The 72,089-nt window shown below is 39.5% G+C and overlaps 1 protein-coding gene and 1 pseudogene across 2 annotated transcripts; one reads left to right on the forward strand and one right to left on the reverse strand.

Annotated features, from left to right (window-relative positions):
- Positions 1-32,796: 32,796 nt before the first annotated feature.
- On the reverse strand, positions 32,797-33,303 carry LOC311175055 (phosphatidylinositol N-acetylglucosaminyltransferase subunit P-like; annotated as a pseudogene). Its single transcript has one exon. The product of its transcript is annotated as a phosphatidylinositol N-acetylglucosaminyltransferase subunit P-like (transcript).
- Positions 33,304-41,289: 7,986 nt separating this feature from the next.
- Positions 41,290-51,762, forward strand: PPM1A (protein phosphatase, Mg2+/Mn2+ dependent 1A; the record flags this gene model as incomplete). The annotated part of the gene is made up of 5 exons (XM_084240656.1): positions 41,290-42,255; positions 45,225-45,342; positions 49,238-49,346; positions 50,726-50,783; positions 51,733-51,762. Exons 1-5 carry the CDS (start codon positions 41,422-41,424, stop codon positions 51,760-51,762), a joined length of 1,149 nt encoding a protein of 382 aa, XP_084096782.1. The 5' UTR covers positions 41,290-41,421.
- Between the last annotated feature and the right edge of the window lie 20,327 nt (positions 51,763-72,089).

Genomic DNA, 72,089 nt, shown 5'->3' on the forward strand with positions numbered 1-72,089 from the left:
TTAAACTTTATTAAGAAATTAATTTATTAATTATTAATTAAATCCTAGACAAAATTGACAAGGTCTCCATCCTTATGCATTACATTCTTGTACGTCTACATCTATAATTTTGAATACTGATAAGTGACATTAAGAAATAAAGTTAAGGGGGCCTCCCTGGTGGTACAAGGGATTAAGTCTCAGTGCTATGAAGCTATCCAAAGCCACTACAGCATGAGTTCGGTCCCCCACCGGGGAACTGACCCACATGATGCAGCAGACCTCTCCTGACTTCTCAGTGCTCCCCTCAGCAGTGTATTTCAGTCAATCCACCTGTTCTGCTCCCCCCTCTGTTGCTGGTGAATACTCTCACTCCCCTGTCCCCTGCCCATTGGCTACACCCCAGCTCTTGTATGCATAAACAAACAAATCTTAAAAAAAAAAAGAAAGAACTCTAAGGAGAGAGTGTGTGATGGGAGAGGAAGATGGCTGGGGAAGTACTCCTTCAAATACGGCCCCCGGTGACATTAGCAAGCCAGCAAGAGGTCATCCGGAGAAGCCCTTTCCAGGCTGTGTGAGGAGTATGAGTAGAGGCGACAGGTTAGGAACAGTGGGAAAATTAGGGACCCTCAAGATTAGTGAGTAAATTGAAGCTCAGGCCTGGAAACTGGGGTGTCCCCTGTCTGAGTTGCTCTTGGGAAATCTCTCCAATTGCTGCAGCTGTTTGCCAGGTCAACCTCACTCTCCATCCTGTTGTCTCTTTGTCTATCACATCAGGGTTCCCCCAAAGAGTACAGGGTTCCTGTACTCCCTCACCCCTCACCCTCAGAATTGTCTTCTTCTTTAGCTATTCACTCATATAGGTATTTCCCTTTGCATGAGGAAGGGGACTTTGCTGGTTTCCTAGAACCACCAAATCAAAGCACAATGGGCTGCAGCACCCCACCCTACTGTGCCCACACATGTCCTTCCTGTGGGAAGCCCTGATGGCTATGTGTTTAAATTTGCTCTTTTTAGTAGGATGCCAGTCCAATTGGATCAGGGCTCATGCTAACAAACTCATTTTAACCTATCACTACCACATATGTCTCCAAACATAGTCACATTCTAAGGTCCTGGGGTTAGGGCTTTCACATGAATTTTGAAGGCATTCAATTAAGTTCACACAGGGACTTAATGGTCCATGACCCCAACTATCTGGAGGAAGGAACGGGTGCTCCTTTGCAGTGACTACACACACCTCCATTATGTGCAGGATAACCAGGGCACACACCAGGCACAGAATGCCCATTTTCAGTGTAGGCACCAGAGAACCCCTTCCAAGGTGAATCAACCAAACTACTCTTTTCCCAAGGAAAGAACTTTGCTGGACAGAGATGTCTAGTTGACTCTTGGCCAGGAGGGCATGTGTTCTAAACACTGTACCAAATGTACACCTGGCTTCTAGCAGGACCCTTGGGGAATCTGTGTCAAATAAATGAAAGCTCCCAGCTTTGGGCAAAGAGGAAACTGCAAAGCCACTGCTCAAAATTTCTGTTCAGCAACCCAGGAGGACACATCCAAATGTCCACACAGTGAAATCTTAAAAGTTTTCAGAAAACCTTCAACCAACTCCATTGTGATGAGAGAACTGCCAAATAACCTGACTTTCATAGTTTACGGTATTGTCAGTATGCCAAGTTGCCAGTGTGCTAGCTGCTGAATTCACACCATGAGGGCTTCACGACCTGCAAGTCACCTTGTCATGGTTTTGAAATTAAACTATTGACCAAAGTATAAAAATCTGCAGCCGTGGGCAAAGGTCGACTCACACAACCAGTTGACCTCCAGTGCTACCAGGCAAACCATTTATGTTCTGAGACTCACTTGTCTCACTTACCTTCTTTTTAGAAGGTGATACTGATTTTAGAGACTAAAGGGAGAAGCTGGGAAGATTGCATCTTGGAGTTTAATCCTTCTGAGGGCCAGCTGAGACCGATGACTTGAACATGAAAATACAGTGTCATTACAAAAGTAAAATGCAAACCCAAGTTGGCATTCTGCATTCATTCCTGTTCCTCATGAGGAAAGCCAAATTACCGGAGCAGAAAGTAACACATTAACACAAAGGGGAAAAATTAATATTTTAGAGAGAAATTTTTCATGATGGCATCCATTTTACACAATTTATTTCAAATGACAGTCAAGGTAGCTTCTAAATGAAACATCAGGTCTGTTCACAGCTGCTTCATCAGTATGTCTCTATTATGTCTCGTCCTCAAGTTGCTTCCAGCCCATCAGAAATAATTTAGGGCCTCCCCCGTGACGCTGCGGTTGAGCGCTGGGTTGAGAAGCTGCCTGCAGCCTCTGCAGCACCAGTTCCATAACCAGCTGCTCCCCGGACACCAGAGGAGGGTCCCACATGGCATGCAGACCTCTCCTGCCGCCCTGCTCCCCTCAGCAGTGTACTTCGGTCCTTCTGCCTGCTCTGCTCCCCGCTCTGGCTCTGGTGAATTCTCTCACCCTCCCGTGCTTCTAACTGTACCCCCAGTGCTTGTATAAATAAATAAATAAACAAGTCTTAAAAAAAAAAAGAAAGAATTTACCCCGAGTCAGGTTTTAAGTCAAGGATATCCACCAGTGCACACTGCTTTGCAGTGATGATATTGTTTTAAATGCAGGGGACCAAAAAGAAATGCATGGAGATGTTAAATGCAATTCAGGTTCTTGTCCTGCATTTTTAACTTTCTGCCAGGAGGAAGACTTATTTCAAACCCGATTCATTTAGGAAGTGAGACTTTCTCAAACGCCCTCCTGTCGACTGCAGCTGGACGCGTCAGGACACTCCTCGTGAGCTCCTGCAGTGGCCCGGGTTCTCCAGCACATTCCCCAGTGCACTCAAGAGGGAAGACAAGGTCCCAAATCTGCTGCTCCTCAGACTCTCCCCGAGGACCGCTGTTTGCAGGAAGGCTCCAGAGGGCCGGCGGGGCCAGTGTCAGTCGGGCCCCTGGCTGGACTCTCTGGCCATCCTTCCTCGTCGCATGGACGGAGGCCACTTGTGCTGGTGGCCTGAGTTGCCCTGGCTGGAATTCTCTTTCCTCCAGTTTCCCTTTTGTCCAGATGGCACGTCTCCCTGTGGTGCTTGACAATGAGTGATGCTCTCAAGCCCTGCTCTTTCACACCCTGTGGGTGACCTATCACTTTTCATGGGTCACCTTTGACCTGGGAGCTGACAGTTTGATTGTGATTTATGAGTATCTTCTCTGAATAATTAACACAACAGGTGGCAGCATGATAATTTTGATTACCCAGCGGTTCATGAAACCACAACAAAGCTGACTTCATTTTCTGAATAAGAGAAGGACAACAATTAGAAATTCAACAAAGAAATGCTTTTATGCCAACGTTCTTGCATTTTGTCCTTCACACAGAAGACTTAATTAATAGGCCTGCGTTCTCCTTAGATACCAGGAAAATGTAAGGAACTTCTACTCTGTGAGTATAAGAAGACACTTTTCAGCACCACATGACTAGAATTATTTTTCTTTCTTTACTGAAGTCTTGATTAATTGAGTTATGTCAGATCTGTCCACCAGATCATCTTTTAGCATCCCCTTTGACAATGGCTGTTTCCCGGGGAAGAATTGATGATCAAAGGAGGTTTGGGACTGCATTTCACTGTTTGTAAAGCATGGTGAAGTGATCCATTCGACCAGTCATATTTGTAAATATTCCCTCTAAAGGATACAAGCCCAGCTTGAAAATCCTCCCCTGCGAAAAGCTTATTTTTTTTTTTATTTTTGAAAAGCTTATTTTTATTTTCAAGCCTTCTCGTAGGAATCTGTCTTTTTGAAAGTGCTATTTTTACATGACCCACAGCATTTTTAACTTTCTTCTCCAACTTCAGTTTTGTGGGAGATTTTTCTCCAAAAGTCACCACGTGGCCTTTATTCAAGACAATGGTGACCTGCACTCTAGAGGTTATAGTCCAAACACCCCACTCTCCTGGGGATTGACATTTATCTCCAATGATTCCGTGGTGCGTTTGAGGAAAGTGCCTACCTTGAAGAACACCTGATGCTGGATTTTTGAGAGACTAAATAAAAATCAAGTCTGGTAAGCTTTATCCCCCACTGCTCTCCATTTAATCTCTGCCCAAAATGGACCTATGTGTTACTAATGAAATGGAAGCACACAGGCCTCTGAATATGTGACAGGCCTGCCTACCATCCAGTGCCGGGGGGGGGGGCGTGGGGGCACTCCCTTGCATATGAAATGAAGTTTTGTAGGGCTCCACAATGGTAATATTACAGGCTTATCATTTTAATTGACTTTTTGGCATATAAAAATATTTCTACAATCCTGCTTTACATTATAGTTTAATAACAGCTTAACACACATCTACGAAATATTCATTTCTGTTACATTCATATTTTAAAATATCTGATGGAGAGCCTGGTTAATAGATAAAGGAGAGTCCCTAGAATATTAAGGACCCTTCCTTAGAAGAAGACTTTCCTCGCTGGAAAGTCAAGGACAATTACCATGGGGATCACAGATTTCAATTCTGATTTTTTAAATTCATAAAGGCTCCCTGGAACCCAAACATGGAGACCATGGTGGGTATTTTTTCTTCCCCCACAGCCATTGTCAGCTCCCTGTTTCTGCCCCAAGAGCCTCACCAAACACAGACCTATTCCGAGGAAAGTAACAGACATACCAGAGCCACTGATGTCTGTGTAAAGGGTGATGGTGATGAGCTCTGGGAACACCCCGCCCCAGAAGCCACCACATCCCCCTTTGGGTGTACATGCCATTCAGCTCTCCACCCACCCTCAGCTTTGCAGGGGAAGTTGGGAAGTTTACTTTGAAAACACATCAATTTTTAAATTAATTATCTGGAATCAAGCAGCCATTAATTTTGGCCATAGACTTTTTGATTAGCAGTTCTGACCCCTTTTGCCTTTTGGCATCTCCTATACAATCCGATGACAAGCCGGGTAACCCTTGACACCTGATCTGACACAGAGTCACACTCTGGCTGGTGATCTGCCATCTTCAGCAATCCTTGGTTACCACGGGACATTCACCCCCTTCCGCCCGCCTCTGAGAAATGCCGTTGCCTTCTGCCAACTGGCCTCTGCAGAAAACTTACTTCCCAGGGAAGGGAAAAATCCCCCCCGCTAATGCCCCACTTTATGCTGTTACTTCTGTTTTACAAACTTTACGCTACAGCATCACCCATATTTTGTGCAGTGCACACAAAGGTTTCTTTAGAAAGTGCTGATGCTAATTATACATTTAATTTGCATTTTAATTAGAATGGTAACAAATTAAAAGCATGGCAGCTGGAGAATTTTGAACACTTAGCAGAGATTTGGCGTTAGTTGCTTCATTTTGTCTTTATCTTTTTTAAATTATGTATACATGCAAAACAAACAAAAACAAGAAAATAAAGCAAATGAGCCACATCTTACATTGCACTTCTACAGAATGTGTTGTTCCCCTCCACTCTGTTTCCTCTTCTTGCGTAGAAATAGATCCATGTGCGTGATTTTCAATGGCTTATCAGCATTTCTCATATCAAAGTCACTAAATCGAACGTCTTATTATATATTCAGCTTATTCTATTATTTCACTGTTATAACTAATGATATGATGATAATCTGTGTAAATATACCTTTAGACATATCTGATTATTTTTTTAAGATAGTAAAATTGCTAAGTGAAAGGGCATGCACAACTTTTTGGATTTTGCTGCATATTTTCAAATTGCCCTCAAGAAAGATTTTTCCAATTTGCCCTATCTTTGAGTACGAGTTGGCTCCCCCACACCCTTGTCAACACCAGGCATTTGCATTACTTTCAGCCTTAATAAGATGTTTTCATTATTATTATATATTTTTCAGTTTCCCACATATCATTCTCTCTCTTTTTTTTTTTTTTTTTTCTATTTTTGTCCTTTCTCACCTACTTGGTGAGAAAATGCAGGTTGTGAAACTAGAAACTGTCACTCTCTGAACTAGAATTCCTTTCTCTAGAGGCTCAAAAAGCTATTTCATAAATAAATGTTTTTCAAGCTCTCTGATTTTAAGCATCCCAATCACCACCAGTCTGTCGTAGGCCTCAGGCCTACAAGGAGCTTCTCTCAGCCAAAGGAGAACCTGAATATATGCGGCTTTTCTTTGTATTCCCTTTGGTGGCCTGTGCCTTCGGGATGTCTTTGAGATGTTTTATGCTTTTTGTAGCTGGAGTATTGATCAGGGGAGCAAAAGGGAGTGATAGCGTAGCAAGAGGAAGCCTGCTTCTGGGGTCTAAATGGTCTGCCCACACTTAAATCTCAGGAGTGTTGACACTTGTCTCAAACCTGATGCCAAAGAAAACCTTTGTCTCAGATGGAAAAGAACCACCATAATTTGAGTTCATAGAGAGCATAAACTATATTTTGAGATATCTGTAACTCTAAAGTCATAAAAAAAATCTATTACTTCTAATAGTGACAAAATTCAACTAGTCTAATACTATTGTGGCTTATCATGACTGCCATTCATTAATTGAAAGGCACGCTGAGTGACTGTCTACACTGACAGACAGACCTCAGGCTACGGGTCCCAGTAAGGACAAGGGCATGTGCCAAGCTCTGTGCTGGGGATTTACAGCCCCCATAAGTGTCTCTGTGACTCTCTGAGAACTCTTTGTAAACTGTCAACTCAGCATCAAGTGGCTGTTATGACCTCTTAGTGCTTACCACAGAACACTTGTACAATATCCACATGTATTTTCCATGTGCCTTTCCAAAAGTCAGAGTGCTGGTGAGCTTTTGAACCTACATAAATACCATATTTTTCAGATCATGTCTGTGCATGTCCAAGTCATGATGCCCATTATTACCTGTTCTCTAAAACCCACTTTCACCTAAACCAAAACTAAGAATTAGTTTTTAGAATTTATTTGGATGAATGTTTTCGAAATATTATGAACAGTAATTTTTAAAAGGATTTCTGCTAAGACTTCTCATTTACAGAGAGAAGTGAAACAGGACCTTCTAGTACCTCCTTCAAGGGACAGGCAGAGGCTCAGGAATTCATGTGTTCCCAAAACCAAGCCTTGAGACTCAAGGCCAACCAACCTCTGCTCTTTATTGCATACTTTTCCTAATTAAAAACATATGTAACAAAATAGCTAAGATAGATAAAAATGTGTAAGAAAAAAATACAGTTCAGGAAACAAATATGAAATAGAAACTATAGGAGATATTATAGGTAAGCTTCCAGGTCAACGTGATAAAGTTAATGGTTATTATAGAAGTAGCCTCCAGTTCACAGAAGTTTTTCCTAAAAGGAAATTTAAAAGTCTTTTTCCCTAGAACCTTATACAGGAGTACAGAATGATGAGACATCAATTTCAGGCTCATCTCCACAGGAGAAAATGGAAGTCCCTGAACCCCAACCTGACCACATGTGTGGCCACCCCACGGTCCCCTCCACTGCTGATACTTCCTCCTGAGCACACCAAGATCAACCCAAGCTTCTTCCATGTCCTGTAGCTATAATTTTAGAGAAGGGGGGGTTCCAATATTTGTAGACACCATTTTAAAATTATTTTATTCAGAAAGCTGAGCATGTTTTGGGCTGAGCACAGGGGCCCCACATCTGGACAACGGAGACAGTGTCTTGGTCTGGTTGGAGAGTTAACTAGGACCCAGGGAGTGAGGACGTTGGGTGCCCCTTCTGAGTTCATATGGGTGAAAAACCATCCCTCTGACCTCACCCGCTGGATAGCAGGAGGGGCTGTTAGGGTGAGCTCAGAAGTAGGGGAGGAAGCTGAGGCCTCTGGCAGGGGACAAAGTTAGGGTGTCCCATGGGGTGCCTATTTGTCATTTCCAGTTGAGGGCCTGGTGGTAAGGGGAAAGGGAAAAGTACTGGTGCCAGGCACTATTCACCCCTTTACGATGGCCAGAGGAGGATCTTTGAGGTGGGGTGGCAATTCCTGGACTCAGGAGCAGTGCTGGAGGTGAAATTATGTCTCTCCTCACCACCGGAGCCAATGGGTTCTGCAGCGAAAAACTCAGATGGCTTCCTCCCCTGTGAGTCTTTGGGCTCCTTCCTTGACTTGGCATCCAATATCCTCTGTGAAGAAAAGAAAAGGGACGATCAGAGTAGGAAGGTACAGAGACATCCAGGTGGAGGGAAGGAAAGACCAAGCAAAGGCAGAACAGAACTTTTTCCACAGGAAGATGCTCTCAACACCACATTCCGGGAAAGGGGTGCCCGCCAAGACCCTCCCAGTCACCCTGGGGGCAGCATGCACCACTATGGTGGCCAACCTGTGTCCCACACTGATTAGGAAGCTGTGGGACACGGTTTTTATGGACAGTGACCAGGGACTACGAGAGGCATTCAGGGGTGGGAGACTACCTAGGACAAGGAGGACCAGGTAGAGCCTCTCAAGGTGGATGCTGCAGAGAGGAGAAGGCCCCAGAGGTGAGAAGCTGATGGTGCCTTGTGGGCTCAGCCGAAGGGTCTCCCCAGACTCACATTTCCTACAGGGAACAAACAAGGCATCTGGGGAAAAAGCAAGATCAAGTGAGGTGGCAGGAGCAGCTTCTGGCAAGAAGGGACACGGACTCCTAAGTGCCTCAGGGAACCCACTCAGGACCTCCTAACAAGTGTCCTCAACCCCTAGACACACCCACCACCCACGCCCCCAACCCAGACAGCAGCCAGATGCAGGCAATGGAAAATGGGAAAGGAGACTTGAGGACTGCTTCTGGGGCTTCCTCTGCAGGCCCACCTACCTTCTTTCCTTCCCAGGAAAGGCAGGACCCAGAGGGCCTCCAGAGCGACCCTGGGAGGCCCCCAGCTTCAGGGACATGCCATGGCTTCTGGGAACTGTTGCTGGGTGGTTTTGGGGGGATAAAACAGGGGCATCAAGACATCTCAGTATCAGGAGCCCACCTGGGACCAGCCCTGGGGCCCAGCCTCAGGTACCTGCACAGCCTCAGGCTGCCCCTGCTGGCAGCAGCTCTCCCCCAGCTGGGGGACACACCTTGGCCAGGATCCCTCCAGGCACATTAGGGAAACATGGGCTGTTTTCAGATGCTTTCTCCCGCCCTCCCAGCACACTCAGGGACATTGGGAAGATTCCTTTGCACCATCCACCCTCCTTTCCAGCTGGACCCCACATTGACGGACACACACTCAAGGATAACTCACAGTAACAGACAAAAGAAAACTGGCATCCTGCAGCATGTCTTTCCCACAAGGAATCGGCAACTTAAGAGGAACCAGTCCTCTGTCCAGGAACGGGAACTTTAATGGGGGCACCCCGGGCATCTGGGACCAGGCAGCATCTGGAAGGAAGGGAAAGTATCTCAGCCTGGCAGGAACTTAGCCAGGCCCCTGAGACCCCAGACAAGCAGCTCCTCATGCCCTGCCTTCCCGCTCGCCCAGGCAGCCAGGGGAGCCAGCATCCCAGGAAGGCACAAAAGTAGTACTCTGGCTGCTGGGGAGTTCTGCACCCAGGAACTACATGGGAGAAGTGGGTGTTCTACAGCCCAACAGACAAAGCGCATTCGCAGCCCTGCCAGGCTGCCCGGGACACCCCAACGGCAGTAATGGCCATGGGGGCGGGGCTCGCATCGGCCACTCGCGGACGAGCTCCTGGGGGACGCAGTGGCTCTGGGACCAGCGAGGGGCGCCTTGGGGTTCCCGTCTCCCCCAGAGGGGGCCTGACGAGCATCCTCCTCAATCCACAGGTCCATAATGAGGAAAAGGATTGTGCTCAAATATGTGCCGTTCCTGAAAAACGATGTATAAGGGGCTGGGGTGAGCAGCACAGGTTTGCTAGCAAAAAGCTGGCCACGGTAGTGGCTGCGCAGCGGGGACACCCCGTCCGCTGACCGCCCCCGAGCCAGGAGCCGAGCTCGGGCCCCGGCAGCCTAGAAGCAGCCAGAAACATGACCGAGGGGGCCAGGCCGGCAGGTCTGTGTCCGCCCAGTGCCCCCACCGGGCCTGACCCCTCTGAGCCCCGGTTCTGGTGAAAGGAAGGGCGGGCGGGCGGGCGCCTGGGAGCAGGGCGCTCGGGAGGAGGGGGATCCAAAGGGAAGGCGACCAGGGGGAATTCCGTGGGATGGGAAAGTCAGAAAGTAGAAGGATCACTGGGCAGCAGGACAGTGACGCTAAAGGGGGAAATGAGACCAAAAGACACAGGAGAAATAGTAGGGGCAGGTGAGGAAGAAAAGCAGAGAGAACAGAACTTGGGGGCCTGAAGGGGGGGCAGTGGGTGCAGCAGAAGCCGATGGACTGACCAGCCTCTCCAAAGGGGGTCAGGTTGGGAGGACAGAGGGGCGGGGGGGGGGGACAGGCCCAGGAGCGCCCCCCTCTCCCTTACTTCCTTGTCCCCACTTTCCCCGCCTCCTGGAAGTGCAGCTCTGGACAAGACACGGGGGAGGGGCAGGCTAAGGAGGCGGGGTGGGCGTCCAGCACATGGGCGTCCTGTCCAGGAAGAAAGCGCTCCGCAGTCATCAGGGACCAGGCCAACCCGCCACTGGCGGAGAGTTAAGCACCCAGTGCGGAGCCCTGAGGGAGGGGCCTGCTCAGGTGGGCGGGGTTGGCAGAGCTGCAGGCTGGAAGCCCTCAAACCCCAGCCTGGAGGGGTTGGGAGGGGGAATCCTCTAGGCAGGCAGCCTCCCCCATCCCCCCAGGGTTGCAGTTACAGACAGGACAGGGAGGAGCCAGGTGAGGGGCCATAGGCCTCCTCCCAAGGTCTTGGAGCCCCTGCCAGACTTGCCTGGAAGCCCCTGCGGGAGCAACCGCCACTTTTCCCTCCTCCGCCAGGGAGGTCAGGTCGAACTTCAGGGCTCAGAATTGCTGCCTCAAGGGCCATGGCAAATAGGAACAGGAACTGGAATCAGAGGCCTGGGGAAGGGGGTTATTGAAAGACAGTCCATGGGTCTCCGCGTTGTCAGGGCCCATGGAGCTGGATTTGGATTTCTCTCCAGGCAGGGCCTCGGCACCTCTCACTCTTGCTGCGGTGGGAGCAAGCCCAGCGGCGTGGGGGGCCAGCAGAGCTGGGAGGAAGCCTGGGGGCACAGCCCCCGACAGAAGACAGAAGATGGTCCAGCTCCCAGGGGCCCAGCTGCCAGGCCCTGCGGGTGGGGGGGGCCCGGAGACTCTCCTTCCCTGCTGACTTCCTGCTGCAGCTCTCCTCTGGAGTTTCTTCAGGGGTTCACCCACCCCTAAGCCCACTGCTTTATCAATATTTGTGGATCTTTGCTTGGCACTGGGGGGACAAAGATGAACGAGGCACAGTTCCTGCATTCAAGTGCCTTCCTCCCCAGTGAGGACGGGCAGATGGGCGTGCTGAGGCGAAGACAGAAATAAGGGTCTGGGGCTCGTGCTGGCGGGACACAGCCTCTGCCGGCCCCCACCCCCACCCCACCACGCAGAGACCGGTAAACCCACTCAGGGGAAGTTGAACATTCAAAATATATTCCAGGGCCTCCTCAGGTGGCTCAGCGGTTGAGCGCTGGGCTGAGAAGCTGCCCGCAGCCTCTGCAGCACTGGTTCGATCCCTGGCCGCGCGAGGGTCCCACATGGTGCTCCGACCTCTCCTGCCGCCCGCTGCTCCCCTCAGCAGTGTACTTCATCAGTCTGCATGTTCTGCTCCCTGCTCTGGTTCTGGTGAATTCTCTCACCCTCCCGCGTTTCTGACTGTACCCAGTGCTTGTATAAATAAATAAATAAATCTTTAAAAAAATATCCCAGGGGAATAGTGCCAATTAGGAAATAGTGCATGCTCGTGTGGGGAACTAATATGTTCTTCACCACTTAGGATTCCAGTCTAAAATTACAGTCCATATTATCCGGGTCCTGATCTTGAGCAGCAGTGATGTTGGGGTAAGGGATAGGTGGGGCCTTTGGGGTCCAGGGGGCAGCACCTCTAGGCTGCTGGGAGAATCACAAAGTTAATAAAGGGTTTCTAGGGGTCAGAGACTTCCTGAGAGCAGCACAGGGCTAAGGAAGAGGGTCCAGGGAAGCCCGAAAGATCCAGGCTCTGGGGGTGGGGAGGTGCTTCCAGGGGGCTGGAATTGTGTCTGAAGCTGCCTCCTTGGTGTCCCCAGTCATAGGGCAGGGGCCAGGGGCTGGTCCCAAGAAGGTGACAGCCCAGAAGACAGATGATGGGGAGTTGGGGGAGGCCTCTGGAGAGGCCAGGAGGAAGTGAAGTGATATTTGTGCTCAACCCAGGTGGTGCTTTCTGGAAATTAGAAATGAAGCCTGGTGAGGAAGGAAGGGGCCTCCCGGAACCCCTCAGCTGGCTTCTGATGCTTCTCACTCCTAGGGGAGAATCCAAGTGTTGTAGAGCAACCCCGATACAAAACGGGGTGCCTGACTGTGGGTCCTCACCCGCGCGCTTAAAAGGACTTATCAATGCTCTACTGCAGGCACACGTGAAAGGTTAATAAAAGGTTTATTTACAAGGGAAGGGGAAATGAGGAAATATACAGCTCTGGGAGAAAAGCGGGAGACAAAGTTTTAAATGAGTCCTACCCGATCCGCCGATCTGGAACCCCAAAATGGCGCTCTGAGAGCTGGCCGCCAGCCAGGAGCGGTGAAGCCGGGAGGCGAGTGATCGCGAGCCAGAGAGAGCCCTAGGCCCACGTGTTTGGTTTTTTATATCCAACCTGGCTGCCCAACTCCACCCTCCGGTCCCAGCCACCCTCCCCTTGGTGGTGATGGGATTTGTCTTCCCCAATGTCCTGATGGTTTTAGTCTGGAGTGGGGGTGGAGTCCACAAAGCCTGTATGGGATTAACTCAGGACATCACTTCCCCCTAACAATTCTCCCCTTTCACTTTTTGCCACCATTTCCATGGTGATGAAGATCAAACATATGGATGCTGGGATACAGTCTCAGATGAAAGTTTTCCAGGGTTCCAGTCTGAAAGAAAACGAATCCCTCCAGGTATTGTCCATTGTGGAAAGCAAAAGTCCTCCATTCCTGGAAAAACAGTTCATCAGTCCCAGCCGAAAGAAAACATCTGGAGGCATTAGCCAGAACAAGACAGCAGATATGTCAAGATCACAGGAAAAAAAATGTTAAAATGGTTCAACTTATGCAAAAATGAATTCTCTCAACCTTGATCCCAAACTTTAACAGCATAGCAAAAGTTTGCAATTAAGTCTACTTTTAAACCATTTTGCCTATTTTTGCATAAAATCACAGGGCAGAATAACTAAGCAGCAATTTTAGCTGGCTTTGTTGAAATACTCCATATAGGATCAGAGCGAACCATTGGCATCCGGTCGATGTAGGCTTCAGGTACAAAGTTAGTCTCATCAGACTCCACCTGGGCTTTCCTCTTCTCGAGGGTACCAGGGCATTTTCGTTGGCCGGGTTGTCCAGTCCTGCCAATGGAGGCAAGCTTCCTCACCTTCTTTGGAGGTCTCTGGAACCCTACAAACAAGGCAAACAGGTTCTCCTCTTCTTGGTTCAGCTCTGTTTCAACTTTCTGGAAGAACTCCACACAAAGCCACACAATGAAACTTATGTCCAATTTTTTTCAGTTTAAACAAAATCCCTATGGAAGTTATACAAAAACAGACTCTGAGATAAGTAGTAAAAGATTACTACCACTATTTTTATGCTGTGTTTGTATCAAGGGGAGAGAAAATGCAAATACAAGTTAGCTTTGTTGGAAAAAAAAAATTACAACCTTGCTGCAGATCCTGGTCACCAAAACAAGAAAACTTTGTGGATTTAGAGCAAAATGCAAAAAAAATCATCAGTATTATTATGTCAAGGAAAACTTAGTAAATATGAGGCGTATGTCCAAGTCTATTCAGTCCTTAGTAGAAAAGTTTTACTCTCAACAGTTCCATCAATAGGAATCTGTTGAGACCTTTTCTCCCTATATTTTCAGAAACAATTTCTGTAGATGTGAAACAATTGAATTATATAATATTACAAGGTGACAATCACCATTGACAATTTACATACATACCAGATACTGCTGTTAACATTTTGTACATACCAAAGTTTTACCATTTTCCCAAGTGACAATGCTTCCCTTCCAGTTTTACTTCATTAGGTAAAATCCAAATAGAAAAAAATTCATCTAATGCCTTTCCCAGGAGGAAAGGGAGAAACTTTGTGGAGTGTCTCAGGAGCTCTACTGAGGTTCCACAAAATTTCCTTGCATCAGCCAAATGACAGGCTACCAAATTTGTACTTGAATTTAGATTTCTGGGAAGCTTTGCCATAAATATCAGAAAAATAACAGAAACAACAATGTTCAATCTCTATGAAGGCACCGGCTTAGTTCAGTAGCACAATGTTGACAATCAAACCATAACCTTTAGTTTTTTTCTCATAACTGGAGACTCTCTTTTTTTTTTTTTTTTTTTTTTTTTTTCAACGTCTATGGGCACCATGTATACCAATTAGTCAATCACTTGAGGTCAAGACAAGGACACAAGGAAAGGACATACAGACATACAACATATAGACACAAAGAGCTCATTAGTTACCATTTATCACGCGTGGGATATCTCATGCAACTGCAGTTTCACTCATTGGCCAAAGTAACAAAAAGAAAACAGAGAAAAAAATCTCAAAGGTAAAAAAAAAGCAGAAAGTTAAAAAAAATAACAAAATCAAAATCAAGATTGAAAACCTTTCTGTGTAAAAAAAAAATAGTGGCACCATATGCATGATCCTAGATGTTATTTCACGTCTCCTAAACTTTGAAAAGAAGAAGATTGGTTAGAGCATGTTAGTTTTCTCAGGGTTTCTTCAGGAAAAAAAAATGAGTCCTTGGGTATCCTGTAACAATAACTGGAAAAGAAGTCAGTAACATTCAAGTTTTTGTCTGTTTCTTAAACAAATACCTCAAGTCCTCAATGGGTTCACAAGACCAGTGGGACTTCGTCTCTGGGTCAGTTCCTCCTGGGGCTTTCTTAACTCTGGAATGATGTACCCAGGGTTTTATGCCTGCAAGTTTCAGAGAAGTATGTGTGCTCAACAAGACATCATAGGGACCAGTCCATTTTTCTGACAGCTGGTTTTGAGCATCCCCGCTCTGCCAAGTCTTCAGTAAGACCTGATCTCCAGGTTTGAAGGGATGCAATGGTTGATCAGGAGGCATAGAGATCCTTGAGGTTGCAAAGTTATGAATCACTGCCAGAACCTCCTGGATGTGTTTCACATATTGCGTGATCCGGCAATCTTGTGTTATTTCCGGACTGGCTTTCAGAACTGAGGCCTGAAAAGGTCTTCCAAACACAATCTCAAAGGGGCTTAATTGTAGCCCACTTCTAGGTGCCACTCTTATGCGGAGGAGGGCAAGGGATAGTACCTGGTCCCAACGAAGTTGTGTTTCTTGGCACAGTTTTGCCAAGGTTTTCTTCAAGGTGTGGTTCATCTTTTCTGTTTGCCCGGAAGACTGCGGTCTCCAAGCAGCATGCAATTTCCAGTTTATCTGTAACGCACTGCTTACTGCATGGGTGACGTCAGAGACAAATGCCGGCCCATTATCACTCTGGATAGAGTCCGGCAACCCAAAGCGAGGAATTATCTCTTTCAGTAGCTGTTTGGCAACCTCGGAAGCTTTTTCCGTCTTTGTGGGAAATGCTTCCACCCATCCCGAGAACGTGTCGACAAAAACCAAGAGATATTTGAAATTGCCTGTTGTTCTAGGCATTTGTGTGAAGTCCACCTGCCAGTCCTCAAAAGGACACTTGCCCCGATATTGAACCCCAATGGCTTTAGGGTGGGAGTTAGTCTTGGGGTTATTCCTGGCACATAATTCACAACCTCTGCTGATCCGTTGTGCTATTTTGTGTAAATATGGGCCCTTCAAATATGGGCGCACTGTTTCTAATAAGGCATCTCTCCCATAGTGAGATCCCTCGTGAAGATGTTTTAGCACCGGATATACCAGGGCCTCCGGGAGGAGTATCATCCCATGAGAGTTTACTCTCCAAGTAGAGCTGGGATCAAACTCAGTAAATCCCCATGCACGAGCTCTCTCCTCATCCCGCTCGGTGTATTCAGGAGCATACCGAGTCAGGTCCACAAGAGGGATGAGTGCACCCTGGAGGGCAGAATGGGCAGAACGGGCAGCGGCCTTAGCCACCCGATCGGCTGCCCTGTTGCCCTTTGCCATGTCAGACCCACCCTTTTGGTGGCCAGGACAATGCATCACGGCAACAGCTGATGGTAAAGCTACTGCCTTTAACAGGGCCAGGATTTCTAATGGATGTTTGACATCCTTGTTACTGGCAGTAAGAAGTCCCCGCTCCTTCCAAATGGCCCCATGCATGTGGAGAATCATAAAAGAGTACTTGGAGTCGGTAAATATATTGACTCTTTTACCTTTCGAGAGTTCCAATGCACGGGTCAGGGCTATTAATTCAGCTTTTTGCGCTGATGTACCTGCCGGAAGAGCCTTGGCCTCCACGGTGTTCTGGAGCGTCACCACTGCATATCCAGCACATCGACGGCCTTGGTCCATGAAGCTGCTGCCATCTGTAAATAGCTCCCACTCTGGGTCTGGCAGAGGCTGGTCAGTTAGATCTGGTCGGCTGGCATACACTGTGTCTATGGTTTCTAAACAATTGTGGATTAAAGTGTCATCCTCAGGTCCATCTGCATTGCTTGGAAGCAGTGTGGCGGGATTCAGGGAGTTAGAAACCTGCAGCTTCACATTAGGATTGTCTAACAGAGCTGCTTGATATTTTCCCATTCGCCCGGCAGTCAACCAAAGTCCACCCTTCTGCTCCAGCAATGTCAAGACCTGATGTGGCACACACACAGTGATGGGCTGACCCAATGTAAACTTCTCTGCCTCATGTAGGAGGTCACAAGTGGCAGCCACAGCACGCAAACATGGAGGCCATCCCTTAGTGGTGTGGTCCAATTGTTTGGACAGATATGCAACGGGCTGCATTTCTGGTCCCAACAATTGGATTAGTACTCCAAGGCCAACACCCTGTCTCTCATGTACATAAAGTTTGAATGGCTTCCTAAGATCTGGAAGCCCTAATGCTGGTGCTGAAATCAACTTTACTTTTATTTCTTCAAAGGCCTTTTGACATTCTGAGGTCCAAGACAAAGGTTCAGAGTCCAGGCCTTTGAGAGCATCGTACAAGGGTTTTGCTATTAATCCAAAGTTAGGAATCCAAATCCTGCAAAACCCAGCCATACCCAAAAATCCACGCAACTGTCGCCGGTTGCTGGGGACTTTAAGGGCTGAAATTACTTGTTTCCTTTCTGTCATCAAGCTCCGTCTGCCTTTCCTAATTTCAAACCCCAAATACGTCACCGTTTGTTTACAGATCTGTGCCTTTTGGGGTGACACCTTATAGCCACATTCTGCCAGGTGGTTCAGTACCACTATGGTATTTTCCAGACAAGATTTGTAGTCTGGACTTGCAATCAATAAATCATCTACGTATTGCAACAAGACGCCCTGGTTTAATTGAACCTTCCTGAGATCCCTGGCCAGTATTTCCCCAAAAATAGTTGGGGAGTTCTTAAACCCCTGTGGAAGCACAGTCCAGCAATACTGGAGAGTGCTCTTGGACTTAGGGTCTTGCCACTCGAAGGCAAAAAGCGGTTGATCCTGGACATCTATTGGGATACAGAAAAAGGCATCCTTCAGGTCTAATACCGAAAACCACCCAAAATCACCAGGTATGGCAGTTAATAAGGTGTAGGGATTAGGCACAGTGGGATGTAAATCCCGAACAATGTCATTAATGGCCCTTAAGTCTTGGACAAAACGGTACTCGCCTGTATGGGGTTTCTTCACTGGCAGAATCGGAGTGTTATACGGTGAGCGACAGGGCCGAATGAGTCCAGATTGAAGGAACCTTTTCAATACTGGCTCAATTCCCCTCAAGGCTTCCTCCTTTAAGGGGTATTGCTTCCTCCTCGGGGTTCTACTCCCCTCTATCACTTCTATCTTTACAGGCTCAGCATTTTTCGCACGTCCTGGGGTTCCATCAGCCCATACCCATTTACTTACTCTTTCAACAATTTCTGGAGGTAAAATTTCACCTTTCGGTGGAACATCTTGAGTAAGCAACATCTGGAACCGCAGAGCATGCTCTGGAGGCACCTGTAGGTGAAGCCTCTGATGTTTTGGTGAGAATATAATTCGTGCGTTGAGCTTACTTAAAAGGTCACGACCAAGGAGAGGGATTGGACACTCTTCCATGTATAGGAAGCTGTGCTGGAGCTGTGTGGTGCCTAGCCGGCACTCCAAAGGTTGCAGGAAGGGTGTCTGTTGTGACTTCCCTGTAACCCCAATGACTGCTGCAGTCTTTTTGCTCATTTTAGTTAATTTCGAATTCAAAACTGAGTATGTTGCTCCAGTGTCCACCAAGAAATCAATCAGACGATCCCCCACAGCGAGGGTTACCCGGGGCTCTGAGGGGGTTATTCTAATGGGCTTCTCTAGATCTAGTGGAGCCCCCGGGCACCCCTATTCTGCATCTGAACTTTCTCCATGAACTATCATTTGTCTCCTTTCCTCTGCACTCGACTCTAGATTCCTTCTACTCTGTCTGTATTCCCTCCTATCTTCACCTGAGGCTCTACCCTGTGCTGTCATTTGTCTCCTGTCCTCTGTACTGGGCTCTCGATTCCTTCTCTGTCTGTATTCCCTGTCATCATCTGAGCCTCCACTCTGTGCTAACATTTGTCTTCTTTCCTCTCTCCTTGGTTCCTGGTTCTGTGTGCTCCTTCTATATTCCCTCCTGTAACCCCTACGTGAATCATCATGTCTTGGGGTTCTCTGTCTTCTATCCTGCCTTCTATAATTATTGCGTCTGCCGCTTCCCTGTAACCTGGGACAACTGTACTTCCAATGTCCCTCTTCCCTACAGAAAGCACACTGATTTCTTCCTAGGGGTTCACGTCTCTGTCCATTATTGTTTCCCTGAAACCCTGTTCTGTGTTCTCTTTGTAAAAAAACAGTCGCAGGTTTCGGTCTCCTGTGCTCTCTATTATTATAAACCCTGAATGCCAGGTCCACTACCTGGGACGGACTCATCTCAGTGACGCCGTCCACCTTAGCTAACTTTTTCTTTATGTCTGGGGCACTATGGGTAATGAAAGCCGTAGTGATCAGACGAGCATTTTCTGGGGCATCTGGGTTTATGTCCGTGTGGTTAGTGTAAGTTTGAATAATCCTCTCAAGGAACTCTGACGGATCCTCATTAGCTCCTTGCTCGAGTTCCAATATTTTGTTAAAGTTTTTTTGTTTGGGGATCCCCTGCTGCAGTCCTACCAATAAGCATTTTTTATAGAGATCCAACATCGCCGTTCCTCCATTGTTAGGGTCCCATCCAGGATCTCTCTCTGGGACAACAACCTCCGGCTCTGGGGACTGCCTATCCTGTTGGTGGAGACGGTCAGCCTCCTCCCTGGCTTTCCTGAATACCATCCTCTGCTCATCCAGCGTTAATAAAGTATGCAGCATGGACTGTATATCTGCCCAGTTAGGGCGGTGGGAGACAAAGATAGAGGCAAACAAGTTCGCCATCCTCTGAGGAGCCTGCCGGTACGAGGGAACAGAGCTCCTCCAATTTAGGAGGTCCGCAGTACTGAACGGATGGTGCGACCAAAAGTACCCAGCAGGTCTCCCATGTTCATTTAAGCCACCCATTGGCATCTGGCGAAGGGGAAACTGCCCTGCCTCAGGTTGATCCTTCCTGCCAAAATGGGTGCCGAGTCTAGTGTGGGGAGGGGACGCCATTTTAGTGTCCTCCCCAGAGGGCAGTGGAGGCTGTGCAGCCTCAGGGGTCTGTACGGGAGGGGCTTTGTCACGTGGAAGAGGATTTTGTCCTCGTGTATTTAAAGTATTTAAAATATGATGCTCCTCCTCTTCTAACTCTGCTCGCTGGCTGTCCTCATGGAAAGGGGAAGGTCTATCCTTTCTCTGCACCATTAGCCTAGCCTTCGCCTCCGCCATATCTAATTTATGGAGGGCGGCCTGCATCTGGTCCTGCATACCTTTAAAAGCTGACTCAAAAGTCCGATTTTGTTGTTGCACTTGAGACAGCATGCTTTGATAAGCTGACTCAAAAACGTTACGATTTTCATCCCTTATACTCTTAATAGTTAAATCAAAAACCTGATTTAGTTGTTGTATGGCCACGTTAAAAGCCTGAATTTGTTGTTGCACATTCTCAGTATGTGAAGTAGAACTTCTACCTCTCACAGAAACAAGAATGTAGCAAACTGCGCTTACACATATTACCAAAAAACCACCCAGAAGCACAGTCTGTAAAGGGATGGCTTGTAAACCACCCATGTATGTATACAATAGTAAAATCACGTGCCATACACCAGGCTTCATCAAATTATTTATATTAATGAAACTGGTGGTGATATTTAATGGAAGAAGGCTGCTCAAATTCAAGGCCGGAAGGAAACTGAAAGAACTCAGGCTAGGGATGAAACTGTATAGGCTCATGGTTGAGGCCATATTTGAGTCAAAACACACCCACAAGGGCTGTACGCACAGGGAAAAAAAAAAAAACAGACTTTTCAGGACTAGAGACAAATATTATACTGCTAGTCCTGCAGAACTAGTGCGCTTATGGTGACCAACGCAAGGAATGTTACTTTGGGCTGGTCAACCGCGGGTGTAACTTGGAAACCACGCTGGGCGCCAAACTGTTGTAGAGCAACCCCGATACAAAACGGGGTGCCTGACTGTGGGTCCTCACCCGCGCGCTTAAAAGGACTTATCAATGCTCTACTGCAGGCACACGTGAAAGGTTAATAAAAGGTTTATTTACAAGGGAAGGGGAAATGAGGAAATATACAGCTCTGGGAGAAAAGCGGGAGACAAAGTTTTAAATGAGTCCTACCCGATCCGCCGATCTGGAACCCCAAAATGGCGCTCTGAGAGCTGGCCGCCAGCCAGGAGCGGTGAAGCCGGGAGGCGAGTGATCGCGAGCCAGAGAGAGCCCTAGGCCCACGTGTTTGGTTTTTTATATCCAACCTGGCTGCCCAACTCCACCCTCCGGTCCCAGCCACCCTCCCCTTGGTGGTGATGGGATTTGTCTTCCCCAATGTCCTGATGGTTTTAGTCTGGAGTGGGGGTGGAGTCCACAAAGCCTGTATGGGATTAACTCAGGACATCACTTCCCCCTAACATTTTCACTGGTATTGTAACAAAAAATGTGTACCATTAGCCCTCACCTCCAGAAGCACCTAACACAGTAGCTTAACCACTCCCTCTGTCCCCAGGCTTTCCCTAAAATATTGCTGTAACAGCCATTTTTCTTAATTTCTCTTCTATCTCTCAAACTCAGACTTGCTTACATTCACTGAAATGTTTGCCTTTGCAGTTAGTTGACTTGCCTAAACTCTACCTTCTTACTTCCCTAAACCCAAGAATGAGGAAGAATTAAAAGCAAGAAAGGGGAAATAGAAGAAGAGATTGCTCAGGCCAGGGAGGGGACAAGGTGTGTAAGTACAGGAATGGAAATGTTAAGGAGACTGAATACTAAATTTGTGGGTAGAATAATAAAACTTGGAGGCTGCTTAGGAGAATAAGACCTAGGGCAAAGAAACAGAAGATAAAGTGGTTATAATGTAGTAGAAGATAAAATAGTTGATTCTTGTTTTAAGTTCCAGTTCTGAATTTCACATTTTAATCATATCAGTGAAGCACAAATGATAATTCCATTTTCTGATGAGGTTTAATATGCTTGACATATTTCCTTTTCAGAATGTTGTGTAGGAATTTTGACACTGAGTCATGGTGTCATGTCATGTGTTGTCTTCTGGGTTGTTCAAAGATCTTCATGTTTGAACTCATACAGAATAGGAAACCCATGTCACCTTGATTATTCAGAGATATCCTACAGAAGATTAAGTGTCATTGTCCTCCTGTAGTTTCCAAATTGGACAGACAGAATCCTATTCTGGATGCCACCACCATACTAAGTGAGCTACTTCAGAGTTAAAGTATTAGCCAGAGAATAGTGCTGAGAACGTGCCTCTGCCAAAAATATAAATCTTGTGAGATTTTTAAATTGTAGTGAGTCAGTAAAAATGCCCCAGAAGACCCAGAATCCCACATGCAGCTTTTAAGTCAGTAAAGTCCTGTAATAAACTAGAAATTTGAGAGGAGAGTGCAAACTAATGGGAATTGTTAGTTATCTATATTTTCCACTTAGATGATACATCTGAAAACCTATATTCACTTCCCTATCAGAAATACCGCTCAGAATATTTTGTCTAATTTTTTTAAGGAACAGGTGCTGAAGATATATTTTCTTTAGCCCAACTGAGTTAGTTAGTTAACAGATAAAAAATACATGATTTAAGTGAGTGTTTTTAGTATTGGAAACCAAGTTTACAAAATGTGTATAACTTTTTTTTAATAACAAGTATTTCTCCCTTTAAACTATATAAATCTTCATAATTGTTTTATAGATTATATTGTAGAAGGAGAAACTTAAGAATGTTTAACTGACTATAGGATTAAGCTTTATTAAAATAATATTTAACCAGAGAAATCTGAATATACATGTTTAGTACTGATGGAGATGAAAGCAGTGTTTTAGAGACCTTGGCCCTGTGAACTGCAAACTAATGGGCCTTATACGAAACTTCTACTTCTAAAGTAAAATGTGAGATTTAAAGGTTGCTGTGATCTAAATGTATTTAGAAGTGTCAACGGAGCATTTGTTAAATGCTATATATGTTGTTAAATTGTTATACATATTGTTAAATGATATTGTTAAATGTTATAGGGAAAGGTATCATTTATTATTTTTATATATGTACTCACTAATTCATTAGTTCTAGTATCCAAAGTCTTTTTTTTTTCCTTTTAGGTTTATTAGGGGAGGGATAAAACAGTTAAAGACACTTGCATAGACACAAGTAGGCGGAGGAGCTGCCCCAAAAGGGACGGGTTTGCTAAGTGAGGCCTGCATAGTTGCAGGCAGGCGGGCCTTGACAGGTCACGGGCATGCAGGAAGCTACTGCCCTGCAGATGGAGAGAGAGTTGGTATAAAGGGACACCTGCATAGTCACAGGTGGGCAGTAGGATTGCTGCCTGAAGTCTTAATGTTATTGTATTTATCATATTAATTCCTGTTATAACAGCTTATTTCATAGTGTATTTGATTTTTAATGAACTCATGTTAGATTAAACACTAAACATTCTTCTGTATAACTGCCTACAGCTTTGCCTTTTTATAGCATTAGTTTTTATTTTTATTTTTTTAAATTAATACCTAATTTAATCAACTAATACATTTTTACCTGCTCCTATAATTACTGTCCTTGTATCATATTCCTGGGCTCACCTTTCTTGCTAAAATGCATTTTTTTTTTAAAGATTTATTTATTTACACCTACAAGAGCTGGCGTACAGTCCAGAGATGTGGGGGGGTGATAGGATTCACCAGAGACAGAATAGGGAACAGAACAGGCAGATTGACTGAAGTACACTGCTGAGGGGAGCAGCAGGCGAGTCAGGAGAGGTCTGCTGTGCCATGTGGGTTGCTCCATGGCCAGCCAGGGATCGAACTCATGTTGCAGAGGTTGCGGATTGCTTCATAGCACAGTTCTTAACCCCTTGCGCCCCACCAGGGAGGCCTTAAAATGTATTCTTTAGTAATCTTTTCAGTAGGAGAGTATGGCTTGTAAATGTTCAAAAGTATATTTTACATTCTTTTTTTAGGAAACAAATATTCTTGGCTATTAGGATTTTCCCCTCTATCAACGTGTTCAAGATATTATATTAGGAAACTTGGGAAATTTGGATCTCTGAGTAGCCTGGTTTTTACCTGTTTTTTTATACCTTTGTATTTTGTAATTTTTCTTTCTGGTGGTTTTTAAAAAGATTCTTTTTCATATCCTATTGCTACTATTTACTGTGTGTCCTTAGGCACATTCTAGACAGAAATAATGAAATAGTTTCTGTATCATAGGGTTGTAGTGATGATTATGTTAATATATGTAAAGCACGTAGAGCCCTAAATGTTTTAAGTGTGATAAATGTTAGTATTGTTTATTTTACCATATTGGTTTTCTGAACATATTCCTGTGATGTCCCTGGGTGTGTATGTGTGTGTGTTGTCTGTAGGTACTCTTTGAAATACATCGTTTATCTGAAGAGTCATCTTCAGTTCTAGGAAATTCCTTAGCTTATACCTTTGAATATTGCTTTTCTAGTATTCCTTCTTAAGTTCTGTGATGCTCTCTGCAGTTCTTTGAGCATCATTTTCAAGTTTACTAATTCACACTTTGATTTTGTTAAGTTAGAATTTTTGTGGTTTCAGCTTTTATTTCTCAATGATTATTTTCTTGCTTCATTCTGTCTTCTCCCACTGTCTCTCCTCTTTCCCCTCTCTCGTCACTTCTCATATCTCTGTCTCTACTGTCTCCCTGCTCTCTGTTCTTTCTTTCTTTCTTTTTTTTTTAAAGATTTATTTATTTATGCATACAAGAGCTGGGTACAGGCCAGAGGTGTGGGGAGGGGAGGTGGGGGTGAGAGGATTCACCAGACAAGAGTGGGGAACAGAACAGGCAGATTGACCGAAGTACACTGCTGAGGGGAGCAGTGGGTGAATCAGGAGAGGTCTACTGCGCCATGTGGGTTGCTTCCTGGCCGGCCGGGGAATCGAACTCGTGCTGCAGAGGCTGTGGTCACTAATGCTGCAGAGGCTGTGGACAGCTTCATAGGTTGCGTTTTAACCCCTTGCACCACCAGGGAGGCCCTGCTCTTTCCTTTCTAATAGCCCCCTATACTGGTTTGATTTTTGGCTGTTTTTTATTGCTTTCCTTCATGTCTGTTCTTTTTAACTTGAGAGCACCCTAAATGTGCACATTAAATTATTTTTAGATTGTTTCTTTTAAAAAGAAATACTACAATTGTTGATATTATCTGTCCATTTAGGTTCTCTTCATGTGTCTTCGAATTTGCTTTTGTAGTCTCATTAAATGGAAGTTTATTGTTTTTTTTCTCTTTTCACCCTTCTTACACAGTGTTTTGGCATGTGCCTTTATCTTGGTCCTGGGGTACCAACTCTGAAACTATGTCTTGTATTGGAAGTTTGTTTCCCCTTATTCTTGATAACATCAGGATCAGGCTTTTATCTCACTAAGAATAAGACACAGACTAAGGTCTATACTTCAGCTCACTATTCATTTAAAGTCTATTCCCAAGCAATAGTTAGTGAGTAGCTTTTCCCAGCTCCTTTTACAGGCATTAATTTCAGCGGGCCTGGTTTCTTTCCCTGCCTGGCATGGGGACATTTTCAGTCCCTGTTAATATCCCTACAGGATGTGGGCTTCTATCTCTGTTACTTGAGCCCAGAGGCTCACAATTTCAGCTTCACAAACTGCTTTGTATTTCAAGAGTTTATCTTTGGCAGGTGGTTTGGTCTTGCTTCTCTGTTTTATAGCTATCTATTTTTAAAATACATTTGGAACAGATAGGCACTTTAAAGTGTGAATGTATAAAATCATTTAAATGGAAGTCAAGTCAGCATTTAAAATTCATTATATTTTAAATATCCTTCAGACACCAGTTTACTCCCCTACCAATGGGAAGTGTATTTTTTCACTCCTTTGCCAATAGTGAGATTATAAATTTCTAATCTTTGATAAAGTAATGTGTAAAAAATAAATTTGTGTCTAGTGAGATTGGCCATTGCTTCATATATTCATTGGCCATTTGTATTTTTTTTTTTTTGAGGATAAGTTTTTAAGATTTATTTATTTTTGCACACAAGAACTGGGGTATAAGCCAGAGGTGGGGGTGGGGTGAGAGGAGTGGGTGAGGCAGGAGAGGTCTGCTGCGCCATGTGGGGTTGCTCCCGAACCAGCCAGGGATTGAACTTGTGCTGCAGTTGTGGCCGGAGATAGCTTGATAGCACCATGTTTAACCCCTGCGCCACCAAGGAAGCCCAAGGCCATTTGTATTCTTTCATGAATTGAATGTTCATGTTCTTTGTCAATTTCTTTTCCTTTTAAGTGTTTTTGTTGTTTTATGAGAGCCCTTTGTCTATTTTAGGAATATTTATCATTTATATTGCACAAATATTTTAAAGGCACTTGGATTTCAAGCTTATGAGTTTTGTTTTATATTATAGACATTTTATTCCTCTGGAGTCTTACTAAATTTTTGTTGCCACAGCTCTTTGTAGAATCTCACTTCTGGTCCACTGATCAGTTTATTCCTTCAATAGTGTTCCCTCTTAAATTCTGTGATTTAACATTGTTTTAATATTAGTTATGGCACATGCTTGTGTTTTTTTAAGAATGCTTTGGCTAGTATTAAACGTTTAATCTTACAAATTGTGGAATCACTTCAACACTGTTAGGAACAAAAGACAGACCCAGTTGTGATTATTTTGAATTTATTGATTAATAAGTGGCCTATAATACTGAACCTTCCTAAGAAAAAAGGAATATCTTTTATTTTGAGGTGCTCTTAAAGATCCTGAATATTTCTTGTAATTTATTTAGATATTGTCATTTTTTTCTTTATTTACTGAGTGATTATTAATAGTTTTCTTATAATTTTATATACCTATTGAGCTTTTCCTAATAATGTTTTAGGTTTTGTGTTTGCTTTCATTATCTGCAAATAATAATTTGATTTCTTCATATATTGTTTGCCTCTTTTTTAATCTTGGTTTACTGCATTGATTACTATTTCTATATATATTTCTATATATTGATAAATAATAGGGATAAGAATAGGTAATGGGGGCCTCCCTGGTGGTGCAAGGGATTAAGTGTCAGCACTATGACGCTGTCACATCCACATGGCTCAGCAGCCTCTCCTGTAGCCCACTGCTCCCCTCAGCAGTGTATTTCAGCACATCCACCTGTTCTGCTCCCTACTCTGTCTCTGGTGAATCCTCACACCTCTGGCCTGCACCCCAGCTCTTGTATGCATAAATAAATCTTAAAAATATATATAATAAATTTTTAAAAAATAAATCTTAAAAAAAAAAAAAGAACAGGTAATGTTCTTGTTTGTTTTCTAAGAATCGTCCTATTTACTATTTTTCCTGTTTGACTTGAGCTATGTGTTATAATTTTGGAATGAATTTATCAAAACTTTTAGCATGTGAAGAGATCTCGTATAGTTTTTCTTCCTTGAACTTTTGAAAAGAACTTTATTAACTGGTTGCTGGATGTTGCCTCATAATTCAGTTCCTCAAATGAACCCTACTTAATGATTTGTAATATATGATTATATTAAGAGTTGTTAGGTTTATTATTTTAGTGCTTTGTATTACGGTTATGATAGTTATGTAAAAAGAAGTGGGAACTTTTTTCCCTCTGTTTAGGTAATTTGGAGTAATAATCCTTTTAAGGCTTGAAAGATCTTGGTTGTAAAATTTGTCTTGCCTGATGTACTTTTATACTTTTAAATAACTTTTCAAAACAAACAGTCCTGAAAAAAAAAAAGACTACCATGAACTTCCCTCTTATTTACATAAATGACCAGTTGTTAGCATTTTACCACATTTATTGTATAAAACTTCCTTTTTTCAAACTCCTGTGCACATGTGTATTACTCTTTGGTATTCTTTAACCTGGAATGGTTCATTAACCTTTTTGGTTTTGGTTTTGCATGTGTTTTGCAGCTTTAGTACTTTAGAATTGGTTCTTTTTACAGCTTTATCTTTTTGTTCCAGTTACTACTCTTTAGTCTCACTTTTGGGAAAAAAAATATTATAATTTGTTTTTTAGGTACATTGCTGTTTTTCTCCATATTTTCACATTTATTAGCAAAGAATTATACAGTGTGCTTTAAAAACAATAGCAACAAAAAATCATCTGTGAGGTGAATAGCTATTTAGTTTCTGATTTATTCACTTTTCTCTCATGTAATTTATATTTTACTTAATCTTTCATAATATATTCCTTCAGCTCTCCTTAGGTTTTCTATGTCTGTGTAGCTGTTCTTTTTTTATTTCTTGAGTTGAATATTTATAATACACTGAATTTTACTTTTTTCTAAGAAAGTGGCCCAATCTTACAAAATTAGATGAGGTTTTTCAAATTATTGTTGCTTCTAATCATTTTGTAATTGTAAAACTAACAAACTCAATGCAAAGTTGGTTAGAAGCATTCCTTTATAGCAATTTCCAAATGTTTGAAGTTCTTTTTGTTGTTACCAGTATTTAGCATTATAGTGTTAAAGTTAAGTAATATGGTCTGTATCATTTGTTTTCTTTCTCTCTTTTTTTTAAACCCCTGAGGTGGGTGGGTGGGGAGTGTGTAAAGTAGAGGTTTTGTTTTCTAATAAACCAGTAAGTGCTTGATTTTTAATGTTTTATTTGTGTTTGAACAGAATATGTACTCTTGGTTTCAGCATATGGTATTTTTAATAGGTTTGCTACAGATTATCTGACAATATTTGGCACATGGAAATTCATAATTAAATTGTAATTTTAAACTATATTATTCATCATATAAGACACTTGTCCTATTAATTGTTTTTTCTCTATGCTTTCCTTTATCTAAAAAATAAAATTGCAATCCTTGATTTCTTTTTGGTTATAGTTGCTTTATATATATATATATTTATATATATTTATTTATTTACTTAGTGTACGTGTGTGTGTGTGTACACACACAGGACTTTACCAAAGCCTTTTACCTTATAACATCTCCTTTACTGAATTTGTTTTGATTAATCTCTTAATTGCATTACTCTCTTTAAGTAGATTTTCCAGTAATGATATAAAGATGACATCCTCTTTTAGTGCCTAGCATACAATACCTTTTTTTATATACAATGCCGAATCTTTTGGGTATAGAGCCAACTTTGGGAGTATAATGCCAACTTTGTATAGCATTCTTAGAATATGCCCCTTTACCCTAAATAATCATAGGTATTACTCATTACTGCTTATCATCTGATATCACAAAGAAGTTTGAGGCCAGCCTGATTTGGGTTTTGTCTTATTTTTTGGCATATTTCATTTGTCTAAATTTTTATATTCTTGAAATTTATTTCTTCACCAATATTATGCTTTAGTGTTGGTAGTCAGTTTCTACTAAAGTTATCTAGTACTTGATGAACCCTTTCAAGTTAAAATTTCCTTCCGTTCAGGATTAGAGTTTAATTTCTCTTCCGTTATTTTCTTTTCATAATCTACTAATTAAACTATTGAATCCTTATTGCCTGTATCTTTTCCTTTGTTCTCACCTTATCTCTTTATCCTATATATTATCTACACACTGTATGATTTTTCTCTTAATTTTGTTTTTGCCCCTTCCAGATTGTTTTCTACAGGTTCTTTGCTCCTCATTGCTTTTCACACCATTTAAAATAATACAATAAATTTCTTTCCTTAGTCTGTTAATATTTTTTATATTCTATCTTGTCTTATTTTTCACTCACATTTATTTGTACAGTTCTGGAGGTCACAAGTCCAAAATCAGTTTTCCTAGGCTGAAATCAAGATGCTAGCAGGAATGTGCTCACTCAGAGACTATAATAAGGGACGAATTTGTTCCTTGCTTTTTTCCACCTTCCTGTGGCTGTCAGCATTTCTTGGATTGTAGCCACATCACTCAAACCTTCCAGGCCAACATTTCAAATTTCTGCACTGTCTTCACATTACCTGCTCATATTAATGTATCAAATCTTCCTGTTTGCCTCTTTTTTATAAGGACACTTGTGATTGCATTTAGAGGTTTTGGGATAATACAAGGTAATCTCTATCAAGATTCTTAATCACATTAGCAAAGATCCTTTTTCCAAAAAGGTAACATTTACAGGATTAGAACTTGATTGGTATCTTTGGAAGTGATTATTTAGCATCTTATATTCCTAAATCATTTTGTTATTTCAGAATGAGGCTACTAATTAGCAAAAATCAGGTTAGGTAAATCTTCATGCAATATATGCTATTAAAATCATAGATAGTATTCTTTTTAGAAATGGTGCAAACGCAGATGCCATGGTGGAAAAGTGATTAAATGATCTGGATATGGTTAATAATGGCTGGTGGGGACACTGGCACACTTGCTTTTCGTGAGGAGTGGCTAACAATTTAGGTGAAGATTAAATTCAGACTACCGGTTTGCACTCCTACTTGGTAGCTGCTTTTTTCTGTTTTCATTCCTTATTGGTTGATTTTTCTACAATAAAATGATCTTCTTTATTTCTTGTAATCTTTCATATTGGTATTGAGAACAAGAGTTTTTATTTTATTTTTTTAAAGATTTATTTATTTATGCATCCGAGAAGTGGGTTACAGGCCAGAGGTGTGGGGTGTGAGAGGATTCACCAGAGACAGAGTGGGGAACAGAACCCCAGATTGACTGAAATACATTCCTGAGAGGAGCAGTAGGTGAGACAGGAGAGGTCTGCTGTGCCATGTGGGTAGCTCCCTGGCCACTGGGGATCGAACTTGTGCTGCAGAGGCTGTGGACAGCTTCATAGTGCTGTGCTTAACTCCTTGTGCCACCAGGGAGGCTCGATAATAAGAGTTTTTAGATGGGAATTCATTGGCATGATTTTAGACTAAAGTATTAATATACTAAAGACATTTATCTAGATTGTAGAACTTAACCTCTTATACCTTTTTTAGGACAAAGCAATTCTTAGAAAAATCAAAGTTGCATATTTATCAATGAGGAAAGGTAAGGAACTTGTCCAAAGTCATGTTACATAAATCTCTAACTTATAATTTTAACTTATGAAAAGTATTTCCATGTTTGTTTGTTTTAATGTTCCTTAAGATACTTTTTTGTTGATGTGGGGGTTTTAAAATACATAAAAAGAGTGTCCCCCAATACTAAATTGGATAATTGGTTAATATTCTAAGTTCTTTTCCTTTATATATTTGGGATTTTTAAGAAGGTTACTTCTTTTTCTGTAATGTTATTAAAGAGTTACACAAATGACAAGTCATAGTGTTGAACTTACTATTTTTGAGGAAGGGAGCATGCCAGGTAGTAGGTACTATAAGAAAGCCTTTATGGTTGAGTAAAGAATGCGGGAGGAGGGCCATTAGAAGTAATACAACTCTGGAGAAGGTAGGTAGGGGTCTAACCACTCACAGCCTTCAAGTGAACCCTTCAAGTTCTTTGTCTCCTCAAACAAGGGAAAGCCATAGAATGACCTTAGTACAAAAGTAATATGGTGATATTTGTCTTTTACTTAGACTGCAGTTAGAATAAGTTGCAAGGAAACCAGCATACATGTGAAGAGACAAGATAGGAGGCTGGTATAGAGTAATGCAGTGAGAGATGGTGATAACTTAAAGACTAAGGTGTTGGGCAAAAAATGTGAATGAATTTGAGACTATTTAATAAGTGTAATCCATGGGTCTTGATGATGGACTAATGGAAAGCGATGTCTAAGATATGCCCTTGGTTTTTATTCACTTTGATGCATGATGGTGCCATCACTAGCAAAAGCTGTAGGTATGTGAAAGAGTGCCTAGGGAAATGGCATAGACTGAGAAGAGGGCCTCCATCTAAGCTTTGCATATCAGTATTTAAAGGCTTGGGAGATGAAGTTGGGCTGCAAAGGAGATAAGGATAGAAAAAGGAGGGTAGAGGGAAAGCTGGGAATGTAGATTCTTGAACAGCCAATGGGAAGAGTGTTTGAAGAGGGAGTGTTGTGTTGAATGCTGTTGTGAGCAATCAGAAATGAAAGATAAAAATGACAATTGAATGAGACAACTGGGAGGAGCTTGTTTTGATAGAATGACCAGAAAATAGTTTGGCGTATCAACATTTTTTTTCTTGAAGAAGTTGTTAAACTGTAAAGGAATGAAAGGCAGATGGGTAGCTAGAGAGAACAGTCGGTCACATAAAGGCTTACTTTTAATGTGTGACTTTTTACTGTCTTTAAAAATTGTACTCTAGTGGAATACAAAGGAGAAGAAAAAGATAATAGTGTAAGGTTCCTGAGAATATATCTAAGTTGTATAGATTCCTTTGAAGCATGGGCTCCAAAGTTCTAGTGAATTTTCTTAAGTGAGAGGACGATGAGTCTTCTATTATATCAGAAAGGTAAGAGGATAGGGTAAGTAAAGATGTGGACGAGTTTGTATTTTTGGAATCAGTAAGATGAGGGAAACAACCTTTAGGTGATTTCATTTATTGGAATGAGTTTTCCAGTGGCCTCCAATTGACTTTTTATTGCCTCTGTTGAAATTCTTAGTAATTGTTTTTCATTTCCATGAACATCCTTTCACAATGCCTTTTTGTATTGATAGCCTATTGTTTTCTTTTTCTTTTTTTTTTTTTTCCAACACTCAATATTTATTTCTCTTCTAGACGTGAACCTGATGGCAAGGCCACGCACATTAAACATACCCTTTCCCCAAATCAAAGAACTTGAATTCTGGGTCCTCTAATACCAAACAGCTGAAAGGATACAATTGCCCTTTGCAAATAACAACTGGAGCATCTTATACTTACTTTTTTTCCAAGTCTGCTACATGGCAATCCACTAATTTATTTATTCTGTCCATTAATGACTAATATATGGAGGCATTTATAAATTAACAGAACTTAACCCAAGAGAAGCTCTCAATTTTTTTTTTCCATTTTAATACTGAGTCAAATTGTGGTCAAAAATTATGTCAGCAATTTAAAACAAGCGCCTCCCCTGGTGGCTCAGGCGGTTGAGCGTCACACTGTGAAGCTTCCGCATCCTCTGCAGTGCCAGTTCTATCCCGGCCGGCCAGCAAGGGTCCCACATGGTGCGGCAGACCCCTCCTGTCTCGCCCACTGCTCCCCTCAGCAGTGTATTCCGTCGGTCTGCCTGTTCTATTCCCCGCTGTGACTCTGGTGAAGCCTCTCACCCTCCCATGCATCTGGCCTGTACCCCAGTTCTTGTATAAATAAATAAATCTTTTTAAAAAAACCAACAATTTAAAACAAATGCTTGATATTAGTCTACATTCAATTCAGTTTTTGGTGTAAGAAAGGTCTTTGGTTGCTAGAAAGAACATTTGGTTTACTTCACTAATAGGAATATCTCTTAGTGCTGGGATGGCCTCTTCTTGGTATTTCTTCTGCTGTTGATTTTTAGCATAGTTATCTGTGATTGTATGAATGGAGTTGAGTGGAGAGGTACTCATCATGTTTACTCCAAATAAGGGGAGTAGCTGATGACAGTAGTAATGAGGAGGTAGACAGGCAAGGCCACCGCCCAGTACTTTTAAGGCCAATACGTTAAGCCTAAGGAGTTTAGCCAAGATTCAGGAATGAAAGCCCATACAAGATAGAGAATGAAGCCAAACTGGGAGCTTAAGAAAAGGACAAAGCCATAAATTGCTCTTTCCGGCAATGGCGACGGTGAGTTTTCCACCATTTTCCTCGAGGCTTGAGACACTTCGAGTCTGGGTGGGGGAGACCCTCAGCCTCGGGCTCTTCTTGCGCCCCCTTCCGACAGCTCCACCACCTCAGCGCGGGGGTCCAAGTGCACGCGCCGACCAGGGAGCCGCATTGGGGCCTGTTGTTTTATTTTTCATTGTCATATCTTGATCAGGTAGTTTCTAGTTTAGATCTAAAGACTACTGAATGCCACCTCCTTTTACTTCTGAATCTTTAAATACATGTCCTTTTTGTCCCTTAAATATATACGTGTATTTAATCTTTATTGTTTTACTTATCCAGTGCTATAGTTTAAAAAACTTTTTTTATATTGAAGTAACATTGATTTATTAACATTTACATTATATAGGTTTTGGGCCTACAGCATTATAAATCCACATCTCTTTATATTGCACTAGGTTCACCACTGAAAGTCTAGTTTACATCCTTCACCATATGACCCCTCTTACTGTATTTATCGGCCCCACTTCCTCCTCCTTCTGATAACCACTATTTTGCTATTACAGTCCAAGAATTTGTTTCTGTTTTATTTTGGTCATTAGTTTTATTTATTTCCCTCTATGATTGAAATCATATAGTGTTTGTCTTTCTCCTCCTTATTTCACATGGCATAATAACTTCTAGGACCATCCGTGTATGGCAAATAACAGGATCTCATTTTTTTTATATCTGAGTAGTATTCCATTATGTATATATGCCACAGCTTCTTTATCCAGTTATCCTATTGATTGGGCACTTCAGTTGTTTCCAACTCTTGGCTATTGTGAATGATGCTGTAATGGGGAAGCATCTGTCTCTTTGATTCAGTGTTTTTGTATTTAGGTAAATACTAAAAAGTGGGATCTGGTTCATGTGGATTTTTTTTTTTTTTTAATTTTTTGAGGAACCTCCACAGTTTTCCACAATGACTGCACCAGCTTACATTCCCATTGTCAGTGTACAGAGGTTATCCTCTCTCCATCTCCTCTTTAGCACTTGTCTTTTGTATAGGAGCCATTCTTACAGATGTGAGGTAACATCTCACTGTTGTTTTAATGTGCATATCCCTAATAATAAAAGATAATGCACATCCTTTTGTGCCTTTTGGCCATCTTTAGATCTCCTTTGGAGAAGTGTATTCAGATCCCATGCCCATTTTTTGATCATGTTATTATTTGTTGTTGAGTTGTAGGAGTTATTTATAGATTTTTGATATTAACCCTTTGTTGGATGTATGATTTGTAAGTATCTTCTCCCTTTCAATAGAATGCTTTTTCATATTGATGATAGTTCCTTGCACTGTTAGTTTGATGTAGTCTCATTTGTTTTTGCTTTGGTTTCCCTTGCCAGTGGAGGCAAATTTCCAAAGACATCTCTAAGGCTGATATCAAGGAGCATATCCTGTATTTCTCATAATTGTATGTTATAGTTTCAGTTCATACATTTAAGTCACTAGTCCATTTTGAATTAATTTTGTGTATAATGTTAGTTATCTCATTTCATTGATTTGCATGTTGCAATTCAGTTTTCCCAGCATTTATTGAAGAGGCTTTTCTTGCTCCAATGTATGTTCTTGGCTCCTTTGTCATAAATTAGCTATCCATATAGGTGTGGATTTATCCTTGGGTTCTCATGTCTGTTCCGTTGATCTATGTTTCTGTTTTTATTATATCATGTTTCTTGAGGATTATCACTTTGTTGTATAGGGTGAAGTCAAAGAGCACAATACCTCTACTTTTGTTCTTTTGTAGAGGTATTTTTTTGACTATTTGTAATTCCAAATAAATTTTTCAGTTTTTTTCCCTATTTATGTCAAGTGTCCTGTTGGAATTTTGACAGGGATTACATTAAGTCTGTATATTGATTACTTTAGTTAATATGGCCATTTAGCAATGTTAATTTGTCTAATCCAAGAGCATGGAATATCTTTCCATCTCTGTGTCTTCTGTTTCTTTTAACAATGTCTTATTGTTTTCACTGCACAAGTCTTTCAGTGTCATGGTTAAATTTATTCCTAGGTATTTAATATTTTTGATGCAGTTGTAAATGGACATTTCCTCTTAATTTTTCTTTGTTTTTGTATTTTACTTGGTCTGAGTACTTGAGATTGTCTTTGCCAGAAATTGCAATTGAAAGTTCAGGTTTGGGCCTCCTTGGTGGTGCAAGGGTTTAGCACCGCACTATGAAGCAATACACGGCCTCTGCAGCATGAGTTCGATCCCTAGCCAGCCAGGGAGAAACCTACTTGGCTCAGGAGACCTCTCCTGACTCACCCACTGCTCCCCTCAGCAGTGTACTTCAGTCAATCTGCCTGTTCTCTTCCCTACTCTGTCTCTGGTGAATCCTCTCACCCCACCCCCACCCCCACCCCGCATCTCTGGCCTGCACCCCAGCTCTTGTATGCATAAATACATAAATCTTTAAAAAAAAAAATATGTTCGCAACATTTAAAAAAAAAAGCTCAGGTTATTCTCATTCTTTTTTTCTTTTTCCTTGACTTACTGTCCTTCCTCTCTTTTTTCTTTTGTCATTTATCTTTGGCAGCGTAGAAACATTAGATAGAGTAGGTAGAGAAAACATGGCACTAAAGGAAGCTTCAACTTTATTCTGCAATAATGCCCTCTACCTGTCTGCCTTGTATTTTCTTTATAAAACTTGTTTTTAAATTTATAATACTTTATTTACAAGTACATAGGGTATTTTGTTTAAGAGAATTGGAGTGCCAGTCCAGGTCCTAATCCTAGGTCCTACCTAGTCTCAGCCTTACTGCTGAGACTACCTTGTGAACTTAAGCAGACCATTCTATTTCATTGCGCCATATTTGTAAAATAGGTTTAGACAGATCATTTCTCCATTTTGGTTCTGATTAATTAAACAAAATATCAAAATCAGATTGTAAATATAAATGTAATAATTTTAAAAGTTAATGATCAATTGAGAAATTTCAGACTCCAAATGTGAGAAAGATTACCCAAAGATAACCTTTTTTTCCCCTCTCAAATTGCTGTTTTGTTCATATACTTATTTACCATTACCATAGATAACTTGAGATGTCTGCCTTGGATTACAAAATAAAGTTTGTGAATTATTAGTCTTATAGCTTGGGAAGTTAAAAGTATTTTGTGTACTTAATTTATCCTTTGCAGAGATATGGCTTCAAGAACTCTGGTTTTTTCCACTGAATCCCAACTTGCAGTATATTGCTTAATATCCTATTATTCAATAAATATGCAATCTAGAGTTCAGCTGACTATTTGTCCTCATGTTTGACAAATACTATTCATATATAAACATCAGTGGACAGTGTAGAATATGCTGAAGATATGGTGGTAGTAGTTTACATCCTACTGCAGATAACTTCAATGGGGCCTTGTTATACTTTGCTTCTTGCTGTGAACTACTGTTCCATTTTTTTCCCCTTCTTATGCCAAGAAGCTACATCTCTCTTGCATATATATTTTTTCCCCAACTGGGCTTCTCTCCCCATTCCCCCAAAATCTTTGGTTTTCTGATTTTTTTAAAGGAAATTTTTTTTTATGACTTTTTTTTTTAGATTTATTTATTTATTTATATAGTCAGAAGCGCGGGAGGGTGAGAGAATTCACCAGAGCCAGAGAAGGGAGCAGAACAGGCAGAAGGACCGAAGTACACTGCTGAGGGGAGCAGCGGGTGGCAGGAGAGGTCTGCGCGCCATGTGGGACCCTCGCCCGGTGGCTGGGGATCTAACTGGTACTGCAGAGGCTGCGGGCAGCTTCGCAACCCAGGGCTCAACCGCTGCGCCACCGGGGAGGCCCTGGTTTTCTGATTTTTCATGCAGACCTATTCCAGGTTTTCCTCCCCAATTTTAGGGCCAAACCTATCTCTTTGTTCATCAAACACAAGTATGCCCATTGGCAGCATCTACTGTCCTTTATATGCCTGTTAAGCAGTAATCTTTTTGTTATTTTGAGTATGTCTTTTGGTCCGTATCCCCTACCTTATGTATCTGAACAAAGTATATTTCTCAGAAAAGAGAAATTCAGATTATTATTATTATCTGAATTCAGAAGAATTCAGATTATCAGTTGCTGAGACAGTATAATTCTCTTTCAGCTGTTTGCATGTGTAAATTTTATCTTCTGTTTATAGAGCCTTGGAGGGGTTCTGTATTAGACTATTTGTTCATAGGCATGTAGAAAAATCTTTTAGGGCCTCCCCTGGTGGCGTAGGCGGTTGAGTGCCGCACTGTGAAGCTGTCCGCAGCCTCTGCAGCCCCTGCTTACTCCCGGCCGGCCGGGAGGGTCCCACATGGCACAGCAGACCTCTTCTGTCACGCCCGCTGCTCCCCTCAGCAGTGTATTTCGTCAGGCTGCCTGTTCTGTTCCCCGCTCTGTCTCTGGTGAATCCTCTCACCCTCCCACACATGTAGTCTTTACCCTGGTTCTTGTATAAAAATAAATAAATAAATAAAGCTTTAAAAAAAGAAAAAAGAAAACTCTTTTAGGGTTTTATTCCTCAACTTTTTAATAAAGGACCCTGTCCAAGTTGTTGATTGGATAAATTGTTTCTGGACTTACATGTTGTTTAGGGATCTTAACAGTAGACTATATAGTATGGGGGTGGGATGACACAAGGATAATTCTGAGCAGATTAAGCCAAATCACCAGGTTCAAAACTCTTTACTATGATTAAAAGATCAGTTTTGTTTTTAAAAAAGTCAGTGACTGAATTTTAATGAACTGACTCCCTGGCCTAGCCTTAGAATGTTTCATTTTAGGAATTAGTTTCATTTTGAAAGACAAAAAAGTTCAAATTTTCTGATCATATCAAAGATGAATTTAGTCTTATGATTGTCATAGTACTTTGTTAGCAAAGATGAGATTAACTGATAATGCTAGTGTTGTGATGAGACTCAGCATGTTTAGAAGAGAACTAGAATTTCTCTCAGCAACTATTAATAAAATTTTCATGTGCAAGTTGAATCCTGTAGGGGATTGCTATTTATAGATATGTCCATTTCATAATTTGACTGAATAAGATACTCTTTAGTAGACTACTTATGGAAAATGACTATGTTACTATAGTATTTATCATAATTTCTGGTATTATATTTACATAACCTAGTATTGGGTTATTTATTATTTATTATATTTATGTAGCTGTAGTTTGCTAGGACTACCATTTAGTCAGAATCCAAAGAGGTAAGATTTCTAAGTCATCTATTTTCAACATGTGATAGTCCAATCATAAAGTTATTAATTTGCCCTTGACTTTATTTATTATGGAGTAGAACCTAAAATTTTATCAGATGGCTTGTTACACTTCTATATTTCCAGTACATGTACTTTAAAATTTTGGGTTTTCATTTTAGAAAGTGTATCCTATTTATCTTCAAATAATTATTTATTTGGAAGTTTCATATATATATATATATATATACACATATATGGAAAATAATTACTGGACTTTTCTATAAAAGACTCGAGTGAGATTACTATTAGATAATATCAGAATCTAGTTGTGGCTATGTGTTGGGGATATAGTAATTAAAAAGAGTTCCCATTTGCTTAGTATCTCATTTTTGCCAGATCTATTTGGCTACTTTACAGTCATTCCTCATTTAAACCTTACAGCAACAGGGCCTCTCTGGTGGCGCAAGGGGTTAAGCACTGCACTATGAAGCAATCCGCCGCCTCTGCAACGCGAGTTTGATCCCCGGCCAGCCAGGGAGAAACCCACATGGCGAGGCAGACCTCTCCTGACTTGCCCGCTGCTCCCCTCAGCAGTGTATTTCAGTCCATCTGCCTGTTCTGTTCCCCACTCTGTCTCTGGTGAATCCTCTCACCTCCTGCACCTCTGGCCTGTGCCCCAGCTCTTGTATGCATAAATAAATAAATCTTTAAAAAAAAAAACATACTGCAACATTCAGAGGTAAATATTAATACACCCATTGTACAGATAAAGAAAATATTCATATAATATTGTACAAATAGTGGGTATCAAGAGTATTATGTATAACACCCCTTTTTTGTCCTCTACCTAAAGGAATGGAAATGCACAAGTGAGACAACTTGCTATTGATCATTAGCAGGTTACTTAACATCACCATGGCTCAATTTTCTCCCTATCTAGGCAGTCCAACTAATCTTTTCCACAGATATACAGATGCCTAGGTTCCAACTCTACCCTAGAAATCTCATTAATTAATCTTAAATCTTTTACTAATGAGATATGATGGAACCATTGCCTCAGTGGTTAATGGTGTTTTAGAGTCAGTTAGACTTGAATTAGAGTTCTGATTCCACTAAACTTACCAGTTGATTAATTTTTGTCAAGTTCTTTTCATGTTGGTAAGTTTCTTTATTTATAAATGAAAGATAATACTGTTACCTACTAAAGATGATTGTGGAGAATGAATGAGGTTATACTTGCAAAAACACTTATCATTAGTGATGTAGAATTTTTCCTAAACATTGTCTGTTGTTAAAGTGTCACTATTACATTACCCTTTGTCCATCAGAATACTCATCTGTATCAACTGGGTGTCAGAAAAGTAATCTGATGAATACCACTATAAAAATGAATAGTTTTCATTATTTATCTTTCATTGTGGAATTATAATAGAAGTCATAGGAGTAGACAAGATTTTTTTCCCACACTAATCAGCCAGACTACTCTAACTACATGTATTATTAGTTTATTATTAGTGTATTATTTTTCCTAAGAGGAAATAGAAAAGGTTGCTAGAAACTACCTTCCTAAGGGGTTTTTCTTCCCCCTTTCTCAGAGTTTAGCATTACTATCATCAATCCCCTGGAATCAGAACTGCTTCCTGATTTACCTAAGTACATTCCCCCCTCCCTTTGCTCTACTAACCATCTCTTTCACCTGTATTATATCTCATTCTGCCCTTTCAGATTTCTGAGTTCAGTTGTGACTCATTTGATGACTTGGACCCAAGTCTCTAAATTCCTAGGCTATTACTCAAATAGAGGTCAACCTAAATCCTAACTTTATATACCAGACCAATCCTTATTGGGGAAGGATTAGATTAGCTAAGATTACAGGCTGTTCCTAGACCCTCTGATCTCTTACTATTTATACCTAGTGGTCACAGCACATAATAGTAACAATACAGGACCTCCCTGGTGGCGCAAGGGGTTAGGTCACAGCACTACAAAGCTATCCGCAGCTACTGCAGCACTAGTTCAATCCCCAGGCCAGGGAGTTGACCCACACGGTGCAGCAGACCTCTCCTGACTTGCCCACTGCTCCCCTCAGCAGTATATTTCAGTACATCTGCCTGTTCTGTTCCCCATTCTGTCTCTGGTGAATCCTTTCACCCCCCGCACCTCTGGCCTGTACCCCAGTTCTTTTATGCATAAGTAAATCTTTAAAAAAAAATAACAATACATATTATTACCAGGTTTTGTTATATGTATATATAAGCTTTGTTAAATATATGCATAATTGCCTTGCAACTTGAAAATTGAGACTGTACCACTTAAGTAATTTGATAACTGTATCATGGAAAAGGTAGAATTTGAGCTTGACATTAAAGGATGGGCATGCTTGTTTCTTTAAGTGGAGAGGAAGAGTAAGGGATTCCAGTTAAGGGGACTGATAATGAGCAGTGACTTAAGGAAGGAGCATGCAAACTTAGAAAATCTGAATGTTCAGCTAAGGTGTTTGAATTAGGTTTTTGGTATATCCTGTGAATTCATTTGACTTCCTTGATTGATACACATTCAACTTAGTTCTGAGATTCCCAAGTTCAGTACCCTTTAGTGCTTTATGTGGTTGATGTAAACTGAAGGCCATCGTCAAGTCTCCTTTCTACCTCAAGTGGTGCCTTGTGGAGTGTCAGATCAGTTACCTTTATCCTGGTGTTTAGTTTTCTCTTGTCCAGGCTGAGCAGTACCTTATCAGCCTTTTCCCCATATCCCCCTTATTGCTCTCCAGATTGCATACCAGCAATACAGTGAGTGTCCTCTTATCACATGGGCTAAAAATTCTTATTTAAAGTTTTTTGTATCTCCTTCACTCTTAAAAATGTTCTTAGATATATGTTTTGTGTCCCTGATAATTAGTAACTTTCTGTTTCTCTTCCTTTGCAGACCGAGAGGATCAAGACATAATGGGAGCATTTTTAGATAAGCCAAAGATGGAAAAGCATAATGCCCAGGGGCAGGGTAATGGGTTGCGTTATGGGCTAAGTAGCATGCAAGGCTGGCGAGTTGAAATGGAGGATGCACATACGGCTGTGATCGGTTTGCCAAGTGGACTTGAAACATGGTCATTCTTTGCTGTATACGATGGGCATGCTGGTTCTCAGGTTGCCAAATACTGCTGTGAGCACTTGTTAGATCACATCACCAATAACCAGGATTTTAAAGGGTCTGCAGGAGCACCTTCTGTGGAAAATGTAAAGAATGGAATCAGAACAGGTTTTCTGGAGATTGATGAACACATGAGAGTTATGTCAGAGAAGAAACATGGTGCAGATAGAAGTGGGTCAACAGCAGTGGGTGTCTTAATTTCTCCTCAACATACTTATTTCATTAACTGTGGAGACTCGAGAGGTTTACTTTGTAGGAACAGGAAAGTTCACTTCTTCACACAAGATCACAAACCAAGTAATCCGCTGGAAAAAGAACGAATTCAGAATGCAGGTGGCTCTGTAATGATTCAGCGTGTGAATGGCTCTCTGGCTGTATCGAGGGCCCTTGGGGACTTTGATTACAAATGTGTTCATGGAAAAGGTCCTACAGAGCAGCTTGTCTCACCAGAGCCTGAAGTCCATGATATTGAAAGATCTGAAGAAGATGATCAGTTCATTATCCTTGCATGTGATGGTATTTGGGATGTTATGGGAAATGAAGAGCTCTGTGATTTTGTAAGATCCAGACTTGAAGTCACTGATGACCTTGAGAAAGTTTGCAATGAAGTAGTCGACACCTGTTTGTATAAGGTAGCTAGACTTTTTTATTAAAGTTAAAGTGATTTTTATGTCATCTTTAATTACTGCTCTAGTATTGAATCATCTTAGTCCCTGTAGTTCTTAGTAATAAGTTTTTGGCACAAGCATAGGATACTCTATGAAAATATAGGAATTTTTTTAGAAATAAATTACCTAGTTACCAAATATGCAAACATTATGGTCTGAATGTTTATAGTCTTTTAGTAACCATGACTACTTGAGCTTTTGAATATGGGGGAAGATTATCAAAGGTAAAGAGATTATATCAAAGTACATCATTGAAAAGAAAGTGGGTGGGGAAGGCTAGGCCTTGATGTCTATGTGTTAGAATTTTAATATTTTTAATATATAAACAATTATAGTACATATAACATACTATATATGATATGTGCATATTAAAATTTTTAATATTTTAAGCATGTAATATCAGTACATTTATGGAATTACTTTGAGACTCTGGTCTAATGAATCTGTAGCACCAACAGAAAGACCAGTGATCATTTGATGTGATGTAATAATAATAGCCTTGGATATGGAGTCAGAAGAACTTTGTGTGAGACTGTATGACTTCAGGTAAGCTGTTTAAAACTATCTGGAAAATCAGTTTCTTTAATTGTAAAAAAAGGTAAGAAACACTATTACCATGTCTGAAGGGGTCTTTGGGATGATCAAATTAGTTTGTATATGTACATAAACTGGTTCAGCCTCTTTATTTTTACAGGCAAGGAAACTGAAGATTTACCTCTATTACTTTTGCACTCTACAGTTTTGAACAAATTATTCAACCCATCTATTGAGAGGAAATAATAGTATCTAACTCATAGGACTACTGAGGAATTAAATTATGCTGATGTGTGTGTACATATATATATATATAGTGTGTGTGTGTGTATATATATGCTATACCTAGTATAGCAAAATTGTATGTACTTGATACATGTTGCTTGCTTTACTAAAGAAGTTGAAAATGACTTCTACAGATTTGTAAACTTCAGTAGCAGTACTAGGAATAGATTATAAACCCTTACCTTAGATTCAGTGTTATTTCTTCCACACTGTTTTGTCTCTAATAATTAACTAAATTGATTTTTTAACAAATGTTGATTTTATAACGCTCAGAATATTTGATTTTCTTTTAATATGCAAAAGTAGAATGTCATTATACTTCAGTTTTATGCACACTGCTGGATCTACTTAAAAATCTTAATTAATGGGCCTCCCTGCTGGCGCAAGGAGTTAAGATGCAACCTATGAACCTAACCGCAGCTACTGCAGCGCGAGTTCGATCCCCGACCAGGGAGCAACCCACAACCCACATGGCGCAGCAGACCTCTCCTGGCTCACCTGCTGCTCCCCTCAGCAGTGTATTTCGGTCAATCTGCCTGTTCTGTTCCCCACTCTGTCTCTGGTGGATCCTCTTACTGCCCGCACCTCTGGCCTGTACCCCCATTCTTGTGTGCGTGAATAAATAAATCTTAAAAAAAATCTTAATTAAAATCTGATAATTAGAAATCAGATTTATGTAATATCCAACATAAGTTAATGTGACATCAAACACATGTTTAAAAAAATCAATAGAGGAACAACTTGATAGTGCAGTTAATTTCTAAATTTGGGAGAACCAAACAACAATGTAAATGTTCTTTGTCCCTTTTAATATTCATGAAAATAGAATCCATTTGTTGGGATTATTCTGTAGCACTTGAGAGTTAACTACTTATTAGCTAAAATAAAAGCTGTTTTCTTGAAAGAATTGCCAGATTCAAATATTAGCAAATTATGACTCAATTCCACTTATTCTGTTGTATATTTTATAAATTATTCAGTAATTATTGTTTGCCACATTTTATGCAATTTCCCCCAAGATTATCTTTCACGTTAAATTATTTTGGATTGCTTAAACTAACATTATAAGGTCAGTTTTCCCATATAATGAAATTAAAATACTTAAAAGGTAAAAGCTCCAGGGCCTTCCTGTGGCACATGGGGTTAAGTCTCAGCACTATATAGGTATCAGCAGCCACTGCAGCACATCCCAGGCTGGGGAGCTAACCCACATGGCGCAGCAGACCTCTCCTGTCTCTCCAGCTGCTCCCCTCAGCAGTGTATTTCAGTCAATCTGCCTGTTCTGCTCCCTACTCACTCTCCGGTGACTCTTTGTACCTCCCCCCTCCCCCTACGCCACCCCCGCCCCAACCCCTGCACCTCTAGCCTATATCCCAGCTCTTGTATACATAAATAAATCTTAAAATAATGCAAAAGCTCCAATTCCTAATTGAAAGAAAAGTGTGGGGTTGTCAACATCATTTCAAGTATTTTAATAATAACATGGAGTACCTAAATGTCTTTAAAAATGAAATGTCTTTAAAAATGAATATACTCCCTATTAAGTCATTTTTCTAAACTGTGAGAGTTAAAACTGTTTCATAAACTTTATATATGTAATCTTCTAAGTCCATGTTTCTACTTATTATGAAACAATCAGCCCCACAACTAATTATAATACATTTTAAATGTAAATTGGTCAGGTATACATATAATTAATTATAAGTTAGATCCGGTTGTAAGGAATGCCACTAGATTTTTTTCCTTTGTTAAATTGAATGAAAGTGTGTGTGTGTGTGTGTGTGTGTGTGTGTGTGTGTGATCACTTCAAGTAGGCCTCCAGTAAATGTTTAGGTATTTTTTTTTCTAAAATTTTGAAAAATTGTTAGAGTGTGATTTAACCCATGTGTTTCTCATCTTTTTGGAGTGCTGGCTATACTGTATGTGGGGTGTTCCCCCGATGTGCATATATATTTTTTCCACCTTAAAAGCAATATGTGTTTTCATTAGACCAAGTATAAATACAAGCCATTTTAGACCAAGTATAAATACAATTGGCATGGCTATAAAAATTTGAAAGTCTTTGAAGAGCAAAACAAAACTGAAAATAATTTTCTCAAACTTTTTCTTCCCAGGGAAGTCGAGACAACATGAGTGTGATACTGATCTGTTTTCCAAACGCACCCAAAGTATCCCCAGAAGCAGTGAAGAAGGAGGCAGAGTTGGACAAGTACCTGGAAAGCAGAGTAGAAGGTGGATCATTTAACAAAAAATAAGTAGCTTTATTAAAGAAAATCAACACAATCAAACTTTAACATTTTAGCTTTTAGACCTTTACATGCCTTTGACATTTAATGTTTAGTGTACAAAGTGGGAAAGGGCATTTCTGTAGTAGCTGTTTAGATGTATGTGATCGTCTTCTTATAGTTACATTAGCTGTAACAACCAGTGTGGGTCCTGTACAGTCTGTTCAGGATACTATGTTTAAAAAGGCTAAAAGTGTTTGTATGCTTTAAAATTCTTGATGAATTCACTGGCATGAGTAATTTTATGCCATGAAAGGCTGATTGTGGTTTAACTATAAACAGATTATTTATGATGGTGGTAATTTGAATACCATCTTTCTGTGTGAAGTGATGTATGTGACTTTAAGCCTTTTTTTAAAAAAAAAAACTTGAAGATTCTGATTATTAACAATTTTCATGTGCCATAGTTTTGAAAAATTTATTTTAAATTCTTTCAGGGTTTTGCTTAAGCCATAAATTTCCTCACTTAGACAACATAGACCTGAAAAGAAAATATATTGGGTCTCTAGCTGGCAGATATGTAAATTTTGAATAAAATCAAAAAATAGTTGTCATAATTCTACAAGTTACTTTGGACAATTAGTAAGATACTTGTAACTCTGAAGTGTAATGTCTTTCAATATTTCAAAAAAATCAAGTCATCTTTGATACAGCTATTACTTGGTATAAATATTAAGAGCCCCCCCCCCGAGAATTACAGTGTGCTGCATATATGCAATAAGCATGTAGATTATGCAGTTTCTTTAAGCAGAAAAACTTCACATGCCTTTAATAGTGTTAAAATGCATTTTGGGCTTCTGATGTTATTAATTTGCACCTTAAAATCTTTAATAGCATGTAAGCACTACACTATTATATCCTGCTGTGCCTGTCTTATTAACAATATGCACTTTAATTTTGTTTTCTCCCTTTTTATTGTTTGATATCAATTATAATCTTTCTGATATTAGAATCATGGTTGTTTTTGATTTTCAGTGTTATCTAAAGCTGCTATTTTGTCTTTATTGCTCCCACCACTTGATAGTGATATATCTAGTATGTATAATTACTTTTTAGTATTTCATTTATTGGACACTATTCAATAAGTTTGTTTCATCCCTATTACCTTGGGTCTTGGAATTTTTACATTTTAAATCATCTCAATCTAAGTTATAAATACAGTAAAGTAAAATATTTAGATGCTACCAAGTCATATAACATTGGTTCAAGTTGATAATTTATTGGCACTTTAAAGTAAGTTGGTCATACATGTTTTCTTACTGATTTAAAGAAATAAAAGTAAGTACTTTAATTTTATTTACTATGAAATAGGATCAAGTTTTAAAAACTACCTTTTTCTTTAGTGTGCACTCTTTAAAGTAAGTTTTTAATGCAATTCTAAATAATTGCTTTAGATAATTTTGTTATAATAGTTTTATATTGCTTTTTATCTATCAAGAATTGCCACCTGAACAGCATTTACATACTCGCTATTTTTGATTGTTGAAGTGTTGTTATACTTGTACTATTCAATTGGAGACTATTATGTCATAAACATTCTTTACTGAGGTAGGTCTGATGAGACTGCAACAAGAGAATAAATATTACATTAATTAAAACTGCTGCTCTACTCAAAAACACAGAAGAATGTAACTGCATTTGTTAAAAAAAAGTTAACTTGTCGTAAAAAAATATAAAATGCTGCATGCAGTCAGTTACCAAAACAGGCACTAAATACCTTTTACTCTTTTTTTCTTTAAATATATGCCTCCATTAAGTTGCTGTGACCTACTAAACCTCGCTTTATTTGCCTTGAATTCTATTTGACTTCACACTATAGAAAAGGACAAAAGCATTTCATCTTTCCTATTATCTGTGCCCTTCTAAATACTTGACTCTTCTGGGTTGTAAAAAGATTTCAGCTCATAATTTAAACTATACCACTTAAGGTTGTGGTCCTTCTAAGTCAATGTAAGATTATATTTCTGTGTATATATTTTTAAAATCTTTGCTATTGACCACCCCAACTTTTAGTTGCTAATTTGGATATAACTGATAGAATCCTTCAGCTTTGGTGGTGAGGGAAAGGGAAGGGGCAGAATGTGTTTGTTTATGTGTGTGTGAAACATAGATCTTCTATACATATATATGCTTTAATAAAAAAATTTGGTCTTTTTACAGTTCTACTTAAAATACAATCAAAGGACTATTTCCTAAAATTTATTTTTCTCTTTTAAAAGCAGAAACAAGCAAGACTAGTGTAGTATTAATATCAGATAGTTTTAAGTGTATTGTCCCATGTGGAATGGGAAATATTGTTTTCAAAGCCTTACATAATTTTTTTTAAAGAATTTGTCTTCATGTCATTTTTTTCATAATTAAAATATCCTAATTTATATTTCATCAGAAGAGATGTAAGATACATCAAATATAGATGATTCAAAGTAATGTTTTTTAGACCTGAAGCCATCATTGATTGAATTTATTATCAGTGTTCATTCTAATGTATCTAGTTATCAATCCAGTAATTGTATTGGTTTAGCAGAGACTGTATGTTAAGTATGTTACAACTCTAGATTGTGAAATTGTGCAGTTTAGGTAAACATCAAATCCCTTTATTTTTGTATAGCAAATTTCCAGCATTAGAACCATGTAGAATAAATATAATACTAGATGTTAAAGATTAAACAATAAAGGAACTTGGCAAACCAAATCTGAGATCCTTGCTTTTTGTTCAGTTTAAGACTTTTTTTTAAAAAGGCAAAAAATAGGTGGTAAAATTTGACCTTTATTCTGAAATGATAATTCAAGCCATTTAAAGAAATATGGGTAGCAGTGTGTCTTTTAATATGTGGCTCTAGTGTTATTATTTGAGACTGGATTAAAGAAAGATCTTTACATGCATTGTTATATTTACAAATGATGTCCAATGATGACAAAGAAAATTTCTTATAATAAACATTGAAAACCCAAAAATTGAACAAAACTTGAACATACAATTTACAGGTACCTTTGGCATGATCTTGCATTTAGAATTAATGTGCTAAAACTCCAACTAAAGACTTCTAGTGCAAAAAGTGAATAGCTTGAGAGTTCTTTAAGTTGTTGGTACATAATTGTTGGTGTTCTGTGGTATGAAAAACATGCATCTGCATGGCAACACTGCAGATATTATATCCATTTAATAACTGGATGGTTTGGAATTAACAACTTTAAATGTAGTTGTATGGTTTATAATGAATTTAGATTTTTTTTCCAATCCAGACTTTGTTCATATTATATATCTATTTTTTTGCTTAGAAATACTATAGACAAAAACTAAGCTGAGAGTGGTGTTTAAGTACATAACCTAATCTGCACATGCTTTGCAAATATAAGTATTTATGTAAAAATGATTGGGTTAGAGCAAAAAATTCCCTGTACTTAAATAAAGGTTTATCTTTTTTCAAACGTTTATTTTTTAAAAAATTGTGCAGTATATTTTCAAGGCAAAGTTTAGAAAACATGTTTCCAGTGGTAAAAAGAGGAGCTGATCTCAGAAGTGACTAGTTGGCATCTTAAGAATATTCTCATCTGTACACACATATCCATCCCTACTTATGTAACATACTGATCTTAATGTGAAATTTTTTCACATTTTTATCATTTATTTTTATTTTTTGAAGCTGATCTGGAAATTACCTTGATTTTTGTATCATTTTGCGCACCCCTTTGTCATAAATTTTCAAAGGTGATCTTTTATACCAGTTTAGGAAATCTCAGATGTGGTAAATGCCATCTTTAAAAACCTAAGTTATCTTTGTTTCAGTTTTTTTAAATTAAATTTGGATAACACTTACAAAAAAAGTACTTCTGATTCCCAGAAATCATAAAGAAGCAGGGGGAAGGAGTCCCTGACTTAGTCCATGTGATGCGCACATTAGCCAGTGAGAACATCCCCAGCCTCCCACCAGGGGGTGAATTGGCAAGCAAGTAAGTTACATTTTGTATATTCTCAGTTTCTCTCAGTAAATGAAAATGTTAGGTGTCCTTTGTACACACATGTTTACCTAATTTCTCAAGGATGCAATTATCTGTATACTCAAAATGTGATTCACTGTTTTTCAGTAGTGATATATGATGCTTGTTTAGAATATAGATACCAGAATGTCATTGTGACTAATTACACCAAAGTCTGTCTTTAGTGGAGGGTTGGCTTACGTTGCTATAATATAGTGAATTATTTTTTAGTTAAGTTACAGCACCACAAAATTCTGTGTCCTAATTTTTCCAACTGTTGTAATTTGATTTGGTGGCTCCCTGGATGCTGTAAAACCCCAGGGATAAGCATCTAGCTCTCATCCCATCTGGTCATATTTCTACCTCTCTGATTTTCCCAGTGTTTTTGGTTGTTTATTTCTGGTTGGTTAGTTTTTGGTGCGAAGGAAGATAGAAGGATGCCTTTCTTTCCTTTTCCCCTTTGTACTTCATATGCTGGATTAATCTTTGTTAAATATTAAGCTTATGTCTTTATGAACTAAAATGGAGACTTCAAGCAGTTTTATGATCAAAAATTAAAACTTTTTACCTCAGATACATAATTGGCATATGGTATATTGACTGGTTTCATTGATTACCACTTGATTTTGACTGATTTCCTTGATTACAAGTGAAACTATGTTCTTTTTAATCATTGTACTAAATAGTAATTGTAAAAATTCCTGTTTGAAGCTTTTAGTTTTTAGAAACCTTTTCTTGTAACATTTCTGTGACATGACTGGCGTATAAATTCCAAATCAATTGTAGAAATAGGGAGGCTATCACTTATAAATATACTATTTTTGGATTAGTTGACAAAATACTATTCAAAAACTAATTTCTAGACTTGTCAAGAAAATATTACATTTGACATTAAAGTTTTAATAGAGCTTTTTAAAGGGGGCATTATGAAAAGCAGAAAATAAATGTTAAAAAGATCAAATTATTTTACTACAATAGATAGTGAAGTAACTTTTACTTCAAAATAGTTAACTCTAAACCAGAATATATTAGTTACTTTATTTCAAGAACTGCCATTCCCATTGCTGACTCATAACCATAGGAGTTCACATAAGAGTACACTATATAGGCTGTTTTTTTTTCTTTTGTCTTCTACTAATTGGGTTGATAGTATGTATATTTCAGAGTAAATTTACCTTTTCCTCTATTCTAACATTGGGGCCCAGATATCTTAAAGTGGGGCTCTCTTATTGACAGTAAGAAATAGAACTCGAGAAACTATGAGATTATCTTTGGCATATTAATGAACATCTGGCTATGAGATAAATAATTTTATACTTTGAAGAATTAACTTTCTGCTTTTAAAAATTTAGGCGGAATATAATCGAAGCCGTTTACAATAGACTGAATCCTTACAAAAACGATGACACTGTAAGTAACATTTTAGCTCCCGCTGCTTTCCCTTCCCCTCCACTTGAAATGCATATCCTTCCTGTTTTTCCAGAGTTACTCAATGCAGCCATTCTTGCATACATAACCCTGGCTGGTTGATTGATTGATTGGACTGTTCTGAACTCTGCTTACCATAGTTCTAGTGATTGAGGATATAACCACTTCTCTCAAAAAAGAAGAAAATTCCTTTGAATTATTCTGTGTATTTGAATCTTCTATAGATGGCCAACTTTAGAAGGTTTTCGTCCATTCATTTTTTTGAAGTTGTAATTATCTACTCAATCTTGAATTAGGCTGAGTTTTGTAAGCAGTTGCAGCAGAACTTCATAATGCCAATTTCCATTAAATAGTTGGACATGCCTTTGCCGGGATCACTGATGTACTTCATTTAAATATTGAAGAATTGAATTCTGTTTATATAAATCAACATTTAGATGTTATAGTCTCCAGTTAAGTTTCCAGTTAAAATTCTTTTGTAGTATGCTGTTTTCCAAAGAGTGGCAATTTAAAATCATTTAGGTATAACTCTGAAATATTTTGTATATTGCATTATAAAGCCTCTTCAAATCTCATATTTCTTGAGGTCTTAATCTCTTCATTTGCAGTAGAAGCTTATAAAAATAATGTTCTGAAAATAAATTGGGTTTTGTTGAGGAAAAAAATTCTTTTTAGTAGTTTTGATTTGGTCATTTGGTCAACTTCATGGGTAGTATAATATTTCAAATATTCCAAAACAAAAGGTTAACAATTCTCTGAACAGATTAAATATTGCTATTTTTATATACAAACATACACATATTATGTACTGTATAAAGTCCTTATATTCTAAATGCCAACTTTGCTAAATTTTTACATTATCCAGGATGTAATGTATCAGCACATCTAAAATTTTATTTATTTCCTTGTTGTGTTTCCTTAATTTATAAAGGACTCTACGTCAACTGATGATATGTGGTGAAACTGCTCATCTAGCCATGGAGTTTTCCTTCACCTCCAAAGGAGAGTACAGCTCAACTTCACTGAACCTTTTAAACATCCATCCTCAACTTTAAAGAAGGGCATGTGATGGGTGAGAGTGATCACACCAGAAAACTTCAGCAGTACAACAGCAAGCCCAGAACTGATTTTTTTTTTGTAAATTTGAGACTTATGTAAACGTGATTTCAAACCATAATTCATGTTGTAAATCAGACTCCAGCAATTTTTGTTGTATGATTTTTTGTTTTTTTTTTTGTAAAGTGTAATTGTTCTTGTACAAAATGCTCATATTTAATTATGAACTGCTTTAAATCACTATCAAAGTTACAAGAAATGTTTGGCTTGTTGTGTGATGCAACAGATAAATAGCCCTTCAAGTCATGTTGTGTTTGGACTTGGGTTGGGACAGGGAGAGCAGCAGCCATGTCAGCTCCATGCTCAAATGTACACATGATTATGGAAAATAATTTCAAAATCTTTACAAAGCCAAACATTTAGTAAGTTACTGCAAACTATCTTAATGTTCTTGGCAGTGGGATTGGCATTGTTGAAAATGGTCCCCTCATTTAACTGTCTTTTAGGTTGTCCTCTCCTTGTTGCCACAAGTATTGCAGGTAATACAGTATATTCATAAGAATATCAATCTTGGGGCTAGAATGCCTTGATTCTTTGCACCTCTTTTACAAGTCCTTACATTTAATTACTAATTGATAAGCAGCAGCTTCCTACACATAGTAGGAGACTGCCACATTTTTGCTATCATGATTGGCTGGGCCTGCTGCTGTTCCTATTAAGATATTCTGAATTCCATTTTATCAATAAAGCTTGATTTAACAAACAAGAAATTTAATCATGTATGTGTAATTCCTCCTTTAGCCCCGTCCTTTAAAAACATGATGCCATTGTAAAAGAGAAGTTTCTCATGGGGAAAGATGTTAGTCTTTTTTAATTGGAAAGTACTGTTACTCAGAGCATAGATGGAACTGTTTTCCTTCCATTAGAAAGACTGAAAGATTCAAGTCTCTGTTGTTCCTTAATTTTTCAAATGGATTTTTCTGGCTGTTTTTCATTAAGATGTGTTATCAGCTTAAATTTGCCTACTGTTTAATTAAAATAATTGTCAAAGGGTGACAATCTAACACTCTATTATAGGGGTGTGTGTGTGTCTGTGTGTGTGTGTGTGCGCGCGCGTGCGTGCGTGCGCGCGCGCCTGTGATTTTTAATTGGCCCATGTCTTTAGAATCCAAGTAGTTAAGATGTATTTGTGATTTGAAATATAGCATGTTGATAATATTTAGCTGTTGGCCTTTAAAAATAATTTTCAAAACTTAAAGAGTTGTAGATATAAAAACAGCCTAATTTAACTTAGGCTTAAATTCCTCTGATTAAGCATGTGAAAGTAAGTTTTTAAAATCTGTCACACTGAAAAAACTGTTCTGTGCCCTTCTGTATTTTTGTCTTTTTAGGTTGCATATTGTATTTATTGCCATGTAATTTAATCATTCAGTAGGCAGAGTCCCCACTAGAAAACTATTAAAATGTATGGTTAAAATACAACATTGACTACAAAATCAAAGCTTTGTGTATAAAAGATAGTATAATCAATTTTGTTAATTTGCTTTTTCTCTAATTTGGAAATATACATATTTGTATATATAGCCTTAAAACTAATGTAAAGTTAGGGGAGTAGTGGGAAAAGTAATGTGAAATGTCTCAGACTTAAGTAGTTAAAACCAGCAAAATCTTTTCATCATCCCTCTTATTCGTGAGGTGATTAAATGTAACTTAATTGTATTAATATATATCTTAATCCAGCATGAAGAAAAACAAGTACTATTTATATTTAGAAATTCATAACAGTTGGAATTACAGAACCAATTCCGTACTTAACTTACAAATAAATGCTTAATGTCTAAATCTGGTAGAGTGCGAAGTATGATAATGTTCTAAGTTATAGCTTTGCAAGCATCTAAATGTACATTTAATGAATACCAGTGCTTTAACGTAGATTGATTACCAGGCATACTAGTATTGAAAACTAAATCCCTATTTACAATAAGCCAGGTCCTTAGTTTTTATAAATAGACTGAAGTTTTTAGTTCTGGAAATTTCAGTATCTTGAATTCTTGAGATGTAAAACCTTAAATCACAAGTAAAATATGTGATGGAAAGCTATATTTCAAACCATAACAACATTAGAGCCCTTTTTATTTGAGTCTTTAAATAAAAAGGAGATTAAAGTATTCCTCTGTTAAAATTATAAGTACTGAAGTTAGGTTTAGAAGTGAGAGAAAACTTGTTAAAGTGTGATCTAAGAAGACTAAATCTTTTCCACATGAGTCAGCATTGCCATACTAGATACAATTTTTCATTATAAAATACAGGAAGGAAATATACAGCAGACTGTGTGTGTTCTTGATTTCTGGGGGTAATGGTGGTAGTGGGGATCCAGCTACACTTTCAAAATGCACCTCTGCACCTCTATTATACACTTCATTTTTGTACCACTTGAATTCTTTACCCCATGCCCCCTTTAGTGTGCTAATTAATTAGCATCTCAGGGCAACGCCTCAGATTTTTTTGATGTGCTATATGTTATTTGGAGGGGAAAAGTTCTTATAAGACAATATACTTAATATTCATTTAATATAGTTAATATACTTAAATTTCATTTAAGTGTTTTAATAGCATGAAACCAATTTGCTGCTTTTAATGGGAAATTAACTTTATATAGCAGATTCTTATCCTAATATTAAATTTTTCTGATCTCTTTGTTTTAGCAAGACAAGATCTCTTATTTCCAATTTTTTAGAGCATATACTTTTACAGATAGCTGAAGCATCTTAATATTAGCACTGACCTAAAATTAAAGTGATATTTTTTTCTTTAGAACTAACTCAGACATTTTTAATTATAATGCTTTCTAGTAGAGGGCAATTAGTACACTGCTTCAGCCACTTAATTCTTCTTACTAATTACATTACAAAATTTGGATTGAAGAATTACATAAATCCAATAATCTGATATATAGGTGTACTTGTAGTGACCATCCATTTGACCACGTTAGTCCAACTAATAACCCAGCTTTTTCACCAGATGTATTCAGTGTTATCTGCAAAGCACTGTTCTAGGCCATGCACCTTGGAACTATAAAGAAAGTGAATAGGCCCTTGCCTTCAAGAAGTTTGCATTCAAGTTGAGTTGAATATAATGTATGCTATTACAACTGGGTTACTCGTCCAAAAAAATTGTTATTGCCAACCTGCCAGATAGTTTCTTGAACAAGGCAGGTATCTGCTCTGCAGAACTCATTTGTACTTCATTCACCTTGAAAATTCTTTCCCTTTATTTTCTTCTCCACTAAGCTAAAAATCTCATTCAAAAGAAAATTTTGTTTAGCATAGGAATAAATTTGGACTGATGAGATGTAAATCTATTCAGAATACTTAATTGCCTTAACAAATGGCCTTCTTCCATCCCTACTGACCGCAGCAAGTCAGAGAAATAGGTGGTAGATTTCTTAAAGTTCTCCCACCCTGAAAACAGTGGTGGCCTGTCAGTTGAGGGCAGTTAACAAATATATCTCTCTAATTTGTCTTATTAAAGTAAAAACTGTTCTTGAAAACACACTGCCAGTGTTAATAGCCAATTTTAGCTATGTTTTAAATTTTTTAAATAATTTCACTGCCTATCATTACTGAACAAGTTCCCATATGGAAATTCAGTGATCTCTGAAAGAACTGATGAAATTGGGTACCAGTGTTTTCTTGAATTTTGAATTTTAAGGTATACACTTAATTCATAAAGTTTGAAAGAGGTTTATGACTATAATATTTTGATTGCTATTTGTACAGTATTAATTTAGGGTTTGGTATTAGAAAATATATAAATATATCAGTATATAGAAGTTTGTCATTTGAGGTTTTTCTTTGAAGAAACCTTAAGAGTTCCATGTACTTTTTTGCTTACAGATACTGCTGGTGAGATGATCATTTCTGAGTGATCTAGTCTAATTTTTTTTTAGGTGTTAGGAAGACGTCATTATAGTTCAAAGTCTTCCTTTAATTCTAGAATTCATCGATGTGTCATGAGTTTGAGACTATATTTGTTTTAAATTATACATTTCAGAATATGCTTGAAATATTTAAGAATACATTTTCTAATGTTATAATACTGTACTTTGTGTTGGTAAGAGTACTAAGTCTCAGTTAAGTGTTATTAGTGGTAGTCCAAATGCTATACAGAAATGAGAGGGATTTGGCTCCACTTCATTTTCAAATGAACATTTCCATTTTTGTTCACTTCAACATAGATTCTTTCCCTTTTACTTGCTTTATACATTAAGCTACTGGTCTTCTTATGTTTTCTTAATATTACTAGCAAGTAGTTTTGTGCCAACTAGAAAAACTTAACACATACTGAAATTGTAGTTGATACTTTTATTAGATGCTAGGCGGGTGGGGGGAGTTTGTTTTTGATACACTATAAAATGACTTATTTTTTCCCTCCTTTGTCCTGCACAAAATTTTGTTTCATTTCCTCTGCTGCCCGTCTGGTGGTTTCTCTTTCTTTTTTCAAATTGCCTCATCAAATCTAATTAATACTGTAACACTGGGCCAAAACCAGGAAAACTTGGGCGATAAAGAGGAGTGGGGAGATGCCAGTGAGAAAAGAGGATAATTCTTGATTATTTGAAAGGCAAGAAGAACGTCTTCCATGGTCCCATCTATATATATGGTTAAGAACTGTTACATAAACTAGGGAGAATGAACCTTTGCTTCTTCAGATAATTTGATTTTCCCAGCAAGGGAGATAATGATAAAGAATTACTGCTGCTTTAACAAAGAAATAACTGAGAAAAAGAAATGCACTGTTCATCACAAAAACCCAACCTTTCAATTCTTTTCATTGCTCCCAAACCCAGTTTTCTACTAATAGCTTTCTCATTGTTTAGGACAATTATTTATAGTTATTCCTTTCTTTTTACATAGCCCCTCCTGACATAGTAAAGGATTATTTAGTGACACTTAATTTGTATGGTTCTTTCTGAAGTAAGTTAGATTTGAGTAGGAGATTGGGTAGCTGCAGAACAAAATAGTAAGATCTTAGGCAGAATGAATGGCACAACTTTTATTATAGTGATAGTTCTTAACCTTTAGCATTACAGGGCCTTTGAGATTAATGAATTCTAAGAACTTCCTTACACAGGGAAATGCATAATGTACATAAACTCCTCAAAGTTTACAGTATTTCAGTGATTCATGAGTCCCATGGTTTTGATGCCATACTACAACAGAATAGTCTTTTTTTCTGTAAAGCTCATCAAAAATGTCTAAAGGGCATCAAAATAATTGAGTTAAGGATAAAAGTAGCAGAAGTAGAGGAAACCTAAGCTAGAATCTGATAGTATAATACTTTTTTTATATGTTGCATTTTGAAGAAAAGGAGATTGCTTAAAGGTGAAAAGATAGAGTATTTGAGCTAGCTTTGGAGGTTAACATTCTTTTCTAAAATTGCCACTTTTGAAATTCAACAGAAAATAGGAAAGACAATAACTGAATATGTCTGTCCTGCAGAGTGCAGATATAATAAAGTCACATGCAGATGTCACATCTGTCACTTCTCTAACTCAGGATTGAGTTCCCTGGTGTAAGAGTTGATTAAATGTTTAATTCACTTCAGAGTCTAAGCAGCTAGGTGTTTACTTACTAATACAGAATATTAAAATAGGATGTAACTAACCTAAGCCAGAAATGCACAGGGTTAATGAAACTTTTACTCAAATATAACTACCATGAAAAAATTGATTAGCTTGTTGCAGTTCTTGCCAAAACTGGATGTTCATGTGGAGCCTATTCCTATTTTGATGGAATTTTGAAACACAGAAACCAATTTTTTTACTTGGTTAGACCTAAGTCAACAGCACATCTGCAGGAAAATACCTTGTTTGTAGAAATATGCTCCAGTACTGTTGGTTTCACTCAAAATGATTTATTTTACTTAATTTGTATAAATGCTATGAGTGGAGCGTGCACATGTTAAAAGCATCTTGCATTACATATAGTGTCACTTTTTAAATCTATAAATGTAAAACTAATACAACTGCAAAAATATTTTTCTTACAGTGTGTAGCAAAGTTCTCCACAGTAACTCACCCACACTTTGCAGTTTATGTGATCCAATCTTTTAAAAAATTTTTCCATAAATGTATATTTTTTATTATGTACCATTTCCTGGTCCAAAGAAAATATGTGAATTCAGTTCTAACTTTAAGAATGTACTTTTGTTTTCAAGTTCGTTGAAGAAATTGCATTCAGTCTGTGAATAGTTGCAGATTGTATGTGAGATGAAAAGTAGAAATTTCTAGTTTGCAAAACTGGTTCCACTAAATAAACAGGCAATTGCATAATGTGTGTGTTTATGATTGATTGATATTGCAAGGGATGATTTTGTTCTGACTAGACACATAGAATATTCTAAATCAGTTTTTAGGAGACGTTAAGAGAATTTTTTTCAACTCAACTTGGTTAATTTGCTCAAAAAGATAAATCAGTCACAATCCTAACTAGACTTGTCCCTTCCTAATTTTAGGAAGATTTCCAAAACTAGTAAATTTGGGTTAAATGATTAGTTTCATGAAAACATTCTAGAAATAAAGTAGCCATAAGTTTTTCCTCTTTGTTTTCTTCAGATGATATCTTTTTCTTTAAAGAGATGAGATTGGGAATTGGGAGGTATCTGGGAAAGGACTTTTCTCCACATAGGGTGCCTGCTTCCACGTAAACTCGTAAACTCGGGTGTGGTGTGTGTGAGTGTGAATGCTTGCTTCTTTTGTAATTCTGTTAAGTGGTTGTATTACCTTTTTCCTGTCTTCCATCTGCCTGAATAGACCTTACATAATTGGAGGGACTTTAGGGTATGTCGAACTGGTCATGTAAACGAAATTCTGTAAACTGCAATCATTTATTTTGTTTGTTGTTAGTAACAATGAGGGATCCTAACCAAAGGCAGTAAGACTGAGACAAAAATTCATATGGCACATGTGTAACTAGAACAAGGGTTCACCTATCCAAGTATGTTGTACTTTTATTATCTTTTTAAATTATTTTTTTGAACATTGAAGGTAAGGGCTTTTTAAGTAAAAATGATTTTTCCCGTTGTTACTGAGAAACTCATACTGAGCTACTCTTTTTTTTCTTTTTTTTTTTATTTTTCCCGTTGTTACTGAGAAACTCATACTGAGCTACTCTTCTTTTTTCTTTTTTCCTTGTTATCATTTAATAGCTCAGACTGAAATTCCCATCAAATCACAGGAATTTCGATTCTAGTTGGAAAGCCTGTTTGATGAACTACTGCAGAAAAATTTGGTGTGCATGCCCTCTATAGGACGTTACCTGCCACAAGATCCATTTGCCAGAGAACAGTAAAAGATCTGTGCTCCGCTGCTGCCAGTTGTCTATATAAAGATTGATATTTACTTGTCCTGATACCTTATATAGGGTGCCCTGGAGAATCTTAAGCTTTCTATAAGATGTGTGTTTTGAGTTAATTGTATTGTTACCTAAATGGTGGAGTAGCTGAACGCTACAGGTGTGCCATTCACTGCTGTGGGTTAGATGTGGGCTTGGGTCTTCCAGACCAAAGCACTTTCTCTATGGCTTTCCTGATGATACAAGTTTTTCCAGATGTTAATTTGAACCAGTGAAATTTGTAATATTTAATAATTTTTATCTACCAAAACGACAGTTTTATCTGGTTCAATCCAATCATTTCTAAAATCAGTTGTTCTTACATGATCAGATTGCAAGTCAGTACTTCTCTCATTTGTATTTCAAGTTAATCATGTCTCCTTAAAACAGACCCTTTGAACTGGGTAACAGTATGTGTGCATGTGTGTATGTGTGTATGTGTTTGAACAATGTTGTAAGTAAGTCACCATTATAGACAAGGCCAAGTTTATAATTTCTACATTAAATTTAACAATGCTCTTAAGATAGCTTTTTAATTACTAACATATTCTTTGTCAGCCCTACTTTTTAGGGAGTCCCTACAGATGCTATAGTATTAATTAGATCAACATGCTACTTAGACATTGTTATGAGAAATGTTATTCCAGCAGTAATCTGGTAAGGAAATAGTATTGAATTTAAGTATGCTTGGGTAGGATTTAAATAATAAAGATAGGAAAATGATTTTAAGGTTTTATTTTGAATTAAGTGAGGTGAGAGGAGAGTTCCTAACATTTATTAAGCGTGCTGAGATGTATGGATGCAACTCAGTCTGTAACAGTGCGGTAAGACTGAAGAAGTCTCTGAAAATCATTCTTTAAGTACAGTCTGTTAAAGCTGGATGAATGCTCTGTTCTAGGTGACAATCAGATTCTGACTTACATTGTAGTGCCCTATTTTTATATTGTGCTATTTGTGTTTCTTTGGGTAATAGTAGACTGAATTTATCTTTTAAAATCAAAAGGTTTGCCAAGTTTGTAACTGGTGTAGGTCAGAAGGGTTGTGTTTACCTTGTGTTAGCATATGGTCCCCACTTACAGAATGTGTGTCTTCTAAATTCTCAGTATACAGTCTTGATGTGTATTTCATTGTACTTAACGAAGAAAATGTTTTTGCAGAGAGTCATCTTTCTAAGAAAAGCTTATTCCTAATTATTTTAACCTCTGAATTTTTAACTGCTCACAAAACTGAAAGGTTGTGTTTTTTAACTAAAAGTCTCCAGAACATCCCTAACACAATAACTAAAATGTTCTAGTGATTGGATGTACTAGAAGCACATGGGAAGTGACTTTTTTAACTTGTTAAGCAAATAGAAGTCTTCATATAACTGGTATAAATTCAATTTTTATCACTGTCTGCCTTTCCTGGTGTATTCTGACATTTTGCTACACTGATCCTCAATAAAATAGGGAGGAGTATTAGCATTTTATAAACGGCTTCTGTGCTTAGATCACAGATGTTCTTCCATAGTATTTACTTTTATATCTAATTCAGAGTGCCTGCCATGACTTTTTCCTTTATTTTGGTTTTAAATATGTAAGTTCCTAGGCAACATTCTGCTTTAGGACTTCCGTAAATACTTTGTAGAAAAGTTTGAGGTCACTGAATTCTACATCCCTGCATACCATAAGGGATTGCTTGCCATGTGCTCTGTCCTGATTTTTGTAACATACAGGCTGAACTATTTGATGACAGTATGGTTATAAGTGTACTATATTTGCATGTGTAAATATCCTTGTTCAAGGTTGACTTCACAGTTCCTGTCACTAGTATTACTAATTCAACTTGACCTTCAAAAGCTTGCCACTTCACAGCCGGATGGATTGGCATCTGACAGGACCACATTGTTGAGAAAAGCTTCATCTCAGGAGGAGCAGAGTTCCAAGAAGGAAGCTTCGGGAGTGCAAGTCTCTATAACTGAGATCATTTAGTTGGTTCTTCAAATCTGTTGGGATTGTCTTGATATTCTTAGTTTATTGGACTGAAATTCAAACACTATGTTCAAAAATCATTTGTTCAGGTATAAACAATTTGATTATGTGAAAATCATTGTCCTTTCTAACCTTGGAATAACGAAGTTTTAATGAAGTTGGCATTTTTCCTTTTTGGCAAGGGAGGAAGAAATGTGGAGGGAGAAAGATATACTAAAGGCAAGAAGAAGAGGTTGTTTGGAAAACCAAGGTATTTTGTGTGTGTGATTTTTTTTTTAATTGTTTTTCTGAAATTTAAAATGAAATTAATCCTTATATTTCATAGTAGTCAATAATGCATCACTGGTTGGTAGATTAGTATAAAGTCTCTTTTCTCACCCTTATGTCCCTGCAAAAGCCCTGTTTTAGGGGGGAAAGGGAATGATCCCATTTTAATTGTCAACTTTCACTTGTAGTTTGATTAGGGAAGCAATTAAAATGATATCTAGAATAAGGATTACAGATTTTCTTTCTATCATCTGCTCCCTGAATTCTCTGAAGCAGTGGTTCTTAGCCTACTGGCAAGATAGAATGAGCTGGGAAGCTTAACAAACCATCATCACTGGAGGTTAAGTTGGAAGGTTCACATTGAAAGTTACCCTCACCCCAGTGAAAACCTGCCTCCTCCCTTACCCTTCCGTGGAGTTTCTATTGAATTCCTTGCAATGGCTCCTGTTTCCCGCAGAAAAAAGCAAAGTTCTTACAGTGACCTACAAGGCCACCTATATGGTCCCTGTGACTTACCTCTGGGACTCACATCTCTGCTTTGGCCACACTGGTCTCCTGGCTGTCCTCAGAACATGCCTGTCTCACTCAAACCCAGAGTCTTGCAGGTACTTACTTTGGCTGTTCCCTCTCCTTGGATTGTTGCACTGGCCAAAGCAAGTCACATCTAACTTCAAGAGGACCTGAAAGGAACAAATCAGAATATTTGTGAACAATCAACTGTCAGGGGTCCAAATATATGTGATATCTGAATAAGCTTGTGCATGTGTGTGTGTGCCTTGCAGGAAAATGTGACTGATGTCATTATACTCCAGGAAACTTATTCTGTGAACTGTGAGTTTGAGACAGATGAGTGCTGATAGCACAAAGGTTGATTGAGACCACACGGCTGATCTCATATTGTAAGTGCTCATAATTATTAAAAATAAAAGGTTGTTCTTGCATCTTTGGGCATGAAGTAGAATACCCAGCAGGAAGGGTAAGGTGAGATTTGCATAGGCAGAGCCAAGTAAGAGTTTTCTAAGCAGAGGATGTAGGTGAGCAAAGGAAAAGAAGTATCTGGTAGGGAAGCATGCTGAGGCCACCCAGGATGTTGGTCTTAGCAGAAACTTCCTGTTCAGACCCCCTAAGGCACTGAGAAGTTTAGATAATGGTTCATCCCTAATTCAGTGCTTTTATGTCCCTTGCTTCTTAAAAAGCGCTTTCACTATATAGACACACAAAGTAGGAATAAACATTGCTTATCTCAAATCAGCTTTACTCTCAAATCCAGTGACATTTCAGTAACACATTGGAAGACTTGTCCTCCCCTTCTTAAACTACCCAGTGCAGTGCTGTACCAAACCTAATAGTCTTTAAATAATTTTTGGCTAATTGTTCTATAGGAATATTTATCTGTTATGTCCTCTACCCATCTGGAATGTTCTGGATCCTCTGGAAGAAATGTGGGCTTTAGGGAGCCTCAGCTGTGGATCCACATAAAAGACACCCTCCAACTTGAACTGAGCCCCACTTAGCTGGTCTGGCTAGCACCTGGCCAGCCCCCGCCGGAGCCGTGGTTTAATTTGAACTGTGCACTTTGAGTGTGTGGGAACAGAGAGGCAGGGGCCACGTGAAATGTTATTTGAGGTTTCCTGTTTGCTCTAGCTCTGCTGCTGCTGCTGCTGCTGCTGCTGCCCCACCACCCACTCCATTCCAAAACAAGTTTCATTCAGAAGGTGGAGTTAAAGCTAAAGGTAGTCAAGCATTTGATAGTTGATCACTTTCCAAGTTTTTATAAGGCATTTCATAATTAAACACATTATGAAACAGGCTGCAATTTATCAACAACTTATTTCTGATGTGGCTATTTTAAGATGTATATTATTATGTGAATTTTTTGAGCTGCTTCTAAAGGTATTACCCAAATCCGTTCATTGTGAATATGGTAGTAATCTATTTTTCTTCTTTGTAAATATTTTTTTAGAGTAGAAATCCTCTATATGAATAGCAAGCAAAAAGGAAAACCCAACAGCATGGGCTCTTCGCACTCACTGGATACTCATCTTCGCACTCACTTCGCACTCATCTTCCTGCTGCTTCAGTTGTTCTGCCCAGTGTTGCTGGAGAGAATCATTAACCAATATTAAACCAACACCCACTGTCACTAAGTCTGTAATATGCTACAGCTGCCCCGTCAGCAGGCTCCTGACCCCACCTACACAGGCAGTTGGAGTTCAGCCTTTGAGACTCGCTGGGCAGTTCACCTGAGGTCTGTGCTGTCTCGGCTACATTCTATTGTGTACCTTGGGGCCCCAGTTTCATCTTCTCTGGGTAATAATTCCTCATCTCTCTCACTAATCACAAGTTATGCTTTTTTTTTTTTCCATTGATGTATCATTGGTTTAAAATGCTACCTAGGTTTCAGGACTACAGCTTCACATCTTGATAAATGAGTATATCAATACACCCACCACCAGTTCTAGTACCACTCACCTCTATCTACTTGGCCCCCTAAGATCCTTCCACTGCTTTCCCCTCCCCATCAGGTAACCACCACTTTCTTGTCAGGGTCTACGGCTTTGCTTTGTTTTTTTTATATTCCATATATAAATGGAATTGTCCATTATTTGTCTTTCTCTTTCTGACCTACTTTGGTTAACATAATCGCCTCCAGTCCGTCATGTTGGTGGGACTATAAATGGTGAAGCCTCTGTAGGAACAGTATGGAGGTTCCTCAAAAAATTAAAAATAGAACTATCTTATGATTCAGCAATTCCACTTCTAAGTATCTACCTAAAGAATATGAAAACAGGGCCTCCCTGGTGGTGCAGCGGTTGAGCGCTGGGTGGTGAAGCTGCCTGTAGCCTCTGCAGCGCCGGTTCGATCCCCGGCCACTGGGTGAGGGTCCCACATGGCGCGCAGACCTCTCCTATCGCCCGCTGCTCCCTTCAGCAGTGTACTTCATCAGTCTGCCTGCTCTGCTTTCCCCTCTGGCTCTGGTGAATTCCCTCACCCTCCCACACTTCCGACTGTACCCAGTGCTTGTATAAATAAATAATCTTTAAAAAATATATATATATATGGGGCCTCCCCCGTGGCGCAGCGGTTGAGCACTGGGTTGCGAAGCTGCCTGCAGCCTCTGCAGCACTGGTTCGATCCCTGGCTGCTCCCCGGCCACCTGAGGAGGGTCCCACATGGCACGCAGACCTCTCCTGCCGCCTGCTGCTCCCCTCAGCGGTGTACTTCGGTCCTTCTGCCTGCTCTGCTCCCTGTTCTGGCTCTGGTGAATTCTCTCACCCTCCCGTGCTTCTAACTGTACCTAGTGCTTGTATAAATAAATAAATCTTTAAAAAAATATATGAAAACACTGGAAAAGACATGTATCTCTATGAGCATCTCTTTGAGGTGGTTCTGGGAGTGCCCACGTGAATTTTATATTTGCCACAGAGACTATATTTTAAGTTAGATACCTTAACCCTCCAGATTTGATGAGTTTCCAATCATTTTCTTATAATGTAGGGAAAATACAAAAAAGCAAATAGGCATTATGTGTATGAATTATTGTATATTTAGGACTAGTAATAATTAAAATATGCTAGATTTATCCCCCACCATAATTTAACCTGTATCCAGAAAAAATTTCAAATTGAAAAAAAATTTTTTTCAAACACGTTTATCAAGATTAAGCACTTGAATTAACTTCTTTGGGAAGATGTCACCAACTTTACCAATCTTTTGGCTTTTTTTTCTTGTGGTAAAATATACATAAAATTCACCATTTTAACAACAAAACTCGATGACACTAAGTATTTTTACAGTATTGTTTCACCATCATCACAATTTCCAGAATTTTTTCATTATCCCAAACAGAATTTCTGTGTGCATTAAGCAGTAACTCACTACCCCTCAACACTTGGACCTCTCTGTTCTACTTTTTATTTCAAGAAATTTGCCTATTCTAGATATTTCATGTAAGTGAAATCATATACTATTTACCCTTTTGTCTGGCTTATTTCACTTAGCATAATGTTCTCAAGGTTCATCCATATTGTAACATGTATTACTTATTCCCTAAAATGCTGATCTGTCCATAAATGTAAGTGGAATGTTAAATTCCCTATTATTTTCCTGTCATCATCTCTTTAATTCTACTAGTAATTGTCTTATGTATCTTGGTGCTCCATCATTCATTGCATATATGTTATTTTTCTCTTGTTGTATTAGGCCCTTAATCATAATGTAATGTCCATCTCTATCAAATTATTACCATTTTTAATAATTTTTTTAAAAGATTTATTTATTTGTTTATACATACAAGCACTGGGTACAGTCAGAAGTGCGGGAGGGTGAGAGAATTCACCAGAGTGGGGAGCAGAGCAGGCAGAAGGAACGAAGTACACTGCTGAGGGGAGCAGCGGGCGGCAGGAGAGGTCTGCGCGCCATGCGGGACCCTCCTCTGGTGGCCGGGGAGCAGCCGGGGATCGAGCCAGGGATCGAACCAGCGCCTCATAGGCTGTGGGCAGCTTTGCAACCCAGCGCTCAACTGCTGCACCACTGGGGAGGCCCTTATTACCATTTTTAATTGGGAGTCTATTTAATCTGATACAAATATAGCAGCTCCTGGCTTCTTTTTTGCCCTGTCATTTTTTTAAAGGTTTATTTTTATTTATTTATGGGTTGTGGGCCAGAGGTGTGGGAGGTGAGAGGATTCACTAGAGACAGAGTGGGGAGCAGAATAGGTGAATCTACTGAATTATGCTGCTAAGGGAAGCAATGGGTGAGACAGGAGAAGTCTCCTGTGCCATGTGGGTTAGCTCCCTGGCCGCAGTGGCTGGTGATAGCTTGATAGCACCAAGACTCTCACCCCTGGTGCCACCAGGGAGGCCCATGATTGTCATTTATTTATTTGTAGGATAGTCCTCCTACCTTTAATTTTGTGTTTGTCTTTGCTGCTGAGTTTTTATAAATAACTTAGGTGACTGTACCTCTATTTGTTGTTCTGTTGCTTTACAAAAACCTCATTAGTACTTCTATCATGGACAGCTTGGTTTTGATAAATACCTTTAGTTTTAAATTGTTAATGAAGCTCCTTATCCTTCCTCTATCTTGAACATTATAATCATGCAGGGTAAAGGATACTATCCTTCCTCAATATAATCATGCTGGAAATCTTACTTTGAGGACTTTAAGTATTTCCTGACATTCCCTCCTTGGCTGTAGTGTTTCTACTGAAAGGTTCACTGCAGTTTAATTGGTGTTCCCTCATGGGTTACACTTTTTTTCATGTTTTTAGTATTCTGTCTTTGCTATTAGTTTTCAACCGTTTCCTTATGTCTTGTGATCTGTCTGGTATTACTTTGTTTGGGACTCTTGGTCTTTTTTTTTTTTTTTTAAGATTTATTTATTTATGCATACAAGAGCTGGGGTACAGGCCAGAGATGTGGGGGGTGAGAGGACTCACCAATGTGGGGAACAGGCAGACTGACAAATACACTGCTGAGGAGAGCAGCGGGGTGAGACAGGAGAGGTCTGCTGCGCCATGTGGGTTTCTCTCTGGCTGGCCGGGGTTTGAACTCGTGCTGCAGAGGCTGTGGATAGCTTCATAGTGCTGTGCTTAACCCCTTGCGCCACCAGAGACCCTGAGACTCTTGGTCTTGTTTCCTTGCTAAAATGGTTCTCAACAATTATATATTTAAATAAGTTTCCTACACCTTTGTCTTTCTCTTCTGTCCCCCACCCCCCTTGATACAGATTCTTTCTTTAGGTTATCCCTGAAGACATGAGGTCTGTGCTATCTTGGCTATATGCTTTGTGTACCCTGGGGCCTCAGTCTCATCTTCTCTAGGTTTTCATCTTTCAAATTCTTTTTTCTCTTTGTCGTTCAATGTGTGTGTGTGTTCGCTGAAATTGTGCTGTCAAGCTCATTAATTCTTTCCAATTATTGCATTTGCTTGTATTTCCTGAGGCCCTCCACTGTATTTCTTAGTTCACTTATAGTATTTTGTTTAGACCCATTAGTTCTATTGTTAGTCTTTTTTTGTCTTTATTCTGTTCCTGTTTTGCCTTTTTTTTTTTTTTTTTCAGTTTAGTAAACATTGTTATAATTGTTACCTTGAATTCCTCTTCAGGCTATTCTGTAGTTCTGCTAGACTGAGACTTCTCTCAGGGTTTTCGCTCTAACGTTTATAATGTCCTTTTGTCTCTTCATTTTTAGTTTTTATGGCTACTGTAGGGATAAACTCGAATACTATGTCAGGAATTCAGGCTTCCTACTGTACTGTGGGTACCACAATTGTGTGGTGGGAATCCACAGTGATCCCCAGCTCTAGGCCAACCCCTCCGCCTAGATAGCTCATGGAGTCTTGTGCCAGCCACAGCTGTCTGAGCACCAGATGCTGCACTGGACACGGATGCTATTTGAGCCAATGCATCAAGCTGGGTGTTGTTCCTTCAATCTTTCCAGTGCAAAGCCTTACCCTGAGGTGCTTTCTCCTGTGGAGATCCAGGTGCTTAAACTCTGGTTAAAGCATTCAGTTATTGTCTTGGTTTGGCCCTGAGGGTGCAGATGGCAGTTGTCTTTAATACCACAACCTCAGAGTGCAAGTAGTAGCCTCTTTTATGATGCAGCCTGGCTCTTCCAGCCTGTCTGATTCCAGCTGTTCTATATTGAAAGTCTCAAACTCAACCCAGTTATTGTTACTCTGCACCCGTTCTATAGTTCTCCAGTAGGGTACCCCCTTATCCAGCACTGTGTTGGGTCTCCAAAGTTCCCGATGTGAGTACATGCCCTAGTCAGCAGCTATAGAGCAGGCTTAATATGGCATGACTGCTTCCTTCTCAAGGGCTGTACCGCACTGGTGTCATGGCAGAGTTTGATCAGTTTGTCCCACCCCTTTCACCCGAGCATTGCTCCTGTTGTATGCTTCCGTCATCTGTCTTTCAGGGGTTACAAACTTTGTTTGCTATAATCTATATGGAGGAGGCAAACCTGACATCTTTACTCTGCCACTCTCTTGCAGGACAAAGTATGTATTCTTACATTATCACAACATAATTATCACAATAATATAACACTGATAAAATAGTTATCTAGACTACAATCCATATCAGAATTTCATCAGTTACCCCCAAACATCTATTTTTTCCAATCCACATTCCACCCAGTCTCATGAATCACATTCAGCCAGCATGTCTGTAGATCCCTCCTCCTGTGACAGTCCCCCAGTCTTTAATAACTTATCATTTTTGAAAGTGGAGGCTAATTATTCTGAGGATATGCCTCAGTTTGGGCTTGTCCATTGTCTTTTCATTATTAATTCCAGAATGTACTATTTTGGCAGGACCACTACAGAACTGAGTTCATGTCTTCCTCGGTGTATCACATCGGGAGGCAAATAATGTGTTTGTCCCATTGCAGGTGATGTCATCTTTTATCACATGGTTAAGGTGATGTCTGCTTTTCTCTGTGAAGTCATTGTTTTTCCAGTGTAATTAGTATGAAGTGTGTGTAGTCCATTTCTCATCAAACTCTCACCTACCAGTTTTAGCATCCATTTTTCTAACTCCAATCTTTATCTATAGTCTACTTTTTTTTAAGATTTATTTTTTATGCATACAAGAACTGGGGTACAGGCCAGAGCTGTGGCAGGTAAGAGGATTCACCAGAGACAGAGTGGGGAGCAGAACAGGCAGACTGACAAAATACACTGCTAAGGGGAGGAGCGGGTGAGACAGGAGAGGTTGGCTGCTCTATGTGGGTTGCTCCCTGGCCAGCCAGGGATTGAACTCATGTTGCAGAGTCTGCGGATAGCTTCATAGTACAGTGCTTAACCCCTTGCGCCACCAGGGAGGCCCTCTATAGTCAACTTTAAGGAAAGGCTTTTCCTTTCTTTCTAGTTTTTAGCTTTCTGAAAGTTAACATTTGCCCAAAATATTCTCATTCATTTCCTGACTCCCCAGTCCTTAACTTCAACCCACCATTGGTCCCATGCCAATGTTGAGCCTTGTCTTTGTCTGACTGCCCCCCGCCCCGCATCCTGACTCGATTCCGTATCTGAGCTCCACTCATCTCCATGCCTTCCTGTCTCTCTCCCCCAGCCCACCTTTGGCCTTGCGTGTGCACAATGTCCCCTGGAGAGCAGGGTGGACATTTATAATGGGCTATCAAAAGCATCTATCCCTGAAAGAAAACAGTACACCAATCTCAAGGATTTTATTCCCTCTTATACCTTAGATTTATATTATTTTTTAATCAACCAACCCTGAATTTTGACAAACTTTCATTGCTAATCTTTGTTTCAATGGGTTGTTCAAAAGTCAAAACTAGGCTTTTTCTCCTCAAAAGCTGATTTCACTATTTGTTTATACTTTATTCTAAAAGTGTTTTCCCAAAAATATATAACCCAGTGATTTTTTAGAGAATAGGGAGGGATTCAAAGAAATGAAATGGCTAAATAGTCATGTTTCATATGTTCATATATTAAAAGTCTTATGTGGAAACCCTAATCCTCAAAATCCTAAGGTTTGGAGGTGGGATCTTTGGGAAGTAATTAGGTGATGAGGGTGGAGCCCTCATAATAGTATTAGTGCCCTCAAGGGAAGAGGCCAGAGAGCTCGCTTCCACCATGTGAAGATACAAGAAGTCAGCTGTCCAGCTGTCTGCAGCTGAGAAGAGGGTTCTCACCAGGACCAAACCCAGCTGGCACTTTCATTTCATACTTTCAGCCTCCAGAGCTGTGAGCAATAAATTTCTGTTGTTTATAAGCCACCTAGTCTGTGATGCTTTGTTGTAGCAGCCCAAACTGATAAAACAGGAAGCATGAACAGCAAAAGAAAGCTTAAGCCTGAGTAAGGCTAGTACATAAAGTGCATGTCATATGGGCTTGGTTTTTGGTTCCTAAGTAGCCAGTATAAAAAAGGAGTTTTTTTATTTGTTGTTGTTTTTTGTGGGACTCTCGCCGGCGGCCGGGGAACGAACTGGCGCTGCAGAGGCTGCGGGCAGCCTCACAGCCCAGCGCTCATCCGCTGTGCCACCAGGGGAGGCCCAAAGAGTTTTATTTTTACTAACTGATCTTATTTATTTGTCAAATAGAGAGTAATATTTAATATCCCCAAATTGAAGTCACATAAGGTTTGCCACTAGTGTTTGTAGTTTGTATACCATCATGGCAGTGCTGAGTGCTTCTGTTCCTTGCCTTGCATGTGCACAAGCTGACTGGAACTTAGGAGCCTCTGCAGAGCTCTAGCATCCTTTCCCTCTCCAGCTTTCTTAGAGACTCCTGAGAATTCTGTGGCCTTGTCCTCCCTGAACTCCCAACTCTGCTCAACTCAAGAATGTCACTAGACTCCACCTGGTTCCTTCTCTCTGGTGCCCAGCCCCTCCCCAGGGGGGAAACAGCAACATTCATGGGGCACATTTCTTTTTCTTTTTTTTTCCACAGCAAGGAGCCCCTGTGTCTTCCTGTCCAGTTGCCCGGTGTCCTAAGAACCTTTGTTTCATATATTTTCTATTTCCTTAAAAACAATTTCCTCATGTGAAAGAATAAATCTCCCTGATGCTCCATTATGACTAGAATCTTAAGTCTTTGGCTTCTTGAAAACCATAACTCTTTAAGCCCCAGCCCAGAGGCACCAACCTGTGATCACAAACTCTCAAGAAACACTAACTTCTAGGCAGTTTTTATATCAAGATATCCGAACAAAATCCATGACATTTTATTTCTTCTAACTACATCCAGACTGGATGGCCTCAAATCCACCATTTTTTTCGGAGAGATTCTGTACAGGCTGGTCATGTTATAAGCTTAACCTAAGACTAGTTTTATTTTCTAGAATGTAGTTATTGTTGACTATCATGTCATGTCATACTTGTTGGCAATGCCCAACATAAGCATGTTTACCTCTTGTATGGATATGTATATGGTTTTATGTCCATGTACTGCATAAACATAATTCCCATTATATGGGAACAAGTAAACTATAAAGCAGAGAAAAACACATACTTTGAAAAAAAAATTCAACTTACCTAGAATTAAAAAAAAAAAAAAAGCCCCTTCATGTTGGCAGGCATCTACTGTTAGTCCCCCATGGTAACAGTAGACTCATGGTCAATCTATTGTCACCTTGGAATGCTCCTCACTAGCCAAACAGAAATATAACTTATCCCAAGCATTTATTTTCTCAACCCACAGTCCCTTGAGAGAACAAGGCAGTGACCTATAGTCTAGCATAATAGGCTCCAAGGCCCGAAATCCCATTCCAGAAAGCCATGTGAGACCTTGAAGTTAGGTGAAGAAGACATAGGAGGAAAGGTACAGTCAATGAACAGTGCTTGGCATTTTCCTGAGTTTCAAAATAAAGGGTTCAGCTAAGAAACTATCTGCTTGGCTCTTCATTTTGGTTTATGTTCCCAAAGTATTGTACAGAATGTACACATTTGGACACTGGCTATAAAAACCATGTTCCTAAATATAGCATGTAACTTTAGCTGGACAAATAAAGCCTCGGGGCTCCATCATTCAAGGATGGAATAGCTCTAGCCTCTTACACGTGGGCAGACATCGCTGTCCACTTTCTGCCACATTGGTGAGTCAATTTGATTCTCCTTTGGCTGCCATCAGCCG

The sequence above is a fragment of the Talpa europaea genome (assembly GCF_964194135.1).
Source record: "Talpa europaea genome assembly, chromosome: 8".
In the NCBI taxonomy this organism is placed as follows: Eukaryota; Metazoa; Chordata; class Mammalia; order Eulipotyphla; family Talpidae; genus Talpa; species Talpa europaea.